This window comes from Dermacentor albipictus, chromosome 9, assembly GCF_038994185.2.
Source record: "Dermacentor albipictus isolate Rhodes 1998 colony chromosome 9, USDA_Dalb.pri_finalv2, whole genome shotgun sequence".
In the NCBI taxonomy this organism is placed as follows: domain Eukaryota; kingdom Metazoa; phylum Arthropoda; class Arachnida; order Ixodida; family Ixodidae; genus Dermacentor; species Dermacentor albipictus.
This window is the reverse complement of record NC_091829.1, coordinates 87,792,921-87,864,805: the sequence shown is the minus strand read 5'-3', so window position 1 is coordinate 87,864,805 and position 71,885 is coordinate 87,792,921. Positions and strand designations below refer to the sequence as shown.

Here is a 71,885-nt window from a genome sequence, read left to right as displayed (position 1 = left end):
TACGTTGAATTAAATGGTAACAAATTTAACCAATTAAAAATAACCTCAGGCGTTCCACAGGGCTCCGTTTTGGGACCACTTGCTTTTCTAGTTTACAACGATGATTTTGCTCGTCGCATAAGTACCGACATAATCGTCCGGTTATTTTCAGACGACTGTTTAGCATATCGATCGTGAAATCAATAACCAAAACCCGCCGTGGTTGCTCAGTGGCTATGGTGTTGGGCTGCTGAGCAGGAGATCGCGGGATCGAATCCCGGCCACGACGGCCGCATTTCGATGGGGGCGAAATGCGAAAACACCCGTGTACTTAGATTTAGGTGCACTTTAAAGAACCCCAGGTGGTCGAAATTTCCGGAGTCCCCCACTACGGCGTGCCTCATAATCAGAAAGTGGTTTTGGCACGTAAAGCCCCATAATTTAAATCAATAACCAAACGATCAGGCGTCACTTCGCCAAGCCCTTAAATATGTAGAACTGTGGGACGCAAAATGAAAAATGAAAATTAACGAATCTAAATCACTCATGCTCAGAGTTACGAACAGAACAAAGCATGTTATTGAGTGTAATCATGAGATGAATTCGACAATTCGAACTGAAGCTGAAACGATAAAATACCCAGGTTTAGTTTTATTTATCGTGCGATAAATACCACACGTAGATAGAATTTGTGGAGCTGCAGAAAAATAGTTATGGTTCCTTCGCCGCAAATTAAAGCTAGCAACCATCCGTTAAGCTACTTACGTATTTAAGTTACATTAGACCGACGTTACAGTGTGCCAGTAACATACGGGATCCGTTTCAATCAGGATTAATAAACCGCATTGAGAAAATACAGAAAAAATCCGCAAAGCTAATTCTTTCCCGGTATTATCGTATTGACTCTGTTTCTGAAATGCTACGGTCGCTTGATTTGCCTACACTGGCTGAACGCCGGAAATTGGCAACACTTAAATTTATTTTCTTGTTATCAAAAGGCCACTTCAATATTGAAATCACACCCTATCTTGCTTCTATAGGCAGGCTAGAAACGTCAGGTCAAGCGAGCATTGCATCTTCTCAATTCCATAAGCATGTCTGGACGTGAACGCTTACTCATTTTTTCCGCGAGCGATTAAAAAATGCAACTGTTTGCCGGTGTCTATCTTGCAGTCCACTAGGATTGAACGCTTCGAGGAACGCGTTAAAAACCTTTTATGAAATTTAATCTTAGTGGTGTCGTGCGAAGTTTGTCAGAATGTTCTAGAATACATCCTGTAGTCTTTCTTTCATACTGCTTGCGATATTACTGTCACGATACTACAAACATGTATTTCTTAGCCAAAGTATTGTATATTGTATTTGGTTATTTGTGTTGGTGGTTGTTGTATTGCACTTTGAACATTCATTGCTTCACGTCCTATTTACGTTTGTTGAGGTGTTTATATTTTTTTCCGTTACGTGCAAACATGCTCTACCCGCGCCGTTGCGGCCAAGACGGCCAACAGTACCTGAAAGTAAATACTGAATAAAAGGTACTTTACATCCCTATACGCCCATACAACATACTGCGAACTTGTTGATGTGTTTTAACACCTGTCGGGACTTCTGTCATTCACATGTTTTTTCTTAGGGCTCGGTTTTGCGCTTGTTTTTTTTTACCGTAACTTTTTCTTAGCTTGTTGCCCAGTTGGCGGCCGTCCGCAGTGGTGGACCTAAATCAGAGACTGTACAGTTCCCGGATATGTGTCACTGGGTACAGCTTTGTACGCACAACCCAGCAGCATATGCCCGGGAACTGTAATTGTGACGAGAAAATGCACGAAAAAAAACCACGGGAAGTATACTCGCCTGAGATACTTACCCACAGTAGGGAGCCGAGGGAGATCCTCCTCGCCCGGCCGGGGATGGGAGGTCCAAAGGGGCGCCTTCGACCAGGGGGAGAGGGTAGCCAGGATCGCTGGTGTCCTAGAATAGGAACCACCCACCCGCCCCCATTCTACGCCACCCCTTCCTTTATTCCCCCTTTCACCTTCCTTGATTAATCCATTAAGTTTTTTTTTTCTATCCATCCTTGCCGCTTGATATGTACCACACTGTGCATGTCGCATCCATTAGGGATGTGCCATCAATGTCATCCGATTCTCGTCATATGCAGTCGTCGTCAAGCCGTCTTCTTCGTGTCATCGTCATAATACAGCCGTCGTTCACGCCGTCGTCATCGTACATTCATCGTGCCACCTTCTTCGTCCCATCGACGGCGTCATGCCTTTTTCGTCATTTCATCGCATATCACGCTGTCGCCATTCAATTGTGATAACGTGACGCCGTTTTCGTGCAATCGTTGTCACAACTTCGCCGTGTTGCCGTCGCGCTTGTTCCATCGTCGCCATTTCAGCTTCGTCGTCTGGCTGATTCTCGTCTTTACCATCGTCGGCGTACAGACGTTACCGTGCAGTCCTCGTCACTCTACGTCATATAACCGTCGTCCTCACGCTGCCGTCTTTATACTATCTTCATCACTTCAGAATCGTGATCCTATTGTCGTCATGTGGTCATAGCACCTTCGGCTGCGCCAGTGCATGCTTATAGAAAGCCGGCCAGTGCTCGAGTATCTCACTGGAGCACAGTAGCTTAAGAGGAAGCTTTAGCTCGGGCCCAACTCCGATGCGGCCTATTCAAGTACATGTAAAAACGCAAAAACGTTTTTCTGAGATAACCCCTCGACCGATTTTGATGAAATTTGTTGCATTTGAGGGAGTAAGATAAATTATAGTGACTGTTGGAAGCAGAATTTTGATTTAGGGCTTGAATTTTGTTAGAAAAATTTTCAAAAATTCAGAAGTTTGAAAAAAATAGAAGCATGAAGTTTACAAACTAATAGCTCTGCATCAAGAACAGATATCGCGGTTCTGTAAACGGCATCCATTAGATCATTCAAAGCGGACAAATATTATACGTCATTTTACATCTTACGTGAATTTGTTACATTGTTTACGAGGGTTCTGCAAAAGTTGTAATTACCTATTATTACATTTTTCGAGGTTCATGTGTAACATATCATTTTTGTCCGCTTTAGATCTGCTATCAGATACAATTTACAGAATTGCGATATCATTTTTTCTTGTTGAGTTACAGAGTTGTAAACTTGATAGTTCCGTTTTCTGAAAATTTGCAATTTTTGTCAATTTTTTATAAAATATTGCAGGCCTAACTCAAAAATTCGAAACCAACAGTCACTAGATTTTAAGTTTTTCTTTTAAATGCAGCAAACCTAGTCAAATTTAGTGCAGTGGTTGCCGAGAAAAACGAATTCTCCTTTTACATGTATTTGGATAGGAGCACCCGAGCTAAAGCTTCCTCTTAAACGAGATGGCTATAAAACATCGTTTACACTGAAATATCATAAAAGAAGCGAGACCCTTCAGACCGCCAAGCGATTCGGCGAGTTCAACGTTGGCTGCGAAAGACACCTGGCCCACGTCGCAGCTAATGCTTAAACATTCTAAGCTTTTCTTGCATTTAATTCACGTGCACCTCAAATTTGACGTTGCAGAAGATTTCGTCGACGATGTGCGAAACATACCTGGCCTTCGTAATTACCCATAACGTCCACATTTTCTTTTACGCCCTAAAATGGCAGGCATCGGCGGCCATCTCTATGTGTGGATTGTAATGTACCTAGATGGACGCACCGCCTTCATGTCCACGAATGACGGCGAAACGAGAAGTCACGTTGTTGTCCGCGGAGTGCCTCCAGGAGGAGTGCTCAGCCCGACCCTTTTCAATGTAGCCCTTATTGGCGTTGCGGAAGTAATTCCTGATAAAGTACGCATCAGTAGCTACGCCGACGACATATGCATATGGGCGTCCAGAGTCACGCGACCGCAACTTCGCGCAAGATTGCAGCGAGCTGTTTCCTCCTTGGTACCTGCAGTGCCCAGGATTGCAACTGGCCACAGGTAAGTGCGCTACGACACCGTTCGCACGAAAGCTTATGTGTCAGTATCCGATTATTATCAACGGCAACGTCCTTCCATATGTGACCCACCATAGATAACTTGGCGTTGTCATCGACCGCGGTGTTTCGTGGTCGAAGCATGTGGCAGTGTTACACATGAAATTAACTGGACTTGCTCAAGGTTCTCGCTTTCTGGCCGGTATGAAGTGGATCTGAGCATTTGCTACTTCGGTTGTACCAGGCTCTCTACGTCGGCTACATTCGGTATAACCTGCCAGTTTTATCTAGTACGAGCCGGTCATGTTGTCGTATACGCTGGAAAGTGCTCGGGCACAGATGCTGAGAAGATGTCTAGGGGTTCCAGGTTGCACCTTAACTTATGGTGCAGTTGAGGAAGCTCGCGTCACCCCTATAGCTGTCTTTCTACGAAGCGAACCTCTTCGACTATTCCTGCGGCTGCTCTGCCGTCACTGAAGCCATCCCATGTCGAAACTTCCAGACATATGGTCGGACTCCACTTTTTCGAGAGCCATTAAATGCCAGGAATCCGCCATATACATATGCCCCTGCTGACTTTCCATGTATACGCCCCCATGGGTAATGTCCAAAACACGGGTACGTCACTCAATTGCCGAAATTTCTAAAACAAAAAATCGCGCATACCTACCGTGGGCCTCAGACATCTAACACTTGAATATATGTGAAAATAATATGGCTGATCGTTGAACGTTATATGCAGAGCGACTGGTCTATTCGTATGCGTCAGGTGTGGCTTTCGTCTTGCGCATCGTCACTCGATGGTTTATTCTGAGAAACAAGACAGCAACAACCACGGAACAGTCCACGGGAAATCACGGAACAATCGACAGGCAATCAGAGAGACGTACAGTTCACTATATTTCGCGATAGCCTCCTCAAGTATGGACAGTCTTCACTGACGCGAAATCGGCTCAGCAGCTGCTTAGAGTCGTTATGTAAGAAAGCTCTCACAGAGTGTTGGGTCTTCAAACTGCTCAGCAATGCACTCCAGTGGAAGAGAACGGCCACCACATTACATTTCAGTGTGTTCCCAGCTACATGTGGTGCACACGAACTGGCCGATGTCGAAGCGAAGAAGGCGTTCCAAGAACCAGAGCCACAGCTTGCGATTCCTTCTTCAAGAGCAGACGCCAACTGCCTTCTCTCGAGCGTCATCCGAAAAGCGACAGAAAAGCACTGGGACAATGCGGATAAGCACCCCAGACGACTCCAAAAATTGGACCCTACCACGAAATTTAGGCTACCACCCAAGATTCATGCGACGCCCAGAGTCTCCAGACTGTGAGGTGTGCAGTGTGAAAGAGACTATAGGTCACGTGATACGCGACTGCCCTTAGTACGTGGAGGAGCGTCAGAAGTTGAACAATGACCTTACGCGCCTCGGCAGCCCGCCGCTCTCGGAGGACGTTATTTTAAGCCCTCGGCCAGACGTTAAATCGAGTTTTAAGGCCATCCAGAGCTTACTTGATCTTTCTTTTTTAAGTACGGCCCTGGACCGTAGGCTCTGAATAGTCCAAATTGCTCACTATATGTTTCGAAAACTAACAGCGCAAAACAGACAAGGACGAAGGAAAAGAAGAACACGAAACTGGCGCTGACCATGTCATGACCCATGCCAGCGCCAGACTCGTGTTCTGTTCCTTTCGTCCTTGTCTGTTTTGCGTTGTTAATTTTCGAAACGTGCATCACCACCAACTCGCCCAAGTTTCTGTTCTAGTACTGCTTACTATATGTTTTACACCTTCCTCTTCTCATCATCGTCACCCATCATGCCCGTTTTTCTACCCTCTTTCTTTCCCCTTCCCCTTCCCACAACGCAGAGTAGCTGATTGATGATTTCATTCAAGTCGTGCAATCCAGCTGTAGTCTCAACGGAACGCGTCTGCATTTTTGCATGCATTCGAATACGATGTAGCTCTCCCTGTGCCAATGTTCCGAGGCCATATACAGAGGAGGCCAGGGGCAAGACGTGCTTAAGCGGGTGAAAAGAATGCAAGTAACGCCAGGAACCAAGTCTTTCTTTTCTAAGCTTCACACGGGTACGTTGACTGTCAAAACCTTTTTAGAAGATCGTGATTTTTTTCTTACCCTGGGGCTCGCATTACTTGATCTGTAAGAAACGACAAACTATAGATCATGTATTTCTAGATTGTTGGGCGGGTGTCTTCTTTTGGGATGTACTTCAGAGCACTATCAAAAAAAGACTTTCCTGTAGATCCACAGGGTATTAGATATTTTTCTGTACAAAACGATGATGGACTGCCGGTCGACCTTATTATGCTAGTTGGCCTTTCACTGTCTATGGCGCGCCCGTATGGCAGAGTTTCACTGCGATCCGGATGCTCGGCCCGCACGAATGCTTTTTTCGAGAATGCATGTCCAGATTTGTCCAGAAATTCAGAAAGCACAAGACTGTGTGCTTGCGTGGCTGCCGAGGGTGGAACCCTGGACCGCGCTCACAGAATTCTGAAATAGTCAGCCCAGTAAGGCACACACTTAATGCTGAAAACCTACTAATTTACTTTCAATAGAATAAGCGTCAAAAAGTGACAGCACACAAGAAGAAAAACAGACAGGACAAGGCGCTCTTCTTGTGTGCTTTCACTTTTTTCATTTTTTTTCTTCTTGTGTGCTGTCACTTTTTGGCGCTTATTCTATTGAAAGCTATGCACCAACTAGCCCCACAACGTGTTTTACTACTAATTTATCTTGTTTTCTCAAATGTCATTTGTTGTTCGATATAGCAGTAAAAAACAGGCGATAAATAAGAAAAAAAAAGGACAATAGGAGTTATTGGCCCCGAGCTAAAGCTCCCTCTTAAACGCGAAACGATCGCGGTCCAGGCCCCCAGCTGGAACAATGGGCAGCCTTGGCGTGACTGCCTCTCACCGATCGCGTGGTCGTCGCGTGATGACCACGTTTGCAAGGGACAGTGGCCAAAGCACCGTTGTGCGGAGACGCCTGCAGAAAATAAAAATAAATAAATGAGTAATAACAATAACGAGAAAAAAAAAGCGAGGGAGACCATATGGCGTGACCGGCTCGAAGGTTCGTCGGCACTCCTCCAATGGGCGCCGTACGGCGGTCTCGCCCGTGCCAGAGAAAAAGTGTCTCCGAGCACGCGCTTTGCCGCAGCGCTTCCACCGTTGCTGCCCACAACACTTTTCACTACATTTACATTTTCGATGTTTGCGCGTTCGAAAGGGAGCCGTTTGGAAACGCCAGCGTGGCTCTTGTTGGCGGCTGCGATGAGACAGTTCGATTGCATGCTGATAGAGTCGCTGTTGCTTCGGTCCCCTCGATCACCGTGTGTCATTCTTCCCGGGGACATTGAAGCTCTTCTTTAAAGTTTTTTGCACGTTTGCCACGTCAAAGATAACGTAACAGGACAGCGGGCCATAGCATGTAACGCTTCGTGTTCATTTTCCTTTCTTTACGTGCAAGCGTAGCTGTCCACAGCTCTTCAAATCGGAGGTGTCTGTCCGGAGCTGCGAAGCAAGCGAACGAGGAAGGCGCCTGGAGGTGAAGGAAATCGCGCGCCAGGGAAAGTACGAAGGAGCGCCAGGATGGATGGATGTTATGAGCTGAACTCCCACAAACAAATTTTCTGATCCCCTATTGCGAACTGTGCTCTTGTGCGCCTCTGTTTTTTGTCGTTTCCCTACTACTCCTTCCACCAGTCCTCCAATTGCATCTTACTAATCCCTATTGCGGAGATGTTTCCTTTTCCACTGCTCTCGCTGAAACTAAGGGCTTCAAGGAGGCTGCAGTGGTGCCTATATCGACCGCTGGGTAGACGTCTTCACATTCTAATAAAACATGCTCCATAGTGTCCCTAGCTATACCGCAGCAAGCACACTTTTGCAAACAGCAAGTTACTTTGACGCCAACCCGCCGTGGTTGCTCAGTGGCTATGGTGTTGGGCTGCTGAGCACGAGGTCGCGGGATCGAATCCCGGCCACGGCGGCCGCATTTCGATGGGGGCGAAATGCGAAAACACCCCTGTGCTTAGATTTAGGTGCAGGTTAAAGAACCCCAGGTGGTCGAAATTTCCGGAGTCCTCCACTACGGCGTGCCTCATAATCAGAAAGTGGTTTTGGCACGTAAAACCCCAAATATTATTATTATTACTTTGACGCCAGGATGGATGGATGAATGAGGCTCAACCCTCTGAATCGGGCGGCGGCGGCGCGATGCCACCTAGCCTTGAATGCATACCTATGTATTTACTCCTTTACTTTTGCGTTGATATTATCCACCAATCAGATAGCCTCCGTTTAGTCATTTCTACCTGTTCAAAGACTATTTTACTTTCACCGTCTTTCAAACCCAAACCTTAAACTTTAAAACCCAAAGCGCGTGTCAAAGTAACGCCACCCAGAGGAAAGTGTTGGTAACGTTGAGCGAAGGCGGGAAGGACAAACGAGGCAAAGCGTCGCGGAGGGCGAAGGTAGGCAGAGGCGCACCGTGTTGAACTCCTCCGGCAGTCGCTACAGGTATTAGAGAGCTTTAGATTAGGGGTCGCAAGCGGCTTGCGTCCGCTGATCTAAAGCTCTCTATTGTTTGCGATACAGAGGTACTGGGATGACATCGTCCTCGCGCGCCATACGCTCTGTGCGCGAGCGAAAGGGTGCGTCAGTGAGTCGACGATGGTGGCTCAATCTGGCGTGCGCAAGGGTAGGAAAGCGCGCCGTATTCCGTCGCGCACATGGCACCGGCGGAGGGGAGGGAGGCGGGGCGTTGTATACTTCGGCCGCAAGCGGTCGCGCGGGCTTTACCTGGAAAGCGATCTGATTTGGGAGCACTCTCTAGGTGGGCCGACGGCGGCTCGTAGCTCTGCGTGCGCAGTGTTCTCGCCCCTCAGTTTGCGTTGAAGCGTCACTTCGCTCGCTTCTGCTGCCGCGATTCCTCGCGTCAGCGTTTTGACAGCGAGTGTCCCCGGTCATCGAGTGTGAAGTTTTCATGTTTGCCTGTGCGCGTTGACACCGTGATTCTTTCCGTCACGTACTATATTTGCCACTTTTGCCTCGAGCTCACGCACTGATACCATGCGGCCCTTACCTGCAAAGAATGGGTCGTGGGCTGGTTCACCTCTTCGTTAGGCAACTTGTCTCTCGTCGGTTCTTTTTTCGGGGTATTATGGACCCATTTTTGATAGATATGTTACACACATTAGTTTGTGCAGCTACCGTCTAGATATACAGTCGTGATATACAGAAGTTTATTTGCGCGCAGTTGACGTTTAGAAATATTCGAAAATCATTAGAAAATACTCGCATTTACGAATAGCGACTTTTCGATTCAAAGACCGAGTCCAATAGGTCGCTATTCGACTCATATATTATTTGAAAGTTTCGAATATTCGCACACTCCTAAATAAAATGTTATCAACCTCTGTGGCGGAGCCAAAGGAACAGGGATGGATAACTGAGACAGACGGGAACACCTTTCCGTGAGGCCGATGTAGATTTCCCAACATCGCATCTAGATCTACCACAGCATTAAGCTAATCTATCCCCAATGTCATGTGGGGAAATTATATACTACGTTTCAGACATCAGGTGCAACGCTGTGGAGGCTAGCGAGACTTCTTGCGGTGGCTGCATCCGCACTTCGAAATAGTTTGGTGTTCTTGATCGTCATTGTGCGAAACTGTTCTTTATGGAGACTCAGTAAATGAAAAAGGTTTTAGTCCTTAGAAAAAAAAAAAACCTCTGGTATACGATTATCTAATGCGTTGTTATCGATCAATTTGTTTATCATTGCGTTTCTTTTCAGGTTCTTTTTTATTGGCAGCCCATCGCGGCAGCCTCACGTGCACGCTCACGCACGTCTTTGGCGTGCAGCGAGGCATGGACGGAACGCGCGGAGCGATACATTTTCGTCACCGAACTTCTTGCGTAGCTTCCACAGCGTCGCACCCTGATGTCTAGCTGAAACGGACTATTTAGGGAGCATGTTCAAAAAGTAACCAAAGAAGGAGTATAAGCACGCACGTTTGGTCGAGCACCTTTCTGCATGTGGCACCACGACATCTGGAGGCAGAGACCCTAGGCAGCAGCAAAAGTTGAACGTCTCAGTTGGCTTTGGAGGCATTCCTTTATGAAACAAGAACGCCTCTATTTGTGTTAGCGAAGCTTCGATAACCTTGCATTCGTCAGAGTACGAATTCATGCAAGCCCGCTCTTTGATACGTGCCTTGTGTAGCGGTGTCTTCCCTCGCGATTCGATGCTGCGACTCCGCGCATGCGCAATAAATTATACACATATCGGTGGGTGGCGCGTCAATAAATGCAGTTTCTAGTAGCGTCCGTCACTTTCTACTTTGTTCCTTTGTGTCCGTGTGTTAATTTTCGCTAAAAATTCGCAATTATACAGGGTCTCCCAGCTATAAGTTTAGTTTAAAGAATATGCCGATGCACTCCAAGACGACGCGACTAAATGCATGTTGCCGACTATTGTATGGAGTAAGTCACAGTATCTTTTATTCTGCTTAATTCCATAATTAGTCCATATTAATTCACCAACTCCGGAAGCAATGAACCTAAGCAAAAGATTCGTATTAGAGAATTCTAGAGCGCTTTGAAAAACGTCCGATTAGACGACTAAATGCATGTTGCCGACTATTGTATGGAGTAAGTCACACTAGAGACCTTTAGCGAGTCCGGTATCCGGGCAAGCGCGGGCGGTTTTCCGGTTTAGCGGGGGCGTCAAGGTGAGCGGCCCGATCGGTGGCGCCAGCTGGTGGCGCAAAGCTCAACCACACAAACACAGAGCTAATTACTGTATTCTGCTTAGCTGCTGGCGTAAATTTCCGACAGTGGCGTAATCGTGTTCACAATTACGCCGCTGCCAAAAATTTGCACGAGTGGCGAAGCAGGATATGGTGAGTTACTGCAGTTTTAGCTATGCGTTTGTCTGGTTGAGCTCTACAACACCAGGCGGCTTCACCGCTCACGTTTACGCCCCGACCATCCGGTAATCCGCCCAAACCGCTCCCGTTTACCGGAATAGCGTACAAGCTAAACGTCTCTACTATTTTTTTATTCTGCTTAATTGCATAATTAGTCAATATTAGAGACTTTTAGCTTGTACGCTATTCCGGTAAACGGGAGCGGTTTGGGCGCGTTACCGGATGGTCGGGGCGTAAACGGGAGCGGTGAAGCCGCCTGGTGTTGTAGAGCTCAACCAGACAAACGCAGAGCTAAAACTGCAGTAACTCACCATATCCTGCTTCACCACTCGTGCAAATTTTTGGTAGCGGCGTAATTGTGAACACGATTACGCCACTGTCGAAAATATACGCCGGCAGCTAAGCAGAATATAGTAATTAACTCTGTGTTTGTGTGGTTGAGCTTTGCGCCACCAGCTGGAGCCACCAATCTGGCCGCTCAAATTTGCGCCCCCGCTAAACCGGCAAACCGCCCGCGCTTTCCCGAATACCGGACTCGCTAAAGGTCTCTATTAATTAACCAATTTCGGAAGCAATGAAGCTAAGCAAAAAAATTCGAGTTAGAAAGTTGTAGAGCGCTTTGAAAAACGTCCGATTAGACAGTTTCTAACTTTCTGTCTCTTAGGCATTAGTGTTTTCCCGCTTACTACAGATGCCCGCGAAATAAAAAATACCTCGTGACATGTTGGCTTGCGCGCCTAATGGTACGCCCACACTAGCGACAAAAACGCGCGCGACACGCCGCACGCGGCAAGCGCCCGGGCGGCAGACGCGTGCGGGCAAGTCCACAGTCGCGTTTTGCGGCACGCGGCAGCGGCCCGTGGAGTCCCGCGTTGCCTCGTTCCATTCGATACTTCTCGCGACAACGCGCTCTCCGTTCTGCCCATTTCGTTTTCCATCGGAAGTGTCTGTGTTTTTTTGCGCCACTGCCGGCCACGCTCAGGCATGTCGGATACGGACGAGGAGCTACTGGTGACTGTGAACACTATAATACTTGTTTGTTCTTTACTTGTGCGACGCCGACGTGCCAGACAGCGGACGAGAAAGTTTTTGAGTGCGGTACAGGGACACTGAGGGCCAGGCGCGCACTCTGCTTCCCCACCTTCACCAATTACTCACCTGTCATGCCAAACTGCTGTCCATAATGTGCCAGCGGTTGGCGCGCAGCTCCTTGTCCAACGCTCGATTTATCATAGAGGTACGCATATCCGCGAACGGTTTCCAAAAACGCCTCCATTGCGAGGCGAATTCTTCGTCGACGCCTCAGTGGCGGTGTGGTAAGGCTTAACAAAAACAGCCCCCTTGACTGGAAATGGCCTCTGAGATTTTACGGCGCGCGTGTCACTGTTCAGTCTCAGAGCCCATAGATTATGATTCTTTGCTTATGCGACAGGTGGCGCCACAACAGCGCGGCTCATAAAGCGGCTCGCTTCTGATTGGTGGACGTTTCGCGTCTGCCGCGAAAAATGGGTCTCGCACCCATTCGCGCGTTTGCCGCGCGTTGCTGCCGCTTTTCGTGAATCTTGCCGCGCGCGACAGCACCGCTCGCCGCGCGCGTTGTGTCGCGCGCGTTTTTGTCGCTAGTGTGGACGTACCATAAAGCTCCTCAATTTTCATGCGCGCCGCGATTTCAGCGCTCCCAAACGTTCCGCGTACAAACGGAACAGAATTTAGCAGAGTGTGCTGTCGTTACATCTGCTTATCGCTAATAATGAACCGCCGCGGGGGAAGCAAATCGGTGGCGTAAATAGCACGACCAACACCTGCGTCACTGCCCTGTCGCCTTTTAAGCGGCAGCACACCCTGGTAGATGCTATGGTCGTTGGTACGCGAAGCGTTTGGTTAATCACGCTGGACCTGCTTAGCGCGACATCGCAGGGAGGTGACAGCGGCAAACGAATTAACCGGATTACCCGCAACGTCATGACAGTTGGTCGACATCATTGGTCGAAGAGCTTTCTCCAAGGGGCATTAGGCACTGCACTCTTCAGTTGTACCCCACATCGTGAACGAATACGCACCCAGAATGCTCTGCACAATTTCCACGCGGAACACTTTCTACCATTTTCGGCATAGTTATCGGTCCCGGTAGCGCGGGTGATAGCGACAGGAACTTCGATCTTCGCCGACCATCAAGTTAAGTTTCTTTTAAAGGAGCAAAGTTGCCCCAATTAGTTCGTCCTTCCGCAGGTAAGCGCCCCCTTTTGCCTACGTACTGTCACCACTTCGTAACGTGCGGCGACACACTCAAAAGGTGCCGTTCGCATTCATTGAGGCCAAACATGACAACGCCATGGAATGCGTGACTGAGTCGACAAAAAGCACGTGCGTTTGAAGACGATTTGATCGAAGCCGGACACGAAAGTTGCAAATAAACGCAGCGCAAAGATGCGGCACTTAGGAGGGCGACAACCTAACGAAGCCGCATACAGCAAGCGGCAGCATGTGAGATTAGCGATCAGCTAAAAACCGCTCGCTTACCCCACAGAGCCGAGACCATTGCGCCCGGCTCGGCTGATTCTTTGACGCAGATGGAATCCGGAAGGGATTCCGGCAGATGGAATCCGGAAGTCACTTGCCGTTCCTTTCACGTGTGGTGCGCCCGAAGGCACAGCAACACAGCATCGCGAATACGGAACTACGCTACAAAAACACAAAGGAGGCGCGAACGTGGTGCCTGCGTACGCCGCTCGTTGTATTTGGCACCGCGAAGGCAGCGGGAGCAAAAAACAAGCAAGAAAAAAAAAACGCGCGAAAGAGCACGCGACGGCGTTCGGACGGGAGGGTGAGCGTCGAGGGAAAGCGCAGGGGAGAAAGACGGCGGCAATTTTCAAAGGATAGCTCTACTTTTTATTTAGGAGTTTTAGGCGAAGTGCATTGAGTTGACCTCGTGTGGCTGTCGCTACTGGTCGTGTGTACGCTACGAAGGTACCGGGTTCGTCTCGTGATCGAGTTGCCGAACGTTGTGGGACAAAGATGGAGCAGCAACGCGAACGGCGGCAGGCCGACCCCTAAGTCATCGCCAAGCGCCGGGCTGAACAAGTGCTGGCGTGAGGAAGTGCGGCAGCAGCAGCGAGCGAAGCGACTTTCGTATTGTCTCTCGCGTCAACGTAAATTGAGCGGCGAGAGCACATCACGCGCAAACGTATGAGCCATGTGCAGATCGCTTTCAAGATAGGGCGCGCGCAGCTGTGCAAATGACGCAGTTGCGACCAGAGTACAAGACGCCCCCCCCACCGCTCCCTCCCTCCGGCTCACCGTTGCACGCTTTCAGTCGCACGTACAGCATACGGCGCGCGGGGATGTTATCGCCCTTGGACTTTTGTACAGAACATCGCGGCGACTACGGCAGAAATGCGTCTGGAGTGTCCACATCATTGCTATTCTTTCGCGTAGCCCGCATTCACGAAGTGAAACGCCACCATTTCTTTAAATTTCTTGTTTAACTGTTCCGTACAGGGATTTACTAGTGCCATGTATCTTGTTTAATTCTGCTCTAAGTGCCATCATATAACTTATGTTGTTTATATTTTCAAAGGCGACTATTGCCGATTTATAACTCTTTTAACAGGTTGAAGATTATTCTTTATCAAACTTAATAAACTCTTTTATAACGAATGGTTCCATTAAAATAGGGTCCTACAGAAGTAGCTAACTATTTCCACCTGTTTAAGATGCCCGGCTGAAATTTTGATTAATCAATTGCTGAAAAAGCTGCATCGAAAGCAATTAATCGATTAAAGGCTAAATGATGAATGATTAATCTTTAATCGAAAAAAGAATTCAACGATTACGATTCTTCCTAACGCAATATTAGAGTGCAGCTCTATACGTGTTTTCATTTCGCGATATATTGGCTGCTGCGGACAATCTGTCTCGCGCGGCACGTGGCAAATGGGTTGAAGTGCGCCGCGACTGACTCGCTAATCTGGTGGTCGCGAGAGCCAGCGCATGGGTAAACGCGTGGGTGCTATTGACAGCAGCCGCCGCCGCAGCTGACAGACATCCCAGAAGACGCGCGCTACTTTGGCGCCATCTTGTACCAATAGTCGCCGCCCTACACTTTCCTTCTCACGCTTTCGCTATACCCTCCTATCTTTCCGCCTCATGGTTACCCTAAAGCCCCTTCATACACGTTTCCGCCGACCAGCGGCGGTGGCGCGTGGATGTAGGGCTTTAGGTTACCCTGCACCATCCACTCCGCTTTCCTTCTCAAATCTTTCATCCACCCCTACACTCATTTACGCAGAAGACACCGACGCTGAATGCAGGAACAGGCGCCTGAAAGCTGCACTCTTAAAATGTAGCAGTTTCACCAGAAAGGCGGAGCACTGATGGCCATAACAGAGACCACTACTAGAAGTAAAGTCCATAGATTTATCAGTTTCATGCGCTCTCAGGCCAACATGAACAGGTCTCACTTGATGATCGCGAACTCGCTGTCACAACGCCAGCGAACGCTTCGCACCGAGTCTTTGAAACTTGAGATTACACGACCACCAACACTACTCGCGCGGAAACGCAACAAGCATCGAAGCACCAAGCATCTCGGCTGGCCTCTTGCACTTATCGCTGATTATCTCCAAGATAGGGCGCTTCGCCCACATGCGAGGAGGAGACGCAATGAGCTCAGCCAGCAGATGCATCGCGGCATCTATGCTACGTAGCTGACTGCAGCTACATGCAACTGCAGTGCGCATGCATAGCGTTTGCTTTGTGCACAACAGGGCTTGAGTGCACGCTCGCGCTCATGTGCTCCAGTCTGGCCATGCTACTTGGTGTGGACTGGCTCTGTCCTTCACCAGCTTGACCAACGGATATTGGTCACAACAAACTTCCACAATTTGAAGTGCTGTCAATAGCTAAATACGTAGCGAAGTCTTCCAAGGTGTGTAACCAGGTGCGGCCAGGAATGAGTGTGCGTTGGCAGGCAAGTTTCGCATGGTTATGGGCTAGTCAAGTGTACACAACTAGTCAAAATTAGCGAGACCCGACGTCTCTGACAGCGATGAGCAGCGTGGCCAAAGTTTAATTCCTACGCGGGTGGCCGTGGCTGAGTGCGAGCACACTATAGACGTTTTCCAGAAGTGCGTAATTATCAAAATTTGAAATCTGATTTTCACTTAGTTTAGCCTCTTCATTAAACCGAGTCAATAAATACACACATTAACAGTAGGAAGAAGTGCACCGATCTAAACACCCTTCTTGATTGATGTCAGCTATTAGCCAATAGCAGCTGTGTATGGGAATCTGCTGTTACAAAATAACGCATCCAGAAAAGGGTGAGGAGCAGGCTTCTGTTGAAAAGGGAGCGTTTGAGAGAAAAGCGAATCTGCGCTTCGCTTGAGAGCTCCACACGCCAGGCACGATTGCAAAACTTGGCCAGGATGGTCACAGCAGCATATGCTATCCACGGACTGTTTTTTCACAAAGCCCAAGGGGTGGCCCAGGACCCCTTTAAATCAAGGTTCGTTAAATCCATGTTTTACTGTATTTCACATGTGATTACGGCCAGTCCAAGAAGGCCTGGTACTATCGGCATTTCTTGAGGTAGCAGTAACTTCTTTTTTGTCACTGCTGTCCTCTTTGACAAATCTTCCAAGAGAGCACAAATGAAATCCTCATTTTTATTGTACATTACAGAAAGAAGTCAACATGTGTTTGCAAGTAGCAACCGGGTTTAGAAACGTGTGGAAACGCGACAACTTTATTAAAGCAACCTAAAGGCGGCGGCTGCGTGGGCCGCAGTTTGCATCTCTGTTGTCTTTTTGGTTGTTTCATTGTGGCCCCCATCAGTGAGCAGAGAGGCCTGGCTGTACACCTGCTTCCCCCTAAAGCACCAGAGTCGGTGGTCACTTCAGGCGCTGCACGATGACGGCGTTTAGCAGGTTCGCATCCTTCAGCGTCGCCTTTTCATCCATTAGTTCCTGGTGTGGGAACGTTGTCAGCAGGATGAAGGTCGATGCTGCGTACTCAGGCCGCGCACTGGGTTGCAAGTGCTTGTCAAGGAGAAACAGCTTGTGAAGCAAAAAATACCATAGATATAGACATGCTGGTTGGTTAGTTGGTTAGTAAGGGTTTAATGGCACAAAGGCAACTAAGGCCATGCTGCGCCAGTCACAAGACAAAAGGAAACGCAGGGTTTGAGCAGGCAAACCTGCATTGCATTATAATCCGTGTAAATATATAGACATGCATCAAAGAGCACTGAAGCAATATTTCAGTCTCAAAGGGACATTTAAGAAAAATGTGAACTCAGTTTAAAATGACTCATATGAAATTACAGGTCACTCAATTCCACGGTAACAGAATGTTTACTAGAACAGAAAATGAAGGCCAAACATCATGCTGGTGCTCTTGTTTGAAAATGCCATCAAAATGTCACCAGGACACCATGCTTTTCGGCTATGCATGGTTGCCGCCACACACGCAGCGCAAAACGTGCTACACAAGGTGAAATTAATCGATTGCGGACAGCAGGCAACCGAGACAGAGGAGAAAGAGCAGGCATGCAACCGGATAGCAAAGGCTTGAAAACATACGAATTGGTACTGACATCACTTATAAATGGGCCATCTGACAGCTTCTACCCTGGTGATGTTATGAGGATAACCGCATTGGCGTTGTGACGTATGAAGAAGGAACTGGGAAATCCTGAAAATCGTGGAGAGGGGCACGCAATTTGCGTCTTTTTCGGGGCTCAAAGTGCTAGGGTCTTTGGAAAAGATCATCTTCAGAGCAATCCGTACACTATGCATATGTTTACTTGAAATGTTTAAAAAAATGCCGGAGGTAGCTTGCGGTCCCAGGGGCCTGTAAGAAGTTTCCTTCAAAACCGAGAACCCATTACAGCAGATGCGATGCCTTTCAATGAATGTATTCCCACAGGAACTTCTGAAAAGGACCTAATAACAATGAAGATATAAAGAAAGCAGTGTATGTTGTCCCCGTTTGTCCTCAACACGTTTATTCTCAGCTGGGGCAGCACTGGTAGCAATGCCCTGCCTATTATTGCTCCTTTTCATTTCCTTCTTTCCCCCAGTCCAATTATGGCAAGCTTTCAAGGTTGGTATCTGGCAAAGGTGCCGCAGAACAAAGGTACAACAAGATGGGCAAGACACCCTTCACAGCTGCTGCTTTCCCCTTTTGCTAGAAAATTGGCAGTATGTGCTACGAGAGTACTCATGCTCATGAACAACTGCCCCACGACTGGCATCTATGAACTGCTGACGTCATCCTAGGAGGGGCATAATAAAAGGGGGGCGCCAAAAGTTGCAGGGGAGAGGGACCTTTAACGAGAAGCTGTGGGCTCCCTCTGCATGTAGTAAACTACACTCGAATCTTACTACCACAAAGTTTAAGAAGGAGGTGAAATTCTTTTGTTATATCTATGTTACTGATTACCTATAGCCCTTTACTGCAGTATATGCCCAATGGTGCGCACAACTTTAAATATGCAAAGCCGAAGACAGCTCCGCTGTCCCCTGAACCACTACGTGGTCACATATGTAATGAAGTTCTAAAACAACATCAAAGAATCTCCAATGGGTGCAACACAAACTGGAACATTATCTTGCGCTGTTGCTAGAAATAAGACAAAAAAGTGTTAGGGTGCCCCTTTAATAAAGGTGCTTAAATATTCCTCTTTTGGTGTACCTTTAAGGCATCTCTACATTTCCTGTGGATATTCAAAAACAACCATTTATGAACTACTGTGAATGACTGTTTGCACACTGCACCCGAAACGTCTTTGCATCATCCAAAGAAACGGTTTCCATGATATGAAAAATTCCGCAAGCAGGCTGTCCAACCCATCAAACTTGCTTCAACCAAGATGGCTGGGACCCTGCCAGCAGCGCTGCTAAAGCCGAGACAGAAGTTCTGAAAGCGTGAGCTACGAAAGGTGGCAGCGTTGATACCACCAGTCTGCATGTCGACACCTTCATTACGATTCCAGCTGGAGGTCCGCCATCTTGGTTAAGGTCAAACTAGGTGTGTGGAGAAGTGCATGTGGAGGTTTCACATATCACCTCTTCAAGCTGCAGACTGATCACCAAGTGCTTCTGATCTACACAGGCTAGTCACCAAGAAAGGATACACCACGATGTACTTGCGGATGTCCCCTACCGTGTGGGTGTGGTTCATGTGGGCCACCAGCCTGCAGGGGTCACACATGAAAGAAAGAAAAAAGAAACGAAGTGCTTTTTCTTATGGAGAAAATGAAAGCAAGGAAGAAGACAGAAAGCAATGCATAAAAATATAAATCATTGAGCTGTCAACGAGAGTGGCAAAATAGCTTGAGGACTTCTTGTTCCAAACTGCTTTTTATCTCCTCAAAAGCAAGGACAGTGTGACCATTGCAATTAAAGCATTAGAAAGTATGTGACACAACAGACCCCATTGTGAAGCACAGGAGAAGTAACGAATGAGGACAAGCTGAGCTTGTCATAAACAACTCAGCTGAAAATTGGCCACACTCCCACTCGTCTGCTTGAGTTTCAGTAAAGCTAATTAGGAAAGGCTCGCTGAAGTGCTAATGCCAGCATCCTTAACAATTAAAGGGGCGCTTCTGCCTCTGGCAGCACTATTGGTAAATGACACCAGCATGTCGCTAGTACACAGCGCAAGTTGCACACACTATGCAACTGCGGCATATTCAAGCACTCAATTTACAGCTTGCCACTCTGTCCACCTGCCATACATGAGGGTGAATGGAGAAAAACATAAGTGCACTGCTTCTCAACGGGCCTCAACGAAATAAGCCTCTGCACTGTGCACAGCATACTCCACAGTAAAATGAAACGTTAAAATTCCCGTGCACTGTACCTCGTGCCATCCGAGAGACGAATCTGGATGTTGGTCATGGGCTGGGATTCGTCCAGGTTGATTGCTGCCTTGGCATCTGCTTCCGTACGTTCCGGTGAGAGCTCCGAACCCACTGGTCGGGTCAACGTTGGGGTCACACTGCGGGGGCGAGCGAGCAGCACAATGCTTCTAGGAGTGCCGACACTAATTTTGAAAGCTGCAGAGACGTTACCACGTTTCGTGCACGTGAAAGGGTGACACTTGGGAAGTGTCGTCCATCAATGACATTGTCATGATGTCATGACAGAGCGAAATTTGTCGACATCATATAGCAATAGATCTAGGTGCGACAACGGTTACTCATAAAAAAAAAAAGACATTAATGAGAAAACTGAGTCTTTCTTCTGGCTGGGCTTGCATGTTCCAGTAATCACATGAATGGAGCGAGTGTATTGTGACGTCGTAATGCATTCACCTACAGAGTGCCAAGAAGGAAACTGGTTTGTAGAAACAAATGTTCACAGTAACTCATTTAGAGCACTCTAGCCTCTCACGCCAGTAGCTCCAATATGAATACTTGGGAGTGGAGAAATTGTTTTCTGTGGCAACAACTGAGCAGATTCCTGTAATGTCTGTCGCAATTTAAAAGAAAAACTTGCGTTTGTTTTAAATTGCGTGCTTCTCGACGAGGTGCCGGCCCAGGCAAGAGCGAGGAGGGGCAGTACTGAGGAGATGCGAAGCGTGGAACAAGAAACGTGGCAGAAAAAAAAAAAAGCGGCCACAGCAGAGGCAGGAGCATATCATATGTGAGCGCTCTACGATACTCTGAGTGCACATGGGTTGCCCAGGCAAAACACTGAGATGTAGCAAAAAACTTTTTCGTGCAGTTCCAGCAACTTTTTTACATCAAAAGTGGCCAAAAGTTGTTACGCCTCTGGCTTAGGCAATCCAGTAGTCCCTGGCGTTTTATTATTCATTCATTAATGAATTCATTGTTTCGAACAAGACAGTTGTCAGTTTGTGCATCATCATGTTTGGATTATCGTGTTTCTTCATTTGTGTTTCGTTAGAGCTATTCAGCACACCAACTAGTCTACATGCAATATTTCAATCCCGCAGGACTCACGAGCCAAGCCGGTGTCCCGTGCCCTCAAAGGCCATCACCCTGGCTCGCGGGGGCACCACGAACTGCTCGTGCCGGTGGTCCTCCATGTTCAAATTCACCTCGGCGCCATCTGCATCCTGCAGCAACTCCCTTGGGATCTCCCTGCACGCGGAGGCAGAAAAGCATCGACAAATATAGAGCAGGCCACAGTAAGCTGCTTGTACTGTAGGTCTCTTTACTGCTTAATGTGATATCGTCATCGGCCGATTCATGACCTCCACCAATGATGCTCAGTCACCCCCTTTTTCTAAGCGTCTCACTGAAACATTGATCCGTCAGGAATGTAGAATGTGCGTCTATCACATCCCTCGTTTTAAGCGCTTTTGTTTGACGAGTCACCAGAGAGTAACAATAACAGACAGTAAAAGCGAAGTGCAATGAAATTTTGGGCTGCCTAAAAATCCAACAGTAGACATCTAGAGCAGCCACCGTGAAAAATTTTATGAGTGCAATACAAGTGGATGCTTCCCAGAAGGATCACACAAGTTGATGTTTTCAATACCGAAACAGGAAAAGAAATGCCGCTGTTACAGGACCCTTGATTCTGAGCAGGCAACTCCTCGACATGATGCCCGAGATTAGGAGCCGCACGCAGCTGCCCGCAGCATGCTGAAAGAAATCCGAGGTGATGTGCTGCAACTTTCATCACATCCGCTAATCACCAGGTGCACAAAAACTCTGCTCAAAGGCTGCTAATAAGAAAATTAGATCCTTAACAGCTCTGCAAATTTGCCAACATTGCTTCAGTAGTCTATGCTACTCATACTTTACCAATTTAGACAAAGTGAAATTTCGAAGCAGTTGGCCTTTAGTGAATGAATTACCATTCTGTGAAATTGAGCAGACGTTTTTCTGACTGAGAAAATCCCAAGACATGCTACATTTATACTTGTTACAAAATCAGGTTAGCATCTTGATAATGTTAATAATTCAAGCTGTGGCATCTTGAGACCAATTTTAGTATTAAATTCAGACAGTAACTTACAAGTGTTTTCCAGCCTTCAGCCTTTCATGTGTGAAAAGCATGTGGCAGAGTATCTAAATTTACGAGAAAAAAATGTGTCAGTGCTCCTTTAATAGTGATCAAGGTGTTCAGCAACTTTAGAATATTTTTCTGCTGCCACAAATTTTTTGTCACTCAGTATTGTTTGACATAACGTCAGGCAGCTTGACATAACGTCTATTTCACCTATCAACTCCAATGAATGAGGGTTGCAGTCAGGGTATTGAACCAAACTGGAATTCAACTGCTATTTTCAGCCAAACTGGGGTCCGAACTGAACCAATATGTTTTCCACCATCTTGAAACCAAACCCAAATGGGCACTTTTTGGAGGAACTCTTCCGAACCGGCTCAACCACAGGTTCAGCCCAGGGTCATCTATGATGAAATTCTACAGGCTGCTGCACTGTTGCACCCACGAGACTAGACGACGTCTCTTTTGTCAACTTGTCACGGCACACAGAGTGTCACCTATGAAACAACCATGTTGCCCGCCACCGAGATCTCATTGGCTGGCTCAGCTGTTTGCACTGTCGGTAACATACTGTCCAGACTTATTAGCATCCAGTTAACGGATACAACATATTTATATCCCACACCTCAGAATTGGCAGCAGCAGCACTCCCAGTTTTACATTTGTCATCAATGCAGTGTATGCACCGCTTTATGCTCCACTCAAACCATTCCTTGACGAAATTAAAGTTCGTATCACTCACATCATGCACACATTTGTACACATTGCCAGGTGATTTCAATGCGAAACATTAACTTTAAGACCCAGTTGACGGAGATACGCGTGATATGTGGTCATCACAATTCACATCTGCCAGTGATCTCATAGTACTCAATAGCTCTCGATCCCAACCTACATTTCTATCACACGTTGCTCACAGTTGGATGGATGGCACGTTAGCATCTCTTGCTCTCTCCTCATACAGCCATGCTGGTTCATTAGCGATTCAGAAGCTCTTACCATCAAAACATTCCATTTTATCTTTTCTGCCAGAACAAGCCTCAACCAAAATTTCTCGCAAATCTGGAACACAAAAAAATCCTGGAATCGCTATATAATACTGATGGCATCCAATTGGTTCAACAAGCTCCCCTTCATTCAAATGTGTCGAACACACGTGAACTCCTGTCGAAAAGACTTATTTTCGGCCTGCCCTAGGAAGACTCTAGAGTGAGAACGATAGTTCACAGTGAATCATTAAGTTATTTGCTCGATTCTAATGCGCGCCATGTTCTCCAAGAACACTCAAAAATTCCTTGGGCAGTGCAATCTTGTATGAGACCAAAACCAAAACTATGTTTGCAACAGCCTACCATCAGCACCAACGGAGACCATGGATGCTGCTAGTCGACTGTAGTGCATTTCTTAAACACCTCTTCAGACCGTGGCAGCCTAACTAGAGTTTCCAGTATATAAATTTATGGAGGGCGCACGGAATATACCGCAGCTCAAACGGATGCAATACAGTGTGGATTGGACTGGATTACAAAAATTTTTAATGCCAGTAATGATTGCTTGTCACTAGTGTAGATTTAGTTTCGTACTTGAATTTAACGTGCATGTTATATTTTAGTAAGTTCTCTTTGAACAAAAATTTGCCTTTTGGAATTGAGTAAGTACGGTACCACTTGTCATTCTTGTGCCCCTTCGAAGGCAGTCACAATGACTACATCTTATAGCCTTTCTTTTGGGGGGTCTCAGACAGAGTTAATTTGCTACACTTTCTCGTGGTTTGGGAAGTCCAGCAGTACACATTGCTGGGCACACATTTTGCAGCTCTCGTAGATCATTAGCGCCAAATCTTCCTCTAGTCCCGATTCCCGTAGCTACACCTGCGAGCGCTCACCCCTGGCGGATGGCCTGGAGAAATGCCTGGCTGCCCGGGTCGTCGTAGGCGTGCAGCGGCCCGTCGTCGATGCTGAAGCCGTCCTGCCACATCTTGAGCACCCGCGAGACGGACGACCGGCGCGGCATGGCCGTCGGAGACACGGCCTCGCTGCCCGTCGCGGTGTCGCCCAGTCGGTGACCCGTCCCCTGGAACCAGCTGGCACCGGCGCCCCGGTCCTGACGGGCCCCGTCATCCATTCCTGGCTCCAGCACCTGGGCACCGTGCCTACAGTGCACCGAACAGGAGCGCCACGTTGACATATAAGCATCTGGTGCCACCAAATGCCAGAGACAATTTCTTTTCATTGCTGTACTTCGTGTTATACAACCAGGCATACTACTCTGCAGGTGCCGAGGAAGTAGCGTAGTTGCCTTTTACTCTGCAGTGATTACTACGGAACAATCATATATGTATATGCGGAATACCCACACGTGTAATTATGTATTACAACTACATCTTGCGGGCATAAGGTTATGTCGAATTGCATATTACTTGTGCACTAGTGTGCGTCTGGTACGTGATGTATACAATGTTTTGGTCACAACCACAAGTCGTGCGCCATGGCCACCGCCAGTAGCTGAAATGTGTCGCTTAGTTAGTTCTCTAGTAAAAGAGGCTTCGATCCACAATGCCTTTGATGTAATAGGCACAGTACATTTTGCAGCATAAAAGTACCAGACTTAAAACGTTAGATTGAAATATGTGATGCATACCTGTATCTTTCTTACATAATTAACGTGCTATTTTTTGTCCATGAATGCAAGCTGCAAGAGATGTTTCCCTAGCCTTCGTAGTGTTGCCTGATAAGTATGAAATGAAGTATATGACATAAAATATTTTTATTATTGTTATTTTTTAATTTCACACACATAGCCTGTAGTGTCCAATAAAAGGAATCGTTGCAGGGGGTACAACAAAGAGTATTTCACAATTTACCAAGCACACGCACGGACGGGCAAAATACAAATTGTGACAGAGGCAGAATAAACGTAGAAGAAGAAAGCTGGATAAGTTGCATGGAAACAACACTTCGAAGATTCAACAATGACCGGAGCACTTCTGATTCATGCTTTTCAATGCCCTTAGGCAGCTCATTACATGCCATGACAGTGTGCAGGAAGGACTTGAAAAACACCTGCGTGGCATCATTCCCCCTAATAATTTTAAATGTTCAGTCACCGATTTCTCAGGACTCAAACGGTTTTCTAAATCTCCCCAGATTTTTGCGAGCAACATGTGTTTTTTTTTCATGTGTGACTGTGCTTCATAATCATGAACTTATGTTTACCATTGTGCAAGATAACTATAAACTATTACTTTAATTAATGTATTTTGAAAAGCAAAAATTTGTGATATTTAATTAAATTGAGTACAAATATGAGAAAAACAACCTCTGAATACAGAATATTTTATCTCTAAACACAGTGAAATATAGTTCTCGTAATCTGCTTGTGGACGAGAAATGAGGCTTGCTGGCATTTAAATAGCTTAAATACAGGCATATATAATGCATTTGGCATTTATAAGGCATTTTTATAAGGCATTTTATAATGCAATACCATTTGCAAAGGTATGTTGGGACGAATAAGGAGCTTGTAAAGGAAAATCATATGGCTTCCAGTTCTCTGGTGTAAAAGGACAACAGTAGCATTGAAAAGCAACAAAAAAAAAGGGGGGGTGCGGAATGTCGTTACATGCACGAAGAGTGTCAAGTATGTTCAAGGAGAGGAGTGGGATACTACGTTATCGCAGATTGTTTTAAAGAGACGCAAACATGGTAGAAATGGCTAAATGATAAATTGCTTTGCCTAAATCAACGCAACCAGTTAGTATATCAGCTACCGAATAGTGATGTGTTCCTAATGAATGCCTGCAAAGTGTTAAGAGTTGTGTGAAGCGTTATCTTGTTTTGGTTTTCAAACTTTTAAATGACATTCACTGCACTAGCACAAGTATGTTGCCTAAATGTTGTCATTCTTCCAACAGCATAAATATGCACCAAGTTCAAGCAATGCCCTGCGGTGAAATGAAAGCTCAAATTTTAAGCGAGGCTCTCCTGCACATAGTATGAAACCTTTCCTTGTTTTTTTTCTGTTTTTTTTTAAGGGCCTTCACAATATCGGCTCAGAAATGCAGTATTGCATAAAACATATCCAAATTGAAAATCAAAGAGATCTCAATGCCAGCATTAATTCCCATTGAATGATCAGTAGCCAAGGTACACGTGTAGTGGTAAATCTCGGCTTAAAATCTTGAAACTTCCCTAGGTGAGAGTAATCTAGAGAAACTTCCCATGGTTGGCAGCTGTGCAGGCCCGGAGCTCACCAATGTTAGCACTTGTTAGCATAGAGCTGAAAATTGGAGGATGGGGAAACAGCCCCTGGCTGACGCAACAAAGTGGGCCACCTTGAATAGACTGGATGATCGACGTTTTACTGAAACAAAACTTCTGGGAGCCTCAGTGCTTCAGCGCCCGACTGTAGATACACCGAGCCTCGCATAGTGTGTGAATGATCTGGCTCTCTCTACCTTTCCTAAGGTAGCCAACTGGACATAGTTACCCTCCCTGCCTTTCCTTCCTTGTCCCCCCTCTCTCTGGGACACTGCACAGCAGACAGTTTTAGTTTGACATTCGTTCAAGGGGTTACACACCCCAAAAATAAGAGCAAATAGCTGTACTTGCTATTCAGTAAAGAAGGCAAGTGCCTTGTCAACTACAGGTAAACTGCAGCAATGCTACCATTTTTTCCTTCCAATTTTCCTTGATCATCTCATTAACAGTTTGCAGTTGTGAGCAGTGTGGCATTGAGCGCCAAAGGTATCCCAGAAGCCCACTGCAATTTCCAGCACTCTCGCTTCATCAACGCTGTAGCACAGCGGTTTGCAGGAGAGTCAATTTTCAAAGGAACGACCCCAAATTCAGAACCATTCTCACTTCTCTTCACAGTTTTACATTTAATTATACTGTCACGTCAATGTGACGATCATTAGGTCTTGCTCTGGACGGAAAACGGCCTGACAGCTCAAGTCATCAACAACTATTTGAAGTAAAAATGAATAAAGCGGTTTGAGGGAGATGACAGAGACTGCAAAACAGGTTCGTGAAGTTGTAGCATGGCAGCCGGGCAAGTCCTTAGCGAACTGCATGAGACAGAGGGAGGCATGCACTGAGGCCACTGCGCTGCGCTAACCTCTTTGCTGCCTTGAACATCTCGACCACAAAGTTCTCCTTGCTGTCAGGTTTCTTGCCTGGTCCGAGGACCTGTTGTCCACTGCAAGCGAGAAGACAGACACCAAGTGAATTTCAAATCACGGCAATTCTGATTGCGGCAGCACAAACTTTCAGCAAAGGAAATGTGTGTTTGCCTGCGTATAGCATTTCTTGCCCAAAATATTAAGTACCGACACATATTTTCAACTCTGCTGCATGCTTCTTGCACATTAGAGGTTGATGCTTACCGAGTATGAAGGTTGCAAAACAGTTAAGATATATTTTAAGTAGATACTCAAGTTGGTCTTGAAAAGCCTGATCATCGCCAATGTTGTCGTGACGTCATGACACAGAGCAAGATTTGCAAACGTGTAGTAATAAGTTTAGGCACGATGGTTTGTCAAACTGTCACTATTTTTTTTACAATGCATCTCTAATCCCTCTAAATTTCACATCAACAAAAGTATTGGTCATGCAATTAAATCATAGTACAGTTGAATATCAATAATACAATCTTATTTCGTAGAATTTCCCAGCACCAACGCTCACGACGAAGAACACAGAAGATGACCCAATACAGTTACACTTCTTCCTTGCCGGCTGATATGTTCCTGGAAAACACAATCTTTTGACACTAATGTTCAGTACATTGCTAAACAGCGATCATGATAAAATCACAGTTTGACGATGTTTAGTGGTTGATGGCCAGATGGTTTATATGTGATTAGATGAAAAGTGTCGAGAATCTCCTTGCTTCTGTTCTACCAATTGCCAAATTTTCCTTTCCCACGACTGAAGTGTTGAGCACACAACCGACGTGCAGAGGCTGCAACTTTGACTCCCACCAAAAGCCACATGCAACTTTTCTCCTTCTTTTCAACGAACTGCCAAGAGTTGAAAGAGCCGAATTGCCCACCTACGCTCCGAGCCACCAGCGTAGAACGCCTGCCCTTCCTCCTCGTTGGCGCTGTCATCGTTGGTGAGATCCGAAAAGCCCCGAATCCTGAAAAAGATGGTGCGCAAAAGGAGATGAAGCATGATCAGCTACCACGGGTGCTTACCGCAACGGCACTTTCAAACTCCCCAGTTTTCCCCGACTTTGTCTGTAGGATAAATTCCCCGTCAGTTCATGACACGGAAGGTTTATGTGCAACAAAGAAATGGCGATTTGTAGCATGCTGAGTTACTATACCAGCCCATGATGTTCCACCACAATATTAAGCTGTTTAAGTCACACAACGTGCCCGACCAGATTTGACTGAATCCCGCGTTTCGAGATAGTCAGATTACTCAGCCAGGCTCTCACTCACAAGAGAGACCATTATTTGGAGATTGCTTAGGTTCAGTTGAAAACTCTGCTGCCTTCTGATACCACTAGCTTCACCATAACAACTGTGGGTACCAATTTTCCCGATTAAAAGCAACTGGGGTGAAAATTCCCTGCTCTTTCCTGGAATTGTGAGAAATTACACAAAATTTTCAAGTTTTCCCCGTTCGTGGATGCCCTGGTTACGGAAGCTTGGATCGCTCTCCTCAGAACCGTTCCTTCCACAATAATAAGTTCCCTTCCTTCTTATGACATCACTTTGTAGCCTTTCTTTTCGTTTTGATTCTGTTATGCTAGAAGTTGTTCTGTGTGTATCTTATATGATACACCGTGAAATAAGGGGTTGATTATGGAATACATTTTGAATGACACTTAGATAATCTTCTGAATGAACAAGATCACTTGGAAGCTTATTCCAGCCTTTAATTGCACTAGAAAAATAAAAGAGTAATAATGTTAATGTGGCTTTGGTACAGTCGTAACTTTTTAGCATGGCATTTTCTAATTGAACCGTACACAGGTAAGAAAACGATCTCAAGATTTTAAATCAGGATCTTCATTAATACCAGCTTCGCTATTGTATATTTCGAGCAACAATTTTAATCAGTGTGTAACGTTCAGTGTTAAACCTCAAAATTCTGATATTTAACACATAGCATGATGCATAGCCTACAGCAGCACTTGATACAATGGAATGAGCTCTCAGTTTAGTTATTTATTTATTATAATACCCACATTCGCACCAGCAGGATAGCCTGACAAACAAATTATTAACTGCTATACTTATTTAGGTTTTCACTACAATGAAATTTCATAGTTTTTTTCTTTTCTAGGGCCAGAATTAAAGGAGAAACAGTTCTAACTTCCCTTGATATGAAACTCTGAGCATTACAAGGTAGCATAGTACTGACAGAATTTTTGTTTAGTTTTATTTCTTTATTGGATAGCTGTTGATACTATAATTACACTAGAGAGGATCAATTGAGAGCACTACAACTAATTAATTATATGCAACCCTTCTCATGCGATCATTTCAAAATGTGTGCCAAGTGCAATGCAGTTAGAGGTGTGAAAAAGGAGACTATTGACATCACCGGAACCACACGCATCAATCTCGTGGCATCAACAGCTTCTGAAGCTGTTCAAGAAAGTTGAATGCAGGACAGCAGTCCCAAGCAGTCCGGGATTGTCAAGGATTGAGAATCAAACAGGCACAGTGTACAGCCCTCATCAGTTGCTGCACGGAACTGTCTGTCAAGCTCTCGAGTTGTTTGTGATACCATGAGACCCCCACCTCCATTTTCGGTGACGTGAGTAGCCTCTCCTTTTTCACGTCCAGAATCGCGCTGCACTTCGGAGTTGGTTTTGAAGGGTTGTATGAAAGGTGCCGCAATTCATTATTTATGGTGCTTGTCAAAGAATTGAGGCTTTGTATTGTAATTGTGAGGTCAATGGCTACCTGGGCCAATCAGTAGGTGGGAGATTGTTGAGATGAAGCAATACAGTAGAAATATGAATACCGAAATCCAAGGTCTTCCACAAACCGAGAATGAAGACTTGCAGAAAACTGTTGCAAACATTGCTAAATGCTTAGGAACTGATGTCACAGAAAAAGACATTGACATTGCGCACCGTGTATTGTCGAAACATAAAAACAAATCTAATGCGATCGTCCGATTCCTCACTAGAACTGCGCAAGACAAGCTGTTGTCCGCCGTAAAAACGGCTAAACTAGACAGCAGTCGTCTTGGTTTTGACAAGATTGACCCTGTTTATATAAACGAGCACCTCTGAATGGAATTGAAGGTTCTGCTCAGCAAAGCATGCCAAGCAAGGCGTGAAAGGGAATGGAAATATGTGGGTATCACAGGGCAGAATTTTCATGAGGAAGGCAGACAGGACCCCACTTATACACGTAACTTCTGATGCCAATCTGGCTAAAGTAGTCTAGCCTAGCGACAGCCTAACTATATTTTTTGTCGAGAACAATGACGATGCATTCCAGTGCATCTGGATTGAACTCGTGTGTAAGCGACCATCATATCCAGCTGCCAACGTTTTTTCCTATTAATATGCAATCAGCTCGTTTGAAAGAAGAAAACTATTTTATTTCTTGACGAGTTCAATTTCTGATTCTCTGTTATTATGATCACTGAAACTTGGTACCGTAGTGACACAGACGTGTTTCGTATTGATGGATAGAATGTTGTATACCAAAATAGAAAATCAAGAAATGGGGGTGGCGTATGCATACACGTAAAGGCTGGATTTGTGTATGAGTATGTCGAAGATTTGTCTCTGTGTACAGAGGACACTGAAGCGTTAACCTTAAAACATCAGAGCTATATGCTTGCAGTAATGTACAGGACACGTGATGACAATATTGATTCATTTATTCAATATTTAGAAAATCTATTTGCTGTTGTCAATGAGCTTAATTATACATTAGTGCTGGGAGGTGACCTTAACATAGATATGTTGAGCAATACACCTAAACAGACTAGATTTTCAGACTTTCAGAAATGTAATCACTATCCCAACGCATATTACCGATATCAGTTCTACTCTACTAGACTTGTTCATTACAAATAGTACAAATAGTACAATACAGGCAGGCGTCCTTGATGCCCCAATAAGCAATCGTTTACCCATATATTTAGTCCTCGACAACATCACTAATGAAATGAGTCAAACCCTTCCTGCCGCTTACTTTCAACAAATAACTCCCTGAACACTATCTTCTTTCAGAGATGAAATTAGCAGAATAAATTGTAGTAACGTTCTATTTTGTTCCTGCTCTGATCCCACTTATGATGGTTTTATTAAAACCCTGTGTTCGGTGTATAAAAAAACATTTTATTTACAAAGCTTTTAGGAGACCAAGGCAGGCGTGCAAACCTTGGATTTCTTCAGCAATACTTGATATGATAAAAGAAAAAAAAAAGGCTATATAGAGAGCTTCTGATAAAGCGAGACCCGGATGAATTTAAAGCTTACAAAGCATAAAGAAACAAACTCACTATAATACAAAAACAAGCTTGCACTTCATGATGTTTGATGGTGTCATTAATTCCAAACAAACGTGGAATAAACTAAATTCTATCATATCTACTAAACAAGTGACTAACAATACTTGTGAGCTGTCTATCAATAATGAATTATGTAAGGGTGCAGTGCTTGCAAGCAAATTCAATGAGTATTTTACCTCACTGGTTGACAGTACTCATAAGTATGATTCATTAGCTCATTTGCCTCCCGTTCTGACTGATTCTTTGTTTGCAAATCCCACAGACACACATGAGGTCATCAGTGTTTTTCAAAATGAGTAAGAGCGAGGACACAGACGGCTTAAAATTTGAATCTATAATATTGTTACATAGGAAGACACCGACGAAAAGCTATTTACAAGTATATTTACAAGGCAATGGGCCGCACTTGGCCAAGAGGCAACAGCCCGCGCTAGCCTCTAATCGTCGTCGTCTTCTCACTGCTCGCCTTTGTCACTGCGAATACTGTTCCGTAGTAATATTTATCTTAGATCTCACATGTGCCTGCTCAGTACACATTTATAATCTCGCGTTTACCACAGGAGTGTTTCCCGAAAGAATGAAAACCACTAAAGTAGCGGTTATATATAAGGGCAGAGACAAGAGCATTTAAGGTAACTGTAGACCTATTTCAATTTTTCTGTTTTTTTCTAGGAGGTGCGAAAAACATACATTCGACTGTCTAAGGTTTTTTAATAGACATAACGTTATTACGTTGTCACAGTTCGGCTTTCAGTCAGGCCTATCTACCGAAGGTGTCTTACTTTACCAAAAGGGATTGATTCTAAGGAATACGGAAGCAAAAGAACTTACCCTAGGAATATTCCTAGACTTCTCCAAGGCATTTGACAGCATAAATCATGCTACAATGCTAGAAAAACTCTAATGTTATGGCGTTCATGGTGTCATTTTAACTTTAATAAAAAGCTATTTATCAAATTGGCAACAGTGCGTATTAGTCAATCGAGAGTTGTCATCATCCATGAAAGTTAAGAATGGGGTACCCCGAGGCAGCTTATTCGGACCCCTGTTATTTAATGTTTTTATTAATGATATTGTACAAATTTGACAGCTCTGTAGATTATGTAATCTATGCAGATGACACCAGTCTATTCAATATTTTCTGGTGAAATAGGTGATGACCTCATGGTGTCTGCAAATGAAGTGCTAAATAAAATATATGCAAGGACTATAGCAAATTCACTACACATTAGTTACTCTAAAACCAAGGCTGTACTGTTCCGTGCGAAATACAAACTATATGAAACATCACTCAAGCTAACCCTTAACAATAATGAAATTGAGTTTTCCCAAACTGTTAAAATTGTCTGTGTTCTCTTTCATGAACATATGGCATGGAATTAGCATACTGAATGCATAAGCCATAAACTTTGCAGAGTTTTAGGTGTGCTGCGCCGGTGACAGAATATATTACCTGTAAAACAAAAACTATTACAATGGGGGTGTTTGCCTAGTGACACTAGTTCTTGGTTTGCAGCGGTAGACTGAAACAACCCGGTGCTAGCGAAACGGGCAAGCAAGCACTTCTCGTTGCCGTCTTCTTTTTCACCAGCACCATGCCCACTGCCTAATGCCTTCAGTACAATATTATTATACAACACTCTTTTTTCTTCACATTGATACTATTGTCATCTGGTTTGGTCCACAGGCTCTGAAGCAACATTAAATAATCTGGCCGTGCTGCAAAAAAAGTGCCCTGCGGTGTATTGAAGGTGTATCACAATAACACACACACTGCTTCATTATTTATAAAGTATAGAAAACTAAGAGTAAACAGTTATTATGAATACCAGCTTTTGTCAACTTTTATATAAGAAATACGCAGAGGAAGTATGCTCTTACGTACGTTGGCCGATTTGCGACCTATTCCGGCCAGTCACCTCACTCGACATACAGAGAATTCGTGTGTATCATGACCTCGTACTGATTATGAAGTGAAAACATTACATTTCTGTCTTGCGAGCTTACTGAACAAATGAAAATTAACAGTTAAAAGTTTGCGTATGTTGTCTGAAACTGATATGCTGCATAGGATGTCCTAAATGTGCTATTCATGTAATATTAGGTTATTTTTGTGATGGTTAATTACTGTCATGCAGTTATCTATTTCTTTGTTATTTAATGTTTTTTATGTATTTCAGTTTCATTTTAAGCTTTGCTGTGACGGGACACATGCATGTTCCTTTTGTATGTTCCTCTCTGCTGCCTGTAATTTTGTTTTCCAGGTGATGGGGGCCAGTCAAGCTGCGAAATGCAGCTTTTTTCTCACCACACCTAACCCCATCTATGTGTACTCTTATGTACCTGCCATGAGGTTGAATAAACTCAAACCTAAAGAAAGTAGCAATAGGTTGGACAAATTTTTCATGTCGCTACTTCTTCAATGTTGTTAGCGTAAAAAGGCAGGCTGCTTTACTAAGTGGAACAGGTCACACTGCGTTTGAGTTAGTGAGACGCTCACCTGGCGGATGACCTGGCTGTTGGCTTGTTGGCCGCTATGGAGACATGCTTGGGACTTTTGTTCTGCTCGGGTGGCAACTCCGGGGAGCTCTGCTGGTCCATGCTCTCTTCGGGATCCTCGTAGAACGAGGCGAGCGCCAGCTGCAAGAGCAGTGATTTGTAACAACATTTCAAGCAAAAATTTAAAGTCATTGAGCAAGGTAGCTCTGAAAAGTACAAACCCCCTAACCCTTTCTGGTCCAATGGTTTCTGTAGGGATTGTAATGATTTGCATGAAATATCCGACATCGAGAAAAACAGACAATACTCTTTTCGGAAATTAGGGGGTCAGCAATGCTAATCAAATGTCGACTTTGTGCCACAGATAAATATGGCTCTCCCTGAAATTTCACAAATGTGGATGACTAGCATTAAGCTCAGGTTAGGCTTCCGCGCTCTACTTCTCGGAGCCTGCTGCCCAACGCATATATCCTGCCTCGGGTGGCACAAACAGGGTTTTCAAATAATCTGTGGCCACAGTTCACGTCATTATGCTTGTGCATTAGGAAGTTTGAAGATTAATTTTCAGGAGCACCAGTGGGATTTTTTTTTTTTACTCAACTTAGGTTGTTCAGGTTCATGCAATACAAAATTTTCACTTTATGCAAGAAATCTGGACCAGAAAGGATTGATGGAATACATCGCACCATATTCAACGGCTTCTTTGATTTCCATAAATTTTCTTATATTTGGGCTACCTTAATCTTAGGCCACGTGGGCCCATTCTTGGCCAATCCCCCAGAACGCATATGTGCCATTGTGACACAAGAGGTATAAACTTAAAGGTATACTAAATAGAAACGCTAAAGCATATTAAACTTATATATTATTCATCTGAAACATTATTTACTTTACGGTAATAGGTGCATTATTAAAACAGAAAATGAAATTAAAGGTTTCACTTACTGAATTTCACAATGAAAGCAATGCACTGGTACTTCAGTATTCATGCCATACATTTTAAAGTTTTTCTTTTTTTTCATGCGTTGGCTGCCGTGGCTGGAAAGTTATCAAGTCCTTGGCTCCTTTGGAATACGCTGTAGTGATTACTGATAAAAAATTATTGGGCCAAAAGAAGTATATTACGTTGAGCAAGACTGAATGATTAGACTTCTGTAATAAACTATTCAGAATTTGTAGCAAGAACAGAGCTTTTGTAAATGAGAAGCTGAAAAAAAAAAGGAAAAGAAAAAGAAGTGGCGCCACCTATTTTGGACTATTATACTTTAGTGTACTAGAGTAATCTAGTACACTATAATAATACTTCTCGTGTGATGTCAGCACTGGCACAGAGAGTGGCAGAGGGTGAGGGTATGTGGAGACTATGTCAACAAAGTCTGTTATGGCACGGGTGATTCGAATTGAGGAGGAGCAGCAGCACGACCTTCAGCGTCAATTTTCTGCACAACAAAAGTCATATGCTGGCGCACAGAAAACGATTATAGACATGTAGATGAATAACCTACCGATATAACTCAGATTAATATTTCCCCTTTAGTGCCCCTATAATTAGGCCTGAGCAAATGCCATCAAAATCCATGACGTTATGGCTGGTACGGGAACTTCAAAGCGGCATTGCTGTGCATCTTTCGCTTTAGTGCCTTTTCTGGTTTACCAAGCCACCCATCATGGTAAAAGCGGCCTTTGTAATATTGTAGATGAGCAATACACTAATTGAGCGCACTTCATTTATCACTTGAGTGTCCCTTCAAATGCAGTTAGAAGTACATCGTACTTGTCTGTGCCAAAGACCTCTCTTCACTATTCTTCCCTTGGCATCATCAAACTCTGTCTTCGTCCTTGTGACATATAACTGTCTTCTCTGCCTATGAACGACACCTGAAGTTGAGGAGTGCAGTCCGAACTTGACGCTGTGAACATTCCTGTGTACTAGTCAATTGAGTTTGCGTGTCTGAATGAATAAACTCCACTCATTTGGCAAGCCTGCAGCGAGTACAATTTCGCTCACAGGTGTACACTGTTTGCAATTCGTACACTGTTTGGTCTGACTTCAGAAAAATTTTGGAATAGAACTTGGAGTTGCCATGCCATATTTCAGCAATTATGGTGACAGCAAGGTGCCTCCCTGTCATTCAATGCCAGGGAAGCGCTAACTTATAGGGCTGTGTTGCTTTCCCGTTTCAGTAAATCCCAGCATAAGTTCAATACATTCAATGCTCAACGTATTGCAACAATGGATTACAACTTTTCCGTTCCCTGGTTTTGTGGTTGCAAGGCCATTGGGTGAACTCAGTCAAGGCGAAAAGGAGAAAGGAAATGTTCACATAAACAGCGAAGTATTTCTGCGGCACCCGTGATCAAAGGTGTTTGTTTTAGTGACCAGCAGGCGGCGAAACCACGTCCATACAGTAACTCCCTCACGCTCATACGACAGCGGCTTTTTATTTTTTCCGGACGAGCTAGGCAAGCAACGATACTACGACTTTTCATAAGTGTGCGGGCCAAAACAAACAAATTCTATCTTTTAGCGAAATATCAACTTGAACAAACAGTGCTAAGCGCAAAATCTTCTGAAGTTGTTAAAGTAAATACCAAGGGATTGCGCAGGCGTGGAATACAGCAGTCCGCCGACAGTTTGCCGGCTACGACCGACTCGCCACTGACGCGGTATGTGCAGATTGTAGGCATTCGCAAGTGATGCAAATGAGCTCCCCGATTTCAAGCGGTGGCTGGCATCAAGACGTGTCAGCTGCCCCAAAGTACCGCCGCTTTCCACCATGTCCCCGCCGAACGCGTAGCGTGTGCAATAAAATTATAGGCCGAACAGCAGACAGAACGGCGGCTTCGTGTAAGAGAAAACGCAATGCCTTGTTCGTCCTTCCATAAGCAACGCGAACTCCGACACGAAGCGGTCTACCTGGAAGCAAAACGTTCCCGTCATGTCAACAATGCATGTTTTTTTCCTAAACGTAGCGCGCCAACGGCAACGACCAACACGTTCCTCGAAACTATAAGACATTTAGGCCATATTTTGCTCTCTAGCTACGGTCAGTGCACGATTAATTCAGATTGTTATTCAAAACTGCAAGGAAACTGGCTGGGCGCACCGGCGTTGGTATCAGCACGACTCGAAACCTAGTAGAGTGCGGGCGACAAAATCGCTCCCTTTCGACTTGTCTTTCCGGGGACCAGTGCTCTCACCTGTAGATTCCACGACGCGGACTCGAGACATAGCTTGGCCCGGGAGCTGTCAGCGCCGGTGACACCGCAAAATTGAGCGATCAAATCCGAATGCTCATTGCTGTCCGCCATGCTGCCCGCAACTATAGGACTACAGCGGAACTGCAACGAAACGGAAGTTCATCTACGAAACAATCTCACGCTGTGCGCAAAGTAAGCGCTCGCATCGCTAGAGATGCTATTGTAAGCAAAAATAAGCATTTAGAGAGGTGCCTTTCTTTTTTCCGCAACGTGCAGACAATTTATTTAGCTTAGTGATACAAAAATTGCAACGAATGTCACAAAAAGTTGCACTTTTGAGTCTGATAAACTAATAAACGTAGTAGTAGGGTAGTAGATCTGCGGTAGTAGCCAACACCGAAACTAAAAACGTTGGTAGTAGCACTACAGTGAACTAGAATAGTATTCTAGTACACTGTAGTAGCACCAATGTATTGTATTGCTGTCTGTCGCACTCGAGTCGGGCGTCTCAAATCGAATGGCATGCATGACTGCATAACCACGACAGTAAAGTTTCGACAATTCCAAGTCAATGCCTCCTTTTCTGAAGGAGTCATTGCCCAAATTAGCCACTGTTCCATCACGGCATAGAGTTTCATACAATAATTCTATGCCTCAATGGGACTGGCCAAATTTTACGAAATGACTGACCCGCAAGGAACTCGTGCCGATAATGGCTACGATAGCTCCAGCGAAATAGCACATTTTAGGCGCGCTCCTTTCGGGCGCAGAAGCTTTCGCAGTACTTGAGTTCTTTCGCTCGTTTCCCAGCGAAAGAATCTGGCCATACGATAACCTCGGATCAAATGAAACTCGCTCCAAGCGCATTCGTATCGTACACCCATGCTACAGAGTGACCTACCCATGCGCACACCCTTCTTCGCTCGCCCTTTCCACCACGCCGTTTCCTCCTCGCTCACTCGTCACTCATTCGCCGGCCGACGACGTCGTCGGTGTGGCGGGCGTCGCGCTGTACGGCACGCGGTCCTGAGAGCACGATGTGGTACGGAAGGTCGTGTAACTGAAATCGCTTGCCGCTACTGCCGTAACTACGCCGCGCATTTGCGACGCTCACTGCCCCAACAATCGTGACGGTTCCGCCTGGGCGAGGCGGCTCTACGATCTGTCCGCTGTAGCTCTCGACCGGCCGTCAACCTATCGTCAAAGGAGAACCATCCCACTCGGCGAAGAAGCAGGCGTTAGAAAGAGAAGAAAGCATGGCCGCGGCAGCTGTATCTTGGGAACTTTACGAAATGTTTGAAGCGTTCCTCCGGGTAAGTGGAACGTCGCCGGCTCCGTGCCAGCCGTGCGTGCGCTGTGTCAGTTGTCGACTTGCCCGCGTCGGCAAAACGTGCTTCGTCTCGTACCACCGCTGATTCGCGATCTCTGACGTCTGTGCAATGTGCAATCGCGGTGGCGTCGGTGGTGAGGGAAAAATTTGAAAAGAAATGAATCGGCGCTCGTTTTTAAAAGCTCGTGCATCACGCATTCACATGCCGATCGAGTGTAGTCGGTGCATGGTCCGCGGAAACCGGAGCTGGGTTTCGTGGCCTCAGCGGATCGGAAGTTGACATTGTCGCTAAGTTATGACACGGCACCTATCTTTTTCCCGTTGATCTCGTCAGTGAACCGCTGTGCATGAAAGTAGGCACTGTGTGTAGTTGAAACCTTGCGCCGTTGTTTTTTTGTCGCAGGCCCCCGCATATCATCTGGTGCTGGAGGCTCTCCTGTTCGTATGGGTCCTCTGGTTGCTACTACGTAAGAGCACTCCCGCCGATGCCGGCAAGTCGAAACTCACTGAGAAGGTACGTGCGGCATGCCGAAACGACCCACACGAAACGAAAAAACAAACAAAAAAAGACGCGAATTTTCGCGTCGTCTCCTTGAACGTGGATCGTCTGATAACATCCTTTATGTTACCTCATCGGCCGTCCTTTGTGCTGGGTTCACATCAACTACCGGAGCGCGACACGAGCTGTGCCTTTGTCGATTGGACGTATAGCCATGGCCGGCACGCCAACGCAGTTCGCCTGTGTGACCCGATTTCGTTTGTTTTGTTTCGTGCCGTAAGGCGACAAGTGAAAGGTCACTGCTTTCAAATGTGCGCGACGGTCGCTCCACATTGTAAAGTGTGTTGGCGGCCCAGATCTGCCACTTGTCACCGACAGAAGTGACCGAGCAAGCTAAGGTTTGTGGAGAGCACATTTTGCAATGGGATGTCGCGACTTCTTTCGCCCCTATTGTGGGTGTGCACTGAAACGTTGAAACTGTGATTTGTAACAGTCTAGCAAGCTGAAAACACAGGAAGTATTTGGTTAACAATCTCTAGCAAGGCAAAGCTAGCACACACATGGAAGGTAGATCGAACTTGGTTGTGCTGGTTTAAACCTGTACATCTACACAACTTTTTTTTTTAACTGCAAGAATTTCTGTGGAACTTGTGTGGGTTTCCTTTGTAGGGACGTGCTACATTTAGATGGACGCCAAGCTTTATTGTCATGAAACTTCCATCATCTTGCTTATTTCTGCACAACTAATTTTCTTAAACGTGTACTGACCTCTCATTTTGGACGTGTTATGCTCTTCAGACGCTGTGGCCATTAATTGTGCACACTAAGATAGTTCTTCAAGAAGCACTTTTCATTGGATCTGTGTGGCAAATTTGATTAATGTATGTAAAGTGCTTCAGTAAAATGAGTTGGAAGGTAGACGACAAGGTGTTCGTTTGAGTACACCATGGTGTAGTGGGTTCACATCTTTCGTTGTTTTTCACATTGCTTTACATCAGGCATATTTTTCAAGTATCAGGATAAATGCTCTCCTAATACGCCAGGCATTATATAATTGGCATTCTTATATCTGACATTCCTGTCCACAGTCATTGCACGGAGTCTGCACATTCTGTAATCTTGACAAAACTTCGCTGCAGAACTGAAGACTTATAATCCGTACTGCATCTATGCACTATTCATGATTCTGAAGATTCCAGAATCTGCTGAAACTATATTTTCAATGAGCAGGATGAATGGGTTGTTTTCTTGCATTAGACAAAAGTCTAAACTCTCTAAACCTTAGAAGAAAACAGATTGGAGGCGCATCCATCCTTTGAAGATGATTGGTGACATTAATGCGATTGGCAGTCTGATGGGTATGATAGGGGCATAATTGGTGATGATGCGTGTTATAAGTTATGATGAAGAGCATCACACACAGTGGCACGTATCCTGTGACCCAAATTGGCATCAAGGAGGCTCATTGAAGAGTCTACATACCCAATGCTTCTTTCTCTGAGGGACAAACATTCAGTAAAAGCACGACCGTTTTTGAGGGGTGGTTCAGCGCTTTTTGAACATAGTGCCGAAACATTCGTGATCTGCTGGCAACGCTGGCATGAATATGCGAGACCAATGTTTATTCCACTGCATGCAGGATGCCTCAGTCTCACAAAAGAGATTGTAGGGTTCCGGCTTGACAGGGTACTGGATCTCAACATTGAATCTCGCCTTGCAGTTACATTAGGAAACCGGGTACAATTGCGATCCTAGGCCCAGTGGTTCGTGTGGCAAGCAATGCTTCATGGGGGCACACAGCCCGCTGATATTTGCATCCCACGCTGGTGAAGAAGCACTGGGAAAGCCCTTTATTGGTCACTGTTATCAAGACCAGTCTTGTGCGCAGGCATGGAAGTGGTGCCTTGCCGTACAAAACGAATGCTTCAGCAAAACTATGCAGCAGTGATAGCAACAGTGTTGATACATTAGTGATAGCAAAAGGTTGCTCACTTTCATGGCCACCTCTGTTTTTGCGACTGTCAACGACACCGTAGCTAGCGCTACAGCCCATAAGACAACAACTATGTGGCGGTTTTTCGTGACCACGAGCTAGTCCTGAGCGAAAGGTTGCACATGCGTGCACACCCTTCAAATCTAATAGCAAATGGGGAAGGGGTGGTTAACATGCTCCACCTGTTCTGTCCTCACTTCTTTGTCACTCTTGGACGCCTTTGTCAGACGCCACCTTTTAAGCGTTGACGTAAGAGGCGCTACTGTTGACACTACCTCAGCTAAAAGGAATGTGTTGAGCAGGAAAGGGGCAAGTAAGCACAGCACAATTTATATCTCTGTTATCATTAGGTCTTCTTAAAAAACTTCAATTTTGAACACATTCATTGAAAAGCGTTGCATTCCAGTGTGTTTATCGACTCAACCTTGATTATCAAATCTCAATTATCGAAAGATTATCAAATAAATCTTGGCAAAGCTGCTGAACAGGGGCCTTTATTAATAGCCTAAACAGGTGATAGTTAGCAGATGGGGCACGAATCTCAACATGTCGCTTCTGAGATCTTAAGCACACCACAGGCGCAAGAAAAAATCTCGGTGATTGTGCTGAGGAGCCGTGCTGCTTTTCGATGTTTTTGGTTGTGCGTCAGTACGAGTGAGTAGTAGTGGTGCTTTTTTTTTTTTCAGTTTATATCAAAAACATTCATTTTCGTGGCTTTTCATGACATGTCTTTTCGTATTACGAACGTAAAATGTTGCATGGTGGATGTTATATATTTGCCCTCTCTCACACTAGGCCTTTTATGTGTCTCAAATTTTATTGCAGTTGTCCTTTAAAGGGGAGTACTGGCATGAAATATTCAACTTTTTATTTTTGTGCCCTAAACGAAGGTCATTGACCCTGAAACTCTGGAAGAAGTACTGGCAATTCTCAAATCGTCCCAAATAATTTACTAGAACAGTTTTTCCATGGTAGATTTTAGTTTCGTTTTCCTTGATGTGTCGGGGTGCCATGACGCAGAAGGTGGTTTTATGAGAGCAGAACGCTGTGACATTTTGGCGGCAGCCCCAGCTTGCCTGTTCATCTTATGTTGCTACATTGGACCACACAACAAGTATCAGCATAGCAGACTGAACGAGCCAAGCCAGGGAGAGTGCCATGTTTCGTCAGGCACTCGCGTCGTGACATCTTGACACCTACCCATTACGGGAAACAAAACCCCAACTACCCCTAGAAAAGCTGTTACAGTAAATTATTTAGGAGGCTCCGAGGCTTGTGAGTATTTTTTCTAGAGTCTCGAGGTCGAAGACATTCACTTAAAGGAAAAGACAAAAACTCTCAAATGTCATGCTTGTATATGTTAAACGGGAGTTGACTCTTGTCTTTCTGAACGGATGATGAATTTAGGGCGTATCTGTTCAAGTAGGAATTGAAGCTTTCTTTTTTTCTGCGTTGTCCTAACAGGAAAAGGAAGAGCTCATTGCTGAATGGCGCCCGGAGCCCCTGGTACCAAGCACCCCGCCTGGCGATTATGTGCTTAACCCAAGGATAATCACCAGGTAAGCCCAGCAGTACCTCTTAAGAAATGATGATAATGCACTCTTTTCAATAAGGGCCACTTTCGTAATGCCAGGCTTTTTAGAAATCCAGAGTTATAAGAGAAGGTTTGCCCAAGAATATGGCCTGTGCATAGCTTGCAAAAATGCGGCAACAATTATCATGCACATTTTGTTAATATGCCTGAACGTACATCCTAAATTAGATAAAAATGTAGTTGAGTCTTCGGGTAGTGCTTGGGATTAAAGGCAGCAATAACGGGAAGGTAAACATGAACGTAGGGGAGATATGCAATGGCATTTGGAAGTTTTCATGCTAGTGTTCCAAGGGACAGAGAGAACCGTTGTAATGGCAAATAAACATTGTTAGATTGCTGCAGGTGGGTTTAATGATGCAATTATTATAGCAAACAGAAATGAGTGGAAATTAAAATGTATTTAATGGCATTAAAGTTGTGTATGAACTTAAATAATGTTCGTGGGTAGTGGCATGGGCCACTGACCCATGGAAAAGGGTAGTTCACTAATTATTACTATCATCATCAGATGTTATGTTTACACCTCAGAGTTGCAAGTGCTACATCCATCTGCAGCCAGTGGCAACTCAATGATATGATTACGTCGTCAATTGCGCTATACTGCGCCAAGAGGTGAAAGCTGCTACATGTTGCTACATTCAGGCAAGAACTGGATAATTTGCATTGAGCCTGTACCACAATGCTGTTCATTAAGATTTTCCGGTAGAGAAGAAGATGCCAGTAACTATATGCTGAACAGAAGACAATACTGGATTAGCCTAATGATGATGACAAGCAGATCGTATGCAGTCTTCACTGCTCGCGAAAACGTGCTGCACCACGATGAGCAAGCAAATTGCAGTTTTCATGACTCACTTGGTGGATCTACAGTCGTAAGTCTAATTACCATTCGTGCTGCAGTTTAAAGACTCCATTGCCTAACGTGACTATAAAATGGCACTGATAGCTTGGCAACAAAGGTGTGTCCCTTGTCACCACGTCTCACAAACTGTGACACCAACATCAAGATACGTGCCCTGTCGCGAATGGCATTGCCACTTGGCTTGTGGAGCAAGAGCGCTGCTGGTACACCCTGCTGGTGCACTCAAAAATGTGCAAGCTTTCCATGAAAACTTAGCGTACTGACACTGACGTGTAATCATCATTAAGTTGACTATGCCATTGGATTGCAGTGACCGTCGTGCCTACTCTATAAACCTAAGACCAAAGGCCCTCTACTGTATCAACATGCACTTACTTCTTGGAAGAATTCGTTTGTATTTTACACGAAACCCATCTGAAAAATGCAGTTTTGTTCAATGCATGCAAATTTAGAACACTAACGGGCTTGTTGGTTGAACTCGCGTGAAACGGCACATCGTATAAACAGACTAGGCTGTGAGAGTGCAGCAGCTGCACGACACATGCTGTACGAACAATCAAGGACAATTTTCTCAATTGAGCACAGCTGTGGCCGACATTGTAGCTGCACAATGTGACAGTCGGCAAGTTTGTTGCTACAGCAGAAATCGAGGTGCCTTTAACTTCGCTTGTTTAATGGCTTCCACAGCGTATGTCCGTCTTGCACTAAATCAAAACAAAACTGTAAACATCTGCCCTCCAGAATGAGTGCCTCGTGGAGTGGGCACCATGCATGCCTTGAAATAAGACGAATGAAAAGAAAGAAAATGACCCGCAAACCCGAGTTTCGACTGGACGATATGCGTGCTTTTGAGTTGCACCACTTTTGTGATTTCCAGCAATTTTCAAATGCAGGGCTTGACTTGGTCAATGGGTGCATGACCAAGTTTCAACAAGTCAATGAATGTTTGTGCCATGAAGTGATGTGAACCTTAGAATATGGGGAGCCAGAATTATTCCTTTTGCTGCATCAATTTTGTAGTTGTTTACAATGGGAATACTATGCATATGGGTAGTATAGTAAAAGCTTCGTAATTCAAAACTCGTTTATTCAACATTTAGGATAATTCAAAGTAGCCGCTGCGGTCCGTCCAGCAATGTATTGAAAGCAATATGTAACACATCGCGCTAATCCACACTGAAATCCGCACCGCCACTGATAATTCGAACTCCGCATCATCGTGGATGGGGAGAGTGCTAGTGCACGGGAGCACGTTGGCGAAGCTGGCGTCGCTGCGCAGGCCACGCAGTGTTGCTTTTTCCATCTGCAGCCCTTTGTTTAGGCTTGACTTAAAAGACACGCATTTGCACCTGGCCACGCAAGGCCAACACCTCTGTTGCAGGTTGCTTCTCTCCCAGGATGTTCCATATAAAGCTCAAGGGCTATAAAATCGTCGCCGTGCGTCGTATGCTGTATGTGCAAGAGAATGCATGCGAGGGTGAGCCGGCGAATGCGGCTCAATCTCGCGTGCTTCAGAGAGCAAGGCGGGGCAGATGCGTGCCTTCTCCTGTCGCGTGCGCGCGAGGCACAGGGTAGAGGCGAAGGGAGGGGGGGACGTTTTTCTCCGGCGTACAGCACGGCCATGCGGGCACCGCATCTTGAATGCAATCTGTGACGTGGCCAAAGTACGCGCCCACATGGGCCTCTTCTTCAAAGTGATTTGTGATGTTTGTAGAGTGCGCGTAGTGCTGGTAGCTTTATATGGTATGTGCTTTCTACGTTTCATTCGCATTAAGCGAGAGTTGTACGAAGGTCTATTCGCTCGCTGCTACTGCCGCGATTCCTCACTCCAGCGCCTTTCAGTAAGTCTCCGCACTCATTGAGTGAGATGTGTTCATGTTTACCTGTGTGCACGGGACACCGTACTTGTTAATTTAATTAGTAAGCGAATCTTTGCAAGTTTATAAAGCTGATAAAACTACTATCCTTACTTCATATAGCTATCTACTAATTTGCTATCGCAATAGATGCTTCGCTTTTTGGGCGAAACTGCGACATTTTTTTTTCTCCGCACCAGTTGGCGCGACGAATGCGCGGATGGAGCAAGACCCATCTCAACGTCGGGCATGTCAGACCGCAGGGGTGGTTATGGTGGCTGCACCAGTGGTTCGAAGCATAGACATTGTTCACGCCAGCATGACGTAGCGTCTGTACACACATGCTCATGTCTCGTAAGACTATATTGCGCCTCAACCAAGCGATTTTTCTTTCTGACTTTCAGTAATACGAATTTTGTATTATTCGAATTTTCTTAGCGTCCTTGCAGAATTCGAATTATCGAGCTTTTACTGTATGCATTCTTCATTAAAAAAAAAAGCAAATTGAACTGCGAGATTTTACTAAATCGAGGAAAAAGTAGTATTTTAAACATCATAAACATTAACACAGCCGTACCCGGATGTACCAAACTCGAAGGGGATCGCGAAATAGTTCGATATGTCAATAATTTGTTATATAATGTATAAAATAAAAATTTTATACAAGAAATTGACGTCCAATTATGTCACTCCCTAATGCAAAATTGCAGTGCAGCTCTATACGTGTTCTCATTTCGCTATGTATTTGCTGGCGTGGGCAATTAGCCTCGGGCAGCACATTCCAAATGGAGCAAAGTGTTACGTTACTGCTTCGCTAGTCAGGAGATAATAGAGGCCGCGCGTAGGTGACGCGTGGGTGCGATTCACAGCAGCCACTGCTGATAGACCTCCGCTTATGCAGTGCTTTTTTTTAACAGATGACGCATGCTACTCTGGCGCCATCTCGTAGCCATCATTGCCACAGAGTCCGTCTTGCAATGAATTACGCTTTTCTTCTCACGCTGTTGCCATACCCTCCTCCTCCGCTTTCCTCCGTTCGCTCTCTTCGCTATCACCGTCTTTCATCTCCTGCTGCGCTCCTTGTTCGCTCGGTCACAAAGTACGGCACCCACGCTGTCTTTCGCTGGAGGAGCAGGTGCCTAAGAGCTGTGCTCTAAAATTTTCAAGTGGATTTTAAAACTGTTCGTTATATGCGATAATTTGTTATATCCAGGTTCGACTGTACTTGGTACAATTATAGGTTTTAGTATACGCAGAAGTTTTGAAACGTCAAGTTTGTTAAAGGGCCTCTCATCGGGCCTCATTGGAAAATTTTTTTATTCACTGGAAGTTAAACGCCAATTAAAGAGCGTTTCACTATTTTTGACTTGGCATGTTGCAGCAAAGTTGGCCGGACGGTGGTGGTGGACGGTCGGCCGTGCCTCAACCTGGCCAGTCACAACTACCTGGGCCTAACCGAGCTGGAGGGCACCCAGGAGGCTGCCATTGGTGGCCTACGGCGGTACGGCGTTGGCTCGTGCGGGCCCCGAGGGTTCTTTGGCACTGTTGGTGAGAAGACGGGTGTTTTATTATGGATTGATGTCCCCACCATCAAGTTGTGGGCCATAATGTGCCGGGACATTTACCATCAGGGAGAGAACCTGGTACTCTCAGGGAATTCTTCAGTTCTGGGAAATTTGGGGATAAAATGGGGAATTTCCACCTCGGGTGCATTGAATCTGAGAAATTGGTACCTAGAGGGGTCGTGGCAAACCTACTGGTGTGCAAAAAGAGAAAAAAAATTTTTAACCAAGACTATGCAATCTGCAAATAATGGTGTCTTTTGCTGGTTTTGAAAGTGCGTGTTTTTGGCCAGGTGGTTGGAATATCGTGAAGCACATGATTAGCTCGAATCTGATAGTGCATCTCACCTGATTGGCAGCTTCCTAGTAATACAGGGTGTTTTTTTTTTAGCTGCACAAATTTTTTTAAATATTGCCTATGGCAGATAGCACAATTCTAACCCTTGATCTAAATTACTCGATGAGGTGGCGATTACTTCTATGGGAAATCAAAATACTCAATTGAATAATTAACATAATTACACCAATTAACTTTTAATTAATTACTTTGCACCATGTATTTCAATCTACGAATTATAGCTGCTGAGTTCGCACAGTGTATCCACTTCGAACAAATTGTCTGGACAGCACCAGTTCCGAGATATTAATTTTCAATGCGTCCATTGAAATGCATTGATGTTCTAGTTACGTTGTGCTTCAGTGCATAAAACAGAAGTTTCTTAAAAATGTAACTGACATACCAGCTCTGAGATATCAGTGTGAAATTTGGGGAAAAGGCATTTTGGCCTTCAGTTTCCCCAATAATAATCACCTCTTAAAGGGCCCCTCACCAAGTCTGGCCATATTGAGCTGACAAGCGCAGAGCATACAGAGCGCGACAACGATCGTGTCTGCTAAGTATTACATCGCCACGTGCCATGGAAAGAGCTGAAATTTCAAACTGAACACCGTTTGCCCTTAACCTCGCGAGCGCTGCGCTCCAAGCTGGAGGGACGACGTATACGTGCTAGTGCGCCTACGTACATGAGTCTTTGCTGTGATGTCGCTCGTGCTGACATGTGACTTCAAGAATTATTCAAGCCAACATCTATAATTTGTGTAATGTGTTGCTAGAATACACGAATTAAAGCTTAGGGAAATCATAAAACACACAAACCGAATGTCTGCGTGTATTTGTTTTACTTCACACCGCAGCAAGATGTACTTCCGCTTCGTCTCGTTCTTCCCACATCGTGCAGTCGCACGCCCTGACACCAAAACTATGCCATTTTCTGCCGTGTTCCAGCACAGGATCATGCTCTGTGATCTGCTCGTATCTGCCTCAGTATTTGTGTAGCACTAACTTATATGGCTAGTGGGGTGCCCTCATGCACATCGCGAAAAATTGTGTGCTGCGCGAAACAAGACAATCACAACAGCTCATGTGCGACACCATCAGCAGAAGTGCACCGTGCAGCAAAACCAGCTAGGGGGGAAAAAAATGAAGGCGGTGCCAGTGATGTATGCATTACGCGATCCTCGAGGTTCGGCATGGGAGAACGCAGGGAAGGAATTTCACTTGCGGAGGCTAGAAGGGGCAAGTGGAGAAAGTGTCTCTCTTGGCAGTGGCGCTCGCCTCCTGAAATTATGGGTTCGTGGCACTGAAATATTTCTGTCTCTGCTATTAATGAGCCAATTTGAAACGTTCTTGCGGCTGAACGCTCCTTAGAGGGCACGTAACAAGTTCCAGCATATAATCAAAATTTTCTATGGGGCCTGGTGAGGGGCCCTTCATTAAATAAATGAAAAGGGAGTTTTAAAGGATGCCGTACTATTAAAGCTTGATTTAATGTTGCTTTATAGTGGCCCCTTCAAGCTTGAAAAGCTCCCATTTTGTGGTGGTAAATTCTGCAAATTTAAATTATATTTGTCATAGTCCAAGCTGAGGACAAGTCACTTCTTTCTTTTTTTTTACCCTGATGGATTGGGCTGGCACCAGATTTGTGCCCACATGGTCAAGGGAGTCATAGTTGTTCAGTGTTTTCATACCAGCCATGTGGCAGCCCAGTCGTCTCCTGCCATGTGCCTGCTCCGTTTATATGGAAGGCATAATTTATTGTACGGTAACAAGGCTTGGCTGACACTAACACCCTTTCCTTGCAGTTACACCAAAGGGAAATGCTGAATGATGTCACGGCGTTCTGATGCGGGAATTCCAAGGCAGCTCCTGTCTTTCATTTGTTCACCTTTTCTGGCTTGCCAATCCTCCCATCACATTTGCGAAGAGGCTATATTGGTATTGCTGAAGGGTAATATACTGACACAGTGCACCCGAATATTATTTTCAGTGTCGCTCTAAACGTTGGGTGCGTGTTCAAATTGGGTAAATGGGGAACCTGCTTGGGGGGACCTGTTGAGGGCTGTGCTTGACCGAGGCTTTGTCTCTGCTGCACAGACATCCACCTGGAGCTCGAGAGCCGCCTGGCCGAATTCATGGGTGTCGAAGAAGCGTGCCTCTACTCTTACGGCTTTTCGACCATCTCGAGCGCCATCCCGTCCTACGCCAAGCAGGGAGACGTCATATTTGCGTGAGTTTCGATTGGTTGAAGTAGCATGCTTGCACTCTTTCATGTTACCGCTTGAATGTCTCTGCACGTCCATCGCATGATGTACACCTGTGTTGAAAGTATACGGACCACGGGCATGCATGCCAAACTGCATCGACGCGCCATCTTCCGCTGCAGTTCCCGCTGTTGAGGCTTTCGCTCGGATGGCAGTGCGCATGCGTGTCCCATCATATCTGCTGGCATGTCAAGTTGCTTTCCTTGTCGATGTATGCAGCTTGCCGACTAAACATCAAACGGGCAGCCGTTTAATGCCAAGCGTAGATGTAGTTCTTTGAGCGTTATCCAAATCCACTCACCGTCATGGCGTCAGTCCAGTACAGCCCACGGAGTAAGACATTTAGGAGGTGAAACTCCCGTCAGTGCGAGCGAGTGTGGGCGACCAGATAAATTCACAACTGTTGTATGCGCCGACGGAGCCGTATACAGTGGCGGCGCCATGCGACGCGTCGTAGAAGGCACAGTGAAAAAAAAGAATGCAGCGCCCGGGCAGGCAGCTCCGGCGCGCTCTCAACGGCGGTAATTTCTTTCCAGGCCGCCAGGCGCCGCCAGCACGAGAACGTCTACGCCTGCTTGTGACCTTTTCTGGTCGCCGCAAACAGCGGAGTTTCCACTCCTAAATGTTTCTTGCTCCGTGGTACAGCCTAAGCACGACAGACGAACATCCGTAGCCGGACGGGTTTTCAAGGTGACCCGGCTTTTTGAAGATGTCAATTCAAAGACCCCTACGCCGACACTCTCTAACATTGCCAAGTGTACTGAGGCGTGGCAGGGCCACTTTTCCTTGTACATTATTTGTGTGAAGCACTATGGTTGCGTGAACATGAGTGGTGCCTGCCGCAGGGACGAAGAAGTGAACTACGCCATCCAGATGGGCCTGCTGGCGTCTCGTAGCACGATCTACTACTTCCGCCACAACGATATGGAAGACCTCGAACGCCTGCTTCTGGAGCAGCAGGAGCGGGACGTGGCCGACCCCAAGAAGTGAGTGAGGCTTGGCATGCTTGCTGAAAATGTTGAACTTGAATTTTTATTAGACAAAGTAAGTTCATGCAAAAAACATGTTGAAAAGCATATGAATCCTTAGCATCGTGCTAGTATGGATCCATGCAGAAATAGTATGAATAATACATGCATAAAGATACAGGCAGGAGATACCTTTATACACGAAATTAGCAGCATATCAGATTAGCATTCAAAACACAGGAGGTTCAACAAGTAAAAGCTCTTGCCCTGCCCTGCTCAGAGAGCAAGCTTTGCGCAGCGGCTAGCCGTTTACGCAGCGGCTCTCAAAGCTTTTTCCTGGCTTTCAGAAATTGCAGAATGTCTGCCCCCTAAATTTATGTGCTGTAGCGAAATCACGTCTGTGGCCTGTAGCTATACACCTCTTTGTTGTTTACAAAAGGAGGCCCTGGCGAGCTTCTGCTTTTCACTACAGAAATAGAGCAGACAAGGGAGAGAATGGGGAACCGCAGAAAGAGAGAAGGAGCTGGACAACACAGTGCTGTGCTTCCAACAAAAAGGGTGCTGCATAGATAAATACACACACACACTTTCTACCATCGTCTATTCAGTCATGCATGCACAGAGGGTATGTGATTGGATATAATGGCATAAAGTATGTATACATATGTATGTAGAACCTTCTTTTGAAGAAAAGTCCAGTGAAAGTTTATCTAGAAAAAAAAAAAATTGGGAAAATAGCATTTACGATGACTATCAATGCAAGTGAATAGCTGAATGCCTCTAGAAAGCTATCTTTCTTATTAAAGGATTGATGCGCTTGTTGTTTAGGTGACGCCCATTGCATTTATGTGGAGAACTGAGTCACTGACTAGCACTCCAGTTCTGGTAGCATAGGTGGCAATACATGTAAGCCAATTTGTCATATACACGGCTGCCATCCTCCTCTCTCGCCGGAGCCTTTTCTCGCTGCCGCCTCAGGGTTGGAGGGCGGTGCGAGAGAAGGAGGGCTGCCCTTCGCGAGTACTCCATCGATACATCTAAGCCATCAGGCACCACAGAGTTCACAAGTGACAGAACATGTGTCTCAAAGAACTAGCTGACATTTGGTCACATGCGCGCTTTGGAACACGGTTGGAGGCAACGTGCATCCTTTGCATCAGTGTCTTTGCATTGACAGAGTCCGACCCCCAACTGCGCCAACGCTGAAAACATGTGAAATAGGCAAAGAAAGCTATTCGCTCGAATACCTTTCTCCCAAGAAAAGGCGAATTTTCGGGTGTAAATGAAAACCAAAACAATTTTGTTGCATTTTAGGGGAAAAACCAAAGCACTGAACTCTGGCGATAATGTAACTTAACTTTGTGGCCACGTCACTGCATGTCTCAAGTAAGTTCCCCGTTTTTCTTGCACAGGGAGTCGTGCAGACGTGAAAAAGTGAACCCCTGATCTGAGGCATGCTCGTTTTTCGCCAGGGCAAGCGTGACGCGCCGCTTCCTCGTCGCCGAAGGCATCTACGCCAGCACGGGCGACATCTGCCCTCTGCCGGAGCTGGTGAAGCTGCGCCGGCGCTTTACACTGCGACTTTTCCTTGACGAGACCTGCTCGTTTGCCGTGCTGGGCCGTACGGGGCGGGGCGTGCGCGAACACTTCGACGTTCCCGTGAGTATACGACGCCGCACAGTGTTTTGATGTTGCTGATAGTTTGGAGGTGACGGGCACTCTCGAGGCATGAACGGCAGATTGCCGCTAACTTTGAAAAGTGAACTATGTAACCAGTGCAGTCTGCCAATGCTAACACATATGTGACTAAAACTGGGGTATATGGAAGAAACTTGGAAACGTTATTTACCAATTTTGCAGTATAATTAAAAGCTGAGCAGGTGGGCAAAAGTGATTGTTCATAGATATTATCACTCGTACATTCTTTTGCTTTTTTATCGTGACCATTTTTCCCATCGATTGTCACTGATATTGATTTGTGGCTCAACGTTTGACAGTGCTTGGTTTTGTTGCTGTCACTACGATGTGACAATTCGAAGCGTTAAAAGGAATGTTGTGGGAAGAAAAGGACACGCCTTATGCAACCTAATTTCAGCGTTAGATGAAAAAAATTACTGGCGGTTTCTGAACAGCACTCTAAACAACGTGCACTCGGTTTCTGTTTTTTCAGTGATGAAATCTAACTAGGTTACTTCATTACACACCTGATTCAAAGTTGAGCATTTGGCGTTTTTTTTTTTTTTTTTAAGCTTGGGCTCGTCTTCGCATCATAGTTATATCTGCTTGCATCACACCACATTTGTCATGCTTACTTGCTTTCTCTAACTGCTTATTTTGCATGAATGAATATTTAAGCTCTCATTCTTTCCGTAAACGATTAGTGAATGGAATAATCTGTCAACTGAATGCCTTTTGTCCATTGGACACTTGAACACTACTGCTTAAGGGGACCTTGAAACTATATTTTGACACTTTTTTACAAACATATTGAGTTGTAAGGGTAGGCCTTTCTGATCATTAATTTACGCATCTAAGTGCTCCGCGTGAAGTGTGTAATTTTTAAGGTTTTATAGATGTACACAGCTACCGATCACAGCAGGTCACTCAGCTGGGTCTTCAGCTGCCCCTGACCAGGTGACGCGAGGTCACTGTATAATGCCAGTAGGGTGAGCTATCTGATTGGATGCCCAGGGCGCGTCACCAATAATTTTTTTCAACTTTATGGCAGATGTTGTTCGTAATAGTTCGAATGATAGTTAATTTGTTCCTACAACAAAGAAAGTAACAGAAATAAAAAGTACAAGGACAGTTTATCACTACGCTCAAGACTTCCGGCACACAGCAGGTGTCGCCTGCTTTTGTTACAATGCACTCCATGGTAATGAGAGCTCTGCGCTCAGGGTTGGTCTCGATCTTTCTTTTCGCGAACGCCGTAGTTCGCCCTTGTTACATTATGGGCTGCAAACGTAGAGATTGGCAGTACAGGCAGTGACCGGTAATTCGTACTCCACAGGGAACATAAATGAATCTGAACTATCGAATGATTATTTTATTTACGTTTTAAGGCCCCTGTGCAAAGAATAAGTGGTCGATTCATTGCTGCATGCACTTCTGCTTACGTGCAACCAAGTTCACCTGTATTTCTGCCAGTTTTGTGTTGTCTCTGTACGCTGATGCAAGGACTGCGGAGCCTTGAGTCAGATCCGCATGTGAAGGCTCCGGAGCACATGGCATATGGAATTATTGATAATCATTCCATGTGCCATATTCCATATTCATTTCATATTCCATATTCATTCCATATCCGAGTCGGGGGTCACAGTTTGACGGTGGGAGAACTTTCTCAATTGTTTCATCATCGTTCAGTTCAGCACACAATAACAGCGTGCTCTTGACGTCTTCGAAGTCTTCAAATATAACGGCAGCTGGAATGATGACTGCAGCCTAGCAGGTCATCAATGATGTCCACATTTGAGCTCGTTGCAGTAGGCGGTAGCTCAGGCTCTTCAGTCACAGAACCGGGCTCATTCGGTCTGTCGATAACTTCACGAGAAAGACTTCTTGGAGCCAGCAGAGCACTGTCTGGAATGCATAATAAACAAACAACCGCAGAATGGCAGAACACTGTCCGGAAGGCAAATTCAGCAACCAAGAGTGGGCCTGTGCGATGGTGCCGGAAGGGATGAGATGTTCGCGATGTTGATGCGACCTCATAATTCAGGCAAAGCCTCCAAGATTGGCATTTACAATTAAATCTCTGGGGTGCAGTACTATGACCAAGGCAAGGTCTCAGGGATTATGATCTAGCGTGTAATCTCTGAGGCCATACTTGATGTCTCTTCGAGGTTGCCAGAGGCGATAAGGGCGGCAGAGTCTGCATATGCTACAACCACAGATGGAGTCCGGATAATCAAAAGTAGAACTGGCGGTTGTCCGAAATATCGGTCATTTTTACACATTAAGTCTATGCGTTCATTGGCAGTGCTGCGAAGCTGTCCAAATTACCGAGCATGCCCGGATTATTTGTGTCCGATTTATCGGTCGGCGACGTATGTCAAGCTGCAACATCGTGGCCCTCTGCAAGGCAGCAGACGAGCAGAGTGGCTGTTGCAGCACATCGTACTGTCAGTAGCTGATCAGTGCCACGATTTGCGCGTTTGCGGCTGTCACTTTACGCTGGAGGATTACTACCACAATAGGACTTGTCCGGCATGAGCAGAAGCGCAAATGTGGACGGTCTGCGTGGCCCAGCCACCTGGTGGCACAGAGCTCAACCAAACACAGTACGAATGTGCCAGTAATGAAGTGTATTCTACTTTGCTGCTGGTGTAAATTTTTGGCAGGAGCGCAACTGTGAACGCATTGCTTTTGTAAATGTTTAAAATGATTTACACTTGGTTATAGTAGCAATATTGGCTGTTTGTTTGGCTTGTTAAGCTCTGCACCATCAGGTGGCTAGACGGTGCATACCGATCAGGCCGCTCACATATGTCTACGCTAAAGCTTCTTCATCAGAGCAATAGTAGTATGGAGTAGTTCTGCGAAAACCCGCAAGGTGGAGAGAAGTAATCAATAAAACGAAAATCAGACATCCACCTATTCGTAGCAAGTGCTACAAATGAAACCCATACAGGTTCCTTGAAAGAAAAGTCTCAGTGTTGAAAAATTTGTCCTGGTCCATCCAATTTTCTTCAGCTCCTTTTTCCTCTACTTTTTCTTCAGCTCTGAGGCTTTTCTTTTGAGGAACCCGTATGGGTTTCCTTTGTAGCAATTGCTACGAACAGGTGGATATCTGATTTTCCCTTTATTGATATAGGCACTATAGTATGGAGGAGCTTTAGTTTATACACCTCCACCCATCCATCGAAACGCCCAGCTAGCCTGGGGTAACCGGAATATGAGATGCGCTCGGCATTGTTACAGAATGCTCTCCAATGCACGCTGCTTCAATAGCTCTCGCTTGAGATCGACGGAGAGGTTGATGAGGCTTAGCGTGCTGGCTCCATTACAACCGGAAGTAGTCGACACAACGTCCCATCATGACACAGAGCCATTGAAGGTGTAGCTTAGCCCCGGTCACTCGGCGAACGAGTGGAGGAGAAAAGTATGACTGTAGAGGAGGGTAACTTGTAATTGTCCGTATCTCTCTTAATGTGAGACGCTTCGCACAAATTGTGGTGCGAATGATTAACTACCCTACCTGATTACCCTATGAGTTTGGACAAAATTTGTCCAAACTGTTTCAGGGACATTTGAAATTACTTTCTACTCTGTTTTTGTTGCCTAATTAGCTCTGTGCTGTATTTGATTTTGCATAATATTTTGTCACGTACATTGTTTGTGTAACTCCACTCACAGGTAATTCCAATGACATTTATTATTTTCCTGTTGCATTGATTTTTTTTGTCCTTGTTGCAGCTTGTCATTCTGACTTCTGTTATCATTATTGCTGTTTTCATGATTGCTGTTTATTGTTAACCTGCCTTCTATTACCTCTTCTGCTTGTGGCTTGCAGTATTTCTTTAAGTTGATTAATTAAATAAATAAATAAAGAATTACCCATTATGGTAGTTATATTCTGGAAAAAATAAAGCCCCTCTAGGGATGAAGACAACACTGTCTCTGGTTGATGTCGACGTGGCATCTTCTTTGGCTGGTTGCAGAGCAACGAGATTGACCTGATGTGCGCCACCCTGGAGCATGCCGTGGGCTCCTATGGTGGCTTCTGCTGCGGCACTAGCTTTGTCGTCGACCACCAGGTGAGCTGTTTGCCAAGGCGTGCTATCAACATAGCTGCAGGATCTCCCAAACTAGCCTACAACGTATGGACCTTGACTGTTTTGTGTGGTCTTAGAGTTGGGTTCAGAAACCGGACATCGCAATTCCCATGTGCAAAAGGTGCCATTGGTACATACACATAAACCTCTATATTGTGCAGTTGGCGAAATCGGCACTTTGCTTCGTTGTGTCGAAATTTGGTTGTATTGAAATCCAATCTTTTATGTAAATGAGACAGTTGCCGATGGATTTTTCTTGCAAGGAAGGGCAAGATTTTCTGAATTACCAGGCAATTGGATAAAAACGAATGTAGATAAGAAAAAAGAATAATTTTGTTGAATTACAGAGTCGGCTACGAAAAATATTGTTCCATGCCGTGTCGGCAATGCCTTCACATCGGTGGTACGAAGCGAAGCCAGCCACGCTTTCGCATCCACTCTGCCCCCACGGCTGATAGTGTCGCCCCCATCATGAAAAGCGCCAGCAGCGGGGGGCGAATGCTTCATCTGCCCCTCGCTTCAACGCGCCTTCGAAACTCGAGATTACGCAACCGCCAGCACTAAACACGTGGGAAGACAGCGTACCTGGTGCCATGCCATCTCATCTCAGCCATTCTTTGCACACGCGGCAGATTACCACTATAATAGGGCACGCGACCTGCGCATGCACTCACCCATGCTGACAGCCGTGGGCAGCCCTGGCCAGGCTAGAAAAGGAGACGCTTGCCAACCTGCCCCTACTCACTCACTCCCCCTTCCATGGGGTTCCTGGTTTCTGCCAAAGGGTTAGGTAGATGCCGCTGTAGCGGCGGCAGGCCAATGCATAATGCCACGTCATTACTGCCACTTCTCTATCCTTCTCTTGAGTTTTCTGTTGTTAAAAATAAAAATTTTCTGTTATTTCTTTGTTCTTAATGTTAATTTTTTTACATGTTGGCACTGGCATTAATCATGATGATGTCCTTTCTTGCCTATTATTTATGACAATTTTAAGTATTTGTTATTATTATTTGTGATGGTAACACATAGGCTAGTACAGGGGGGATAAATGTTCAGTAAAAGTACTTAGGCTATGCAAAGGAACTATTATGTGTCTTGTTCTTCTTTTTTTTTGCTTTTTATTATCAAAACCAGCCCAGGGGCATTTGGCATTGATGAGTTGTCATACTGTTTTTGTTATCGTGTTGTCCTCATTGTAGGATAGCAGGAGCGTTGCACAAAGTTGAGGGCGTTGGCAGTTACCTATTGCATTCAGTAGTCCAGAGCTGGTTTCTGTTGTTTCTGTGAGTGGCTGGTTTCTGTTGGTTACTCGTACGGCAAGTCAAGGTTTCCAGCTGTGTAAGCTGACATTCGCTTAGTTAAACCAGTCTTACTTGGCTTCATTTTTTCTTTTCTGTGATGCCAGCTGAAGATTCAGAACCAGTCTTGCTGCGTTTCACCTTTCTATCACGTCTGTGACAAATTTGTTGTCAAGTCGTCATCATCATGTCATTGTCGCCTGGCCGCCTCCCCATCCTTACCGTATGGCACTGTGATTCGAACTCGACCAGTGTCAAAGTTTCCCAGACTTCTCTCCCTCTCTCTCTCGTTTTCATTTTTTTCCCAGTCTTTATTATGTGTTGCTGTGCAATAAACTTTTGTGACAGAGTGCTGAAGGATCTGTTCTTAAGTTACCTGTTTATATTATTTCTTCTCTCCCTGTCCATGCCATAGCGTCTGTCTGGCCTTGGGTACTGTTTCTCGGCATCCCTGCCACCGCTGCAGGCATCCGTCTCCCTACAGGCCATCAATCACCTGGCATCTCATCCAGGTGAGAGCCTTTTAGAGGGGAATTTCTTTTTGATTCTTTTTTTATGCAACATATTCTGCAGTGCGATTTATAGCAATAAAGGGGCGCTCGAGCAAAAAATTACTTGAGCTGTATTGGTAAGTGATACTTGTACAATAGCATAACTATACTTCTATAATGAGGTGATGTGAGGTATGGCAGAAAAGACACAGAAATTAACGACAGGTGGTGATGCCATCTTGAGTTTCCCACGCCAGCTTGCTTTGACATCGCAGATCTTGACAGCGTCTGAAGGAGCTCGGTTAATTTGTTATCAGTAAAGGTGGACCATCTTGTACTCTAAAAAAAAGCCAAAGACTGAGCTTAGCAAGTTTCAAGAAGTGCTACTCCACCACAATAGCCAAAGTTGGTCTCTCAGCTATGCTATAGAGGAAGGGAGGGAATAAGGCATGTGGACGCTAGTTGCGGCAAAGGGAAAGGGTGTCTATGTTGGCAGTGAAGTTTGCCTCCCGGCAGCATAGAAATGGGACATTTCAATTTCCTCTAATAACGAGCCTCCTGAAGGAAATGGAAAAAAATTCTTGCAGTAAAACGCCTTACAACTTTCAGCATATTACCATTATTTCCACTGGGGCCTGACGAGGGGCCCTTTAACAAACTTTTAACATGGCTGCTAAAGTTGTCCACTCATCAAGCACTGTGCCTTTATTTCTTTATTTGATGCGCTGCAGAGTTACTGAGCCAGCTGAGGCAGAACTGCCTGCGAGTTCACGAAAAGTTGGCCAGGTGAGTGAGTGTTTGTGAGTGCTCGCATTAGGTCATGCGTCATTTGCGGTGATACCGTGTTCTACTCGGATTTCATGCGTTGAGAATTCTCTGGTCAATTGTGCGTGCCCCACATTTAGTGCGCAAAGGAGTTTCCACGGGGGCCTTGCTCTTTCTTGTGGCGCCGCCTTGGTGTCATGGCGACAGTGGCATGTTGAGGCAGTGCGAGATCAAACTGCATGACTGGAGCAAGCTTTATTTAATAAACCAGTCAAACCTCGATATAATGAACACAGTTATAACGCGTTATCGGCTATGACAAAATAAATATAAATTGTTTCTCGCCTGTATCAGTGTGTTTCGAATATTCGCTGATGAGACTGTATTTGTTAAAGCTTTAAAATTTATAAGAGCTGCAAACTTAACGAAGTTTTCTAATTTTATATGCTGTGAATTCTTTAAGTAGATAAACATGCTTTGTGAGTTTTACACACTCATACAAGCGCAGTGCCAGGATGATGTCAGTGGCATTAGCTGGTATAAAGTTAAATGCTAAGTCCTGAAATCAGATTTTTTTTTTTGGTTCATAAATAATTGAGGCTACGTTTAGCACTACCAAACTGCAGTCTATTACATTAGCATGAATTCGCATTACCATTCAACGCAATCTTGTTCCCAATACTGTGCAATTGAGACCAATCTGTGGTGGTGGCAGTCGTCCATGGTATTGAGTTCCAGAACCCTTGCCTCTGAATTTTGACTCAGTCTGTTTTGTCTGTTTTTTTTACCAACAGGATTGCGCAGTTGCGTCTAGGTGGCAATGCTGAATCACCTGTCAAGCACCTGTATGTCGCTGGCAGCCACCCGAAAGACAAGTGTGCGGAACTTCTCGACGATATTGTCCACAAGGTGAATGCTGAGGCCTTTTCTGTCCAAGGCCGGTATAACGTAAAATTGTTCCAATCTGTTTTATTCCAAATCTGTGTTAGCCCCCCGTGATAAATCAAGATGGCTCCAGCCCAGCCCATCTAAGCTGGGTCCGAGCCATCTTGACCTATCGTGGAGGGCTAATGGCGGGATCAGAATAAAAGCAGATCGAAGTAGCTATAAGTTACCCCCAGACCAAGTCTGACTCCTTACTCAAATACTTAGATGTAACAAGTCACAAGTAGTTTGTTACATGCAACGATTTACATCTTTATATCCTGGTAAATAATTAATTACACTTTGAAGTTTTTTGTGTTATTCATTACTAGCAGTCACAGGATTCATTCAGCAAACATATTTCAATTATCAGTGCAACACTGAACATGCGATAGCAGGTACTGCAGAACCTCCCTGAATTAACAACTACACAGGCCTGACAGAACATGTGTAATAAAATACTGTGGTCTTCTAGCGAGCCTTCGTTGGAATAAAAATTTTTAAAAGCTAGCAAACAAGAACAAAACTAGGAACCAAATAGAGTGCCAGTGAGAGTAAAGTGTTATAAATCTGGTGGAGTGGTTGAAATTCTGTCTGAAATGTTGGTCACTAAAGAATTTCAGTGTGGCCTACCCCCACAGCAAACGGGTGTGGCAACCACGTGAATGCAACAGAAAATGACGCCAAAGCAAGCATGGGGAAATGGCTTCTTGCTTTAGATGAAATGCAGAAATAATAACGACAAAAAGAAGTGAAAGGGGACGAAAAGGCAGCTTACTGCCAGTGGAAGCCATACCCATTGATGTAGAGCAGCTGCCATGCAACATTTTACGTTTGAAATATGAGTGGATGGATCACAAGCAGCTTGCAAAAATAGACGTTCAATGCAGAAATTGACAAAGGCAGCTCCAGTATCGCATGTTGGAAGTGACGCACGATCCAGAACTCGTGGTTTCCTTGGCACGACCTTCGAGATTATGCACCCACAGCTGCCTATGGTGTGCTGCGAAATCTCTGGGCTAACTTGCGGGGATTTAACATCATATCCAGTAACCACTAAGCGCATGCGTCGCCTGCTCAGGTGCTATTTAAAGGCTGGTAATGACGAAAATTAGACAATTTGCAAGCCCTACAGGTTTGCCAAGATTGCTTCTGTGTTATATGCTACTCATTTCTAACCAATTTAGCTAAAGTGAAGTTTTGTTGCAGTCCGTCTTTTAAATTACGCGACTTCTGTTCTCTCGACCCATCTGCAGGCATGGGAGGAGGGCGTAGCGCTGACCCGTGCCCGGTACCTCGAAGACCGGGAGCACCGACCCAAAGAAGCGAGCATTCGCATAGCTGTTTCGGCCTCTCTGACTCAAGAGGACATTGAGCGTGCCTACAGTGTCATCAGACAAGCAGCCGAAGCTGTGCTGGTTTGATGGCGAAAAGGGGCAGAAGCTTTTTGTTTGTTTGTTCTGTTTTTTTTTATGTGTTTTGTGTCACACTTGGGCACCAGACTGACCGACTTCTTGTTACTGCTGCGCCTCAATGACCACGCTGGTCGACCCAGTATGCAGGTACAGCAGCGGCAAAACCCAAACACGTCTGGCGACGACATTTACGTGCAGAAGGCTTGATGGCCGCCGTCTGGCACATGGACGTTGCGCAAGATTCTGCTGTTTCAAGGGCAGTTGCATGACTGCTCATTTTTCTTTAGTCAGGCGGCCAGCCACATGGTTCTCACATTGCAGGACCTCGTGGGGGTGCTTGTGGTAGTCCTGCATTACGTTATGTCAACAGAGCTTCGGTGTAAGGCTGCCATCTCGTGAGGTGAAGCATAGGAGCACTCTCGCCTTGCAGCTGCTGTGCTGTTGTTTAGTCAAATCAACAAACTGGAACGAAGAATAGTAATGTTCCCGAAACGTTCAGAAACTTCTCACACTATGCCATTGCCACTAGGAAACTTAAGCTTGCATAAAGTAGCAAGAAAGTGCCTGATTAGACATTTTACAATATCGTCATTGGAGTGTTGTATTGTCGCAGCAGATGGAGTGTGTTCTTTTTGTTTCCATTTGATATCTTGTTCAGAAGCATGACCTCTAGAAACTAAGTTTCAACGTCTTTGATCTACTGCATATGACCATCATTTGGCAGGTGGCCTTCGATTTGAGTCCAAGTTGGTACAACCAAGATGGCTGACGTTGCTTCTTCAGCAAAAACATGTGCCTGGTGCTGCCATTCCTCAGTTGCACCGGTTGCTGGGCCTTTAGCTCCGGCAGTGCCTTGAGGAAAAGCTTGTCTATGTCGGTTGTTGTTCTGCTGGCGCATCGCAGTATATTTAACATAGGACGTTTCTTGTTATCCCTTTGTACACAAGAAGGCATGGAGCCTACATTGGCCAGCCTGTGCGTTCTCTTTTTCTTGTTGTTTTCTGTCCGAGAGATTTCGCCGCCTGTCAGCCTAAGTGTGTTCTGATGGGGCATTATAGTTTCTGCATCCCTGAATCGCACGGCTGCCTCATGCTCGATGCTAACGACATCCGTGTTTAATGGACAGTTTTAACTTTTTTCTTTTCGTAGCTGTTTCGGATGATTGCCGACACATGAGTGTCACTGCCGGTGCTATAGTTGGGCCAGCATTGAAATGTTCGGAGGGACAAGGGCTCTTGTTGGAGCTGGCCTCTAATGTAAATGTGACCTCCGACTTTAACCTTCCTGTGAGTTAGCCATTGTCAGAAATTCTGTGTCTGGAAGTAATTAGTTCATTTTTGCCTCTGACGGGCCGCAGAGCCTCAAGAACACCAATGTTTGGGAATACTTGGCGTGGCCATTGTGATTGTAACTGCATAAATCATAGCGACATTTGCCAACTTATGTGTGACGCTCGTAGCTTAAGTAACGCAGGCAGAGCCACACAATATGAGTAACAACATGACGGTTTGTGAGCCAGCTCGCTCAAGATTTATGTTTTTCTTACCAGACTTTTAGTTGCTCTCTCCACTCCTGGGGCGACCTCTAGAAGTGATTGTATGAGTTTCCTATGTTCCATGCAGCATGATAGTAGCCATCAGCCAGGGATGGGGGAACTTGGCATTGCTGCTGGCTTTGCAGAGGTTAAATCCAGCAAGCTAGAGAGACAATTATCTGTTCAGTAACCATGCAAAAATTGTTGTCGTTCCATGCGTTATAGTCATGTTATGATAGATTCTCTTAGGTAAAGAGAAGTAGACCTCACATAGTCGGGATATTTAGGTTTAGGCTAAGAAAAAAAATGTCGCTGGTCGCAACCTTAATTGATTCTCGTCGATATCGGCATTATGATTGTTTGATATAACGAAGGTATCTTTGCATTGTGCAAACGCGACTTCGTTGTAATGAGGTGCGAGCGTATTTGCAGGTTTTCAGCACCATATGTTGTAGAATAAAGATTGAAGAAGGAAAACTTCGGGTTCCAAGACCTGACTTTCTCCTCAATATGCGTTTTTTCACGGTCAGTCGGTTTCATTTCACCTCCCATTGAATTTTCTGCCAATTCCGAATGCAGCTCATTCTTGGAGGTCTTCAATTTCAGTTTGTCCAGAGGTGGCCTGCTGTTCTTTGATTCCACCTTTTTTTCACAATAGACCAAATGTGAGTCTCTGTGCTGGCTTGTGCAATTTAATGCCTAATTCTTATTGTTTATTTTTGGTGGCCTGCTCGAGTATTCAGGCACTTTGGTCCATGTGTACTTGTTTTCTAGCATATTTACTGAGATATATATTTTTTTTGGGGTGGGGGGAGGGGGAGAAGTTCATTCATTTCATAGAAGGAGTTGCAGGGTGGGTGGTGCTTTACTTGGCTAGATTTTGCGTCCGTTTCTCAACCATGTTTTGATTTAAATCAGTATGGGAACTGAGTGACTGCTGTGTAATGAAGCGTCATATGGCTGGAAGGAAGCCCGTGTCAGCCATTGTTTACTGTAAAAGCGTAACATACTGTGTTTGGAAAATCGTGGGGCAAGATTGCGTTGTGCTTTTCCACGTGTGCATGCATGTGTGTGTGTGTGTGTGTGTCCATGAGTAAGGAGGAACAATGCTCCGAACATAATGCAATATTTCATTTTCTTTGTTTTTCCCCCTTCATGAAATGGCGAGTTCGACTGCCATACGACCGAGCTGTGCAGGGAAGCCGACCTTGTTGTGCGCTAAAAGTGGACAGGAGTGCATAGAGGGAAACGCACCCTGCTAGGAAAGTGGGATGGTCTCTTCGCTCAACACATTGTGAGCAACGAGTGGATCGATGCATCACCGTAGTGGTTTGCGCTCTGTCAAAATGTACAACGGCTTGTGGTCGACGTTCGATTTCATTGGAATCGTAATATACAGTATTATATACCAAATTCTTCCTTCTTTTTTGACCGAACGAAATTCACAGGCAGACATTCCTTCAACTGGATTGCTTGCATACATTACATGCACAATATGTAAATCGAAATGCACAATTAACTGATGAACCACATTTTACAAATTGCTTTACAGCACGTGTCACAAATTATGCATTGCAGCCAGTAAGTTTGCTAGCCATATCGACTTGGAACAAACTCTGGAGCTGGCAGCTGTTTTGAGCTGCCATCACAAAATTTTTTGTAGAAGTGCACTGCTGTTCACTTGATTTTTTTCAACAAAACGCTATTTTTTATGCATTGAAGCACAAAACTGGATAGCCAAAGTATTTTGTGCCACACTTTGCAAATGATTATGTCGAAACTGGTGTCATCCTCAGAATTCTTTTTGAGTGGATAATACTTGCAAATTGACTTGCTACAATTTTTAAATTGCAATTATGCCACAAGGTGGTTAAAAGCTTTCTGCAGTGTTGTTGATTATTCAGTTATGCACTTCAATTTCTCGTGCAAGTAATTTTCACCTCTTGGAGTAATCCAGCTTAAGGTGTAGAATTGTGCTGTCTGCCATATGCAACTTTTAAAAATTATATTCAGTTAAAAAAGAAAAGAAAAACCCATTATAATCTCTGGTTTGTCCAGTTTTCCCTCGCAATATGTGTATAGCTGTTTTATCGGGCTAAACATGGTAAGCATTCATAGCTACATAGCGAGGAGGTCCTGCAGGGCTTAGCATGTATTTGTTTCACTTGTTTTTAAGCATCACACCCAAGCATGTTGATTTGTGTGTGCTCAACGACAGCCTCTGTTAGAAGCAGGCTTGGCTTGGCTTGAGCTTGTCTCATTAGCAGCAGCAACAACTTCTGCTACGACCAAAAATTATTTACGGGTCCTCAATAAGGGTATGATGGGTCCACTGACTGAGTGGCATTGCTCTGTTAAGAGACGTTGTAGGGAAAAGTTTTTTGAGGTATGCTAGTAAATTAGCCTTCTACAAGCAAAAAAAAAGAGAAACACACTTGCTGTGGAAAGATGCTTTGTAACTCGGAAAATACAACTGGTGGCACGACCACCTTGAAGTTCCCGCACCTATTCGCCATGAGGTCACGTATTTTGACACAGTCTGCTAGGGCCTGGTTAATTTTTTGTCAGTAACGATAAACTAGAATCCTACTTAAAAGAGGGAAATACTTGGCAAGCTTTGAGAACTTCTTCCGAGCCCCAGCCACCCAGATAAGAAAAAATTACGTTAATATGCACGACATCACACCGATGTACTGGCACAAGGGTTTCGGCACGAAAGTAAAACAAATTTCAACTTAAACCTTCTTTTTATCTCTTAGTACTGAATCTATTGCAGCTAAACCAATGAAAATAGAGTTTTGAAACAATACTTTATCAGTCAAGGGATTTAGTGTTTCCTTTTAGTGGTACTTTAAGCTTGTCAACTTCACAGTCTGGTGTTGTTGGCTACAAAGTGCTCCTACGTGAAAGGCATGGCCCTGCATTCTTGAAGCATCTTTTCTTTTTGTAAGGCCCATCCTCTATTGGGCATTTCGGCAGGGATCATCTGGCTATCACGTCGATCGTTATCGCGAGTGGTGGTTGCCTGAATGTTGGCCAGTCGGAAAAGAATGCTTTTGTGCTGCAGAAATTTCCCAAATGTGGGTCATGAATTAATTTTGTTCTGTACTGTCGAATGTTTCACGGCAAACTGTGTCCCTGCAACAGAGAAACTGCCCCCCCCCCCTTTTTTTTCTTTCTTTCTCTGAAGAAAAACCAAAACTTGCCACTTTTTAAATTTCAGGCCTAAACTTCAGCGCCCTTGACGCCAGGGTTACTCAATCAATTTCACCTTTTTGTATGTATGTGTGCACGGTTTTACTTACCAAATTAGGTGCAATCTATTTTGCTTTTGTTAACTAGCAACCATCCTCAGCCAGACAATGTGCAAGAATTTCAAGGTGGCCATTTCCACACATTTTCTTTTTGTTTGCAGTAAGGCTAACATATTTGCAATCCTAAAAGTAGACAATACCAATCTAGCTTGGGTTTAGATGTCTCCTTGGTGAATGTAAGCAGAGCGGTCGTTAACTTCATACTTTCATCTCGCATGACGCCTGCAAGAGGTGTACGCTGTTAGGGTTATATTGACTTTATTGCACATTTGTGACAGGCAAGCAAAGTAGTGTCGGGCACATTTAAAGAGAAGCACGAAGCACCTTTTAAAAAGAAATTCAGTGCTGTTTAATTTCTCACAGTGAAAAGTGTCTTTGTGGACTAGCAGCGTTAATTCTGGTGTAAACGGGAAGAATTCTAGTATGGTTCTGCCTTCTCACGTTTTTATGCTGTTCTAATTCATGGCGGTCACATTTTATTGTACAAAAAGCAAACAAACAAAAGTTGTCAGACTGGAATAAGTTGTAACAAAGAAGCAGTTGTCCTGTTACGAGACGTGATGCAGGCTGTGTTTCGTTTTTGTGTCCTTTTTCTTGCTTTTTTTTCTTCTGGAAGTGTTAACTGGTTGTCTTGGGGACAAAGAGTTCAGATTGAACATGTGAAAGTTTTACAGCTACTAGACAAAACTTGCTTGCCCTTATTGGAGGTATTCGGGAGTTGATGTTTATATTTGTTGTCGGTCACATTCTCAGCAGGTTGATCGATTTACCTACTAGACTTCACTTGATTACGTGGACTTTTGTGTGGGAATGTTCTGCACGAAAGTTCGTGAATGGGAGTCTGCTCTGCAACGCTGTCTTATGCTGACTTGTATTCACATGAGCTGCACATGTTTGACTGAAACATTTTCTTTTAGCTGCAGTAGCTTAAGAATTGTGCCGTTTGTGGCAACATTGTAACAAGGCCTTTTGCCAGTTTGAGTTGCTCGTGTGTGGGATCATTTCTTTTACATTTGTCAGAAAATGCTTGGACTTTCTTATTATGGTCTCAAGCGCATATCGTCAAGGGACCACACTTTACTTTTCTATCTTTGATGAAACTTTCCTTCATGAGTGTGTGCAAAGTTGTTTGCTTCCAAAAGTTGACATGTAAGAATGCTCTGCTGTGTGTACAGTAATGCCATATTCCTTTTTTTTTTCTATGTATAAATAACGCCGAATTGTTCATTATACAAGACCACTGGACAAGATGTTCTCTTCTGCAACATTGGTCATGTGACATGAAGATTGCTTTTGCAACCAGGGTTGTTTGCCTAGTGTTGAAAGCTTCACTACTTGTGTTACTGCTGGAGCTTTCTACCGTCTTTTTGTTAGAGTAAAGCACAGTAAGAGGTATATATGTATACGTGCAATATGATTCATTGTGTGCGTGCATGTTTCATTTTTGAGTTAGTCGGTTTGACTAGGAATGCGAAATGTCAATTCTTACTCCCAGATCAAGCCTATTTGTATTTGTGCGAGCACAGGGGCCCTGCAACACTATTTGAGCATGGTGATGAAGCTGTTTATTTCCTGGACTGTGCTGTCATAAATATCTGAGCCAAATATTAATTCTGTATGCACTGCAACAAGGAGTTATAGTTTGTTGTCATGTGTGCAAAGGCCTGGTTTTATTGAAACATTTGAAAAAAAGATTTACATTTGAAAAAAAGACCTTGCGCTTACTGTTGCTTCGTTTTGCTCAAATGTTGTAACAACATTGGATGTTATAATGCCACTCGTTCTGTGTAACACTTGGCACTGTTACTTGCCTCATTTTTAAAGGGGAAAAAAAAATGTGAATTTGCCTTCGCTCAACATTTCACATCGCAGCCCCTCCCCCAACCTTGCGCTTAAGGGAAACAGATCCTGAAGGCCATGCTTTGTCATAGAGTAGATGCCGGAAGCGACCAAATGGCTTCTACATATTTTGAACACTAGTAATGGTGGGGAGCTCAGATGAATGCAACTTCGCATCTTTTTGTGACATATACCAGGCAAGAAACGCGGCCATATATAAGGCGGACCATGAAAAGCTGTCTTGCTGAAAAATTAGAGCGAAATGAAATAATTGGCGAGCACAAGATCGACAGTTTTGTGCAAGATACATGGGATTTTTTTCAAACGTGAAATGGCTTAGCAGTGCCTTTGCCAGAACTGCAGTGAGGAGGAGGAAATAGCTTTATTGTGTGCCCTGCGAGTTGGTGGGGAGGGTCAAAGGACCCCCCCTTGGTGACGGCCAGGAGTATGTGGGTCCTGGCGGCATCCTTGGCCCGCTGGACGGCCCATAGTTGATCCTCGAGGGCGGGGCTGAGCAGGAGCTAAAAAAAATTCTGCCAGAACCCACCTCGCGATGTGATTGATGTGATTAGTACTAAAATAATGAGATTTATGAGGCACGTGCTGCAGCCAGGCATCCCTCGCGCTTCCCTCTGGACATGGTGTGCCTCTAGTGCCGCCACTACGAAGTCCGCGCGTGGCCTCCGAGATCCGTGCGCGCCAGTCTGTGTGCTTTTTCACACGGCGGTTAGATACGGACATGCATACATACACACACACACATAGCAAAGTGGGTGAATTCTCCCTCCAAATGCTAATCGCATTAGTGAGAAAGCCGAGAGAACCAAACACATAGCTCGTAGCAGATAGTGTGGGATTCTCTAGTGGCGCAGTACAGGACTGGAGGGGCAACACTATAGCCTCAGAGAGCCATTGCACCCGATCTCGAGGTCATTTCAACACCGAAGGTCAGCACATTCATGGGAATCTTGGCAGGCACCATTGTTTCATAGTGGCACAGTGCATTTGGATCTTGTTGAGTTTACAGTGGGGTGGACTTGATGCCGAGCACTGCGCTGCGATCACTAAAAACGAAAACAGAGCAATGTACGTAACAAAAATTCTTGGAGACTCTCTAAGCAGCTAAAGCTACAGAAATCTTGGACTAGGTAAAGACTTAATAAACATGCTTTTCAATTCGTGTATTTGAAATGAACTGCAAAGAAAAATGCAGTATAGCCAGTTTTTAAGGCAGCCCACCTTGAAATAAAATGTCCAGCAATTACTTAGTGTGTGTCCTCGACGTCTCCACACACGTAGCAACACTACATAGGTATGAAAAAGTGCCTGTAACTTTAAAATATATCTAATTTAAGGCAATGCATTAAACATTTGGTGGAAGTTGCTGCCTCTTTTTTGGTTACAATATTTATAGCGCACTTCACATCATTGAACAAAGCTCGCTCGTAAACTGTGCATGCTACCTAAGGCCAGAGCAGGAAAGAACTTGGGTTCCAATCCATGCTGTAAAGTGGTTGGACAGCGGAGCTGTGAACGACACCTAAAACGATTACTCATTGTGACATGGCTTGAAATAATTCACATGACATTCAAATGCACTTTACTTAATTATTAGCCAAAGACCTTTAAACGGCCCGCAGCTTGGCTTGCACTGCTACTTCAGGCGCCTACAAAGAGTGGACCAGAGACGAACAAAATGCACTTAACCTGGAACCACAGTCGAACACACACACGGAGCAACTAAATTAAAATCCTGTGTCGAAAAATTTCTTCTCAAATTTAAAATTTGCACCCTTGAAATGATTGCATTATACCTGTGTCGCTTGGCCACATTTCCAGCTTCACAACATTCATCATCATCCCGCCGTGCTTGGCACTTTTGCTCGGCGTCCTGGGCATGATGTTCATCCATGGCACAAGCACAATGCCGTCGTTCACATTGTTGTCTCTGTTCTCCTTGCCACACTTTGTATGCGCGCTGCTCTTCAGGAGTCCTCACTATACGTGGCCTTCCCATAGCATTGTCACAACACAAATGCAGTGCGTTCCTAGGCGGGCCCTCTTTATGTATATGTAATGTATTGAAGTCGCATCCTGTCTTACAAATTGCGCTGTCACAAACCTTCACTTTAATGTTTATTTTATATGGGCATTGATGCCATGCCCCCTGTTACAAGCGGATGTCGTTATCAATCATTCTGTGCTTCCCATTGTTAACAACCTCCTTGTAATCCATCATGTTGACATGAGACGTGTTTTATGCCTCTCTTTATCAAAGTGACCTATGTAGTATGCGCTATAAGTGTGATTCGAAAGGATATTCACAGTTTTCGCTTCAATTTTAGACTACGATTGCAGTACCTCCGTAATTGGCCCAAGAAAGAGGTTATTTTTGCCCCCCACCGACACAACAAATGCTTTGGGGGTACAGGTATACAGCTTCGCTGTAAAAAGGAAAAAATAAATGCAAGTGTCCATAGACTGATCACTAACTTGCACTGGTTGTTTCTGAAGGGTAGACACAGAACTAACCTACAGGGACAGAGTTGAGTCCTACGTGATGTGTATGATGGGAATAATCTAGTTAAATCTTCCTGTGCAGGTCAGCACTGCAGCACATGGCCTTGTACCTTTGCTTGCATTGACGACTATTCTTGTCTGCCCTTAAGATAGATATTCCAGACATTTTATAGCTGCCGAATACGTACCTGCTTCTGGGTGGTTGGCCGTACTCGTGGAAATGTAGACGGTGGCATTTGACTGCAAGGTCTGTCAATATTCTGGAGTGCAAGGCCTCTTGTTGTAGTGAAAGGATATGTTATAGTATAAGCGAAAGAAGCACGACGTTTCATATGTGTCTGCAACCTGGCACTTCGGTTCACGTGTTCTTTGTGTTTTGTGAGAGCGTCTGGCTTAACTCATGCCCTATCATTTAATGCTGCTTGTGTCTAATACCTTTACCATTAATGCTAGATTGCCGAATCTTGCTGCAATGCCTTTGCAGAGGACTGCTGTAACGTGCCACAGCGACCACTTAATTTCTTGAGAACACCCTTTGCGATGTGCTTAAAGATCTAGTAGGCAACAAAATTGAAAGCTTTTTGGTCAATGAATCATGCTACCAACTACGCAGAGCATACTAGACACAGGAAAACACTGAATTTAGTGCCAAGACGGCAGTGCCAGGCCTGATGCTGCAGTTCATCTTCAAAAATGAGGGCAGTCGATGCGATCCATGCGACACTACTGCATTGGCATCAGTTTTTCCCCCTAGAAGGTGCGGCGTCCATTGTTAATTATACAGCGCACAGAACACGAACGCAAAATGCGACTAACGGAACACATGACACGTGTCCGTACTTGCTCGGGAGCAAAGTGCATTTGCTGATGGCCGAGCCTGGACTATGCGAGGCCACATCACAGCGCACTGGGCGCGCCTTTCGGGTGAGGCTCCCCCCTTCCACTTGTGTTGGCTTCCTCTCCCCTCTTTTGCCGCATACAAGCCAACAGACGGGTTTTCATTCACACGACCATTCTAATGCGGACGCATTAAAAAGGGTAGACAAGCTATTATGAAAGCGCAATAACCACGGAACCAAGTCTTCACAAGATCCCCCAGCCGTATATATTGATGGAGCAGGCGACTAAAGAGTAATCCACACTAAGCAGGTTTCGGAAGCCCCTGCTAGGGGGCGACTTTGCTGTCCTAGACGTTCACTGGCTGTTGCACAGAATTGTACCATCATCATCATCAGGCTATATTTCTGATGTCCACTGCAGGACGAAGGACTCCCTGCGATCTCCTGTCTTGTGTTAGCTGAATTGCAACTTGCGCTTGCAAATTTTCTAATTTCATTATCCCACACAATCTTCTGTTGTCGACTGCACTTCCCTTGGCAACAATTCTGTGACCAATGGTCCACCGGTTATTTATCCTAAGCATTTCATGGCCTGCCCTGCTCCATTTTCTCCTGATATCAACTATAATATCGGCTATCCCCATTTGCTCCCCGATTCACACCACTCTCTTCCCATTTCTTAACATTACGCCTAATATTTTTCGTACTATCGCTCTTTGTGCGATCCTTGTTCTTGAGCTTCTTTGTTAACCGCAATAAAGCTTCCGCCCCACGTTAGCACCGGTAGAATGCACTGCTGTGTGCACTTCAACGACAAGGGTAAGCTCCCAGTC

General features: G+C 45.1%; 2 protein-coding genes and 1 long non-coding RNA gene across 3 annotated transcripts; 2 read left to right on the top strand and 1 right to left on the bottom strand.

Annotated features, from left to right (window-relative positions):
- Window positions 1–16,544: 16,544 nt before the first annotated feature.
- LOC135908933 (NSFL1 cofactor p47-like) lies at window positions 16,545–37,830 on the bottom strand. Its single transcript, XM_065440800.2, has 10 exons — window positions 37,762–37,830; window positions 37,072–37,212; window positions 33,872–34,011; window positions 27,932–28,018; window positions 26,996–27,076; window positions 23,763–24,029; window positions 20,863–21,003; window positions 19,758–19,895; window positions 19,030–19,089; window positions 16,545–16,916 (listed from the first exon to the last, which is right to left on the bottom strand). Exons 1-10 carry the CDS (start codon window positions 37,813–37,815, stop codon window positions 16,784–16,786), a joined length of 1,242 nt encoding a protein of 413 aa, XP_065296872.2. The 5' UTR covers window positions 37,816–37,830; the 3' UTR covers window positions 16,545–16,783.
- LOC135908934 (uncharacterized) lies at window positions 20,936–23,963 on the top strand. Its single transcript, XR_010566498.1, has 2 exons — window positions 20,936–21,050; window positions 23,728–23,963. It is a non-coding gene; the product is annotated as an uncharacterized lncRNA (long non-coding RNA).
- Window positions 37,831–38,020: 190 nt separating the features above from the next.
- On the top strand, window positions 38,021–67,568 carry Spt-I (serine palmitoyltransferase subunit I). Its single transcript, XM_065440799.2, has 12 exons — window positions 38,021–38,384; window positions 38,805–38,915; window positions 42,358–42,452; window positions 46,587–46,753; window positions 49,202–49,334; window positions 50,214–50,354; window positions 51,809–51,995; window positions 56,000–56,095; window positions 57,827–57,923; window positions 58,634–58,688; window positions 59,462–59,576; window positions 60,848–67,568. Exons 1-12 carry the CDS (start codon window positions 38,328–38,330, stop codon window positions 61,013–61,015), a joined length of 1,422 nt encoding a protein of 473 aa, XP_065296871.1. The 5' UTR covers window positions 38,021–38,327; the 3' UTR covers window positions 61,016–67,568.
- The last annotated feature ends 4,317 nt before the right edge of the window (window positions 67,569–71,885 follow it).

Bases quoted from the DNA above. Each gene is read 5' to 3' on its own strand.
- LOC135908933 (XM_065440800.2), bottom strand. From the start codon at position 37,815: ATGTGCTATTTCGCTGGAGCTATCGTAGCCATTATCGGCACGAGTTCC. The intron at 37,213-37,761 runs GTCAGTCATTTC...GTTTCGTTGCAG, and splicing joins TCGGCACGAGTTCCTTGCGG to TTCCGCTGTAGTCCTATAGT. The intron at 34,012-37,071 runs GTGAGAGCACTG...CTGCTCTTGCAG, and splicing joins CCGCGTCGTGGAATCTACAG to CTGGCGCTCGCCTCGTTCTA.
- Spt-I (XM_065440799.2), top strand. From the start codon at position 38,328: ATGGCCGCGGCAGCTGTATCTTGGGAACTTTACGAAATGTTTGAAGCG. The intron at 38,385-38,804 runs GTAAGTGGAACG...TTTTTGTCGCAG, and splicing joins TGTTTGAAGCGTTCCTCCGG to GCCCCCGCATATCATCTGGT. The intron at 49,335-50,213 runs GTGAGTTTCGAT...TGCCTGCCGCAG, and splicing joins CAGGGAGACGTCATATTTGC to GGACGAAGAAGTGAACTACG.